The sequence below is a fragment of the Vicia villosa genome, linkage group LG6 (assembly GCF_029867415.1).
Source record: "Vicia villosa cultivar HV-30 ecotype Madison, WI linkage group LG6, Vvil1.0, whole genome shotgun sequence".
NCBI lineage: Eukaryota > Viridiplantae > Streptophyta > Magnoliopsida > Fabales > Fabaceae > Vicia > Vicia villosa.
Window position 1 is genome coordinate 165888918 of NC_081185.1, and position 72089 is coordinate 165961006.

Genomic DNA, 72089 nt, shown 5'->3' on the forward strand with positions numbered 1-72089 from the left:
GATGACAATTTGAAGGTTATGTGGAGTACTTTTCACCGATACTCTACTGAGCGGCCGATTGAAGTCGACACAAAGCTTCAAGGATCGGGAGAAGATGTTATCAAAATGTTGTAACATCCTTAGCTACCTGTTTATAATTAAATAATGTTTAATTTTTATTCTACTATCTATATAATTTTTACTATCTATGTTAAATTTATGTTAAGTTGCTTTGTTTTTAAGGTTCATGCTTCTTGTTTGGGAGTCCGACTATAATTCTAATATGTATCTCCGAAATCTGTATGTTGGTTCATTCCGATATGTATTTCTGAAACTATGCGATAAAAAATGGCATTGGTGAGTTCGAAAATACATATCCGAATTTAGGAGGTATTTTAGGGATTTCGCCAAAGACCCCTAAAAACCCTTAAGAGTGCATTAAGAAAGTCTCTAAAAAAATAAGTGAAAGTTCAAAGGAAGTAGACGTAGACACCAATTAATAATTAACAATTCGATTGTTAGACATTGCTCTAGGTGCAGGGACAAATCAAGGGTGGACATGCATATACCCTGACCCATCTCTCTTCATAATATGTCATGTATAATCTAGGAAGCACTAACATCTTAAATACAACTCTGACATTGAAACGACGATACCGATAATAATTTTAAAAAATAAATAAATTAAATGTAATCACAAGTGTCGGTGCATGTGTCTCTGGCGCATTAGTTTTTCTTCGGCCTTATGCCTGGCTTCCTCAACCAAAGCTACATGACAAGCAACTTCATATCTCTGGCGTATTTGTTTTTCTTCGATGTCTGCTGCTTCAAGCAGTGTACCATTCAACACAAATCAGAAAAGTTTATGTAGGAAAACAAATCTAGCAATGTACATTAGAAACCTCCATAATAGAAACCTGCATACCAGGACCATAGTGTACAAACTCTAGTGCTTATACACATAAAAATTTGATTCAAACCAGGACCAAATGATTGAACCTGAAAACAATAGAAAAAATCCAATAAATATTCAACCTATATGCTATATATATTACAAACAATGTAATTTCAAAACAAAAAGAGAACATTGATTATATGTACAACATCAATCTCAGTTAAATAGTTATTGTAAAAACATCTAATTCTTCAATTCAAAACAAGTAAATTCTTTTAGATATAAAATCAACATAATACCTAGAAAATCATATATCATCATTCTAAGTCATCAAGTCAATTTTCTATTCTAAAAACCCTAAGCACAAATTATCCCCTTTTCATTATCAACACCAAGAAAATCAAAACCCTAACTTTCCTGTTCTTGAACCCATTGTCTTACATTTAAAACAACCTCGTTTTTTAACCCATTTTCTTACATTCATCAAGATCCATACCTTTTTTTTAACATTTTTCATCGAAAGATTGAACCCATAAACTTATCTCCATAAAGATTCCTAAAAACCTCCATATCTTCAGTTAACGATGAACTCAGCTAAAAAGCAACAGATGACACTTGAATAACCTAAAAATAAAAATCAAACACGTAGAGTCCAATCTAAGCAAAAGCAAGAATGAAAAAAAAGTTGTAGTTCGTAAAATAAGAGATGATTTTGGAATGCTAGAAACCGAAAATGCTTAAAGTGTTTGAGAATCAAAAGTAGTAGAAGAAGAAAGTTGAAGGTTGAGTTGAAGAATGAGGAATGAGAAGATACAGGTGGTTCTGATGAGAGAGAATAGACTCTTGCGTGTGTGTTTTGGATTGCTTTGAAAGGCAGAAAAGTTTGTTCTTGGGGAGAGGGAAACACTGTACACGCAAAAGTGTTTTCAGTTTAAAAATATGTACTTTTTTTAGTTACATTTTGTTACACATGAACTATGAAGACAAAAACTTTTTAAAATTTGTGCACAAATGAAAGTAACTATCATTGAGTTGAAACTAAAAGTACATAAGGGTTAGAAAAAGTAAATTTTGGAAAAAAAATGCCCCTAAAGTGATGAGGTGGAGGGAAAAGACAAAAAATTAATTATAAAAATATTTGGTCCCATCAATTTCTATTTTCTTATCACTAAGAGTGTGTGAATTTCACTAGTACATTTTCGACAACCTAAAATTAACTGTTGTTTATCATTTTACAATTTTAATATTATGTTACATTAATATTTATTTAATTTCAAATAAAATTATAAAAATATTTGACCCTCCATCTATTATTTTCTGCATCCGTTTCTGTCTCGGGGTGCAAGAAGTAGAAGTTGAAGTAAGGCTTAGAACACAAACAGCCCCACATTACATAAAGCAAGGCCCTTGAAATCAAAAGCCATCGAGTCCATAAGAATCGGGTCAGGACCATGGCCTACCTTCCCAGCTTCCCTTGCTAACATTAAAAATCATAAACATTACGATCACCACAAATACTCTATTAACTTTCATTCACCAAAAATGAACAACTCACGTGTATATTAATATTGTAGTTTGAAGCATGTGACGGCACAATCTTGAAGAATTTATTCGCCTGAGATAAAAATCCATTTGAATTCAACTCACTATTTTCCAATTTCACTTCAAATTGCAGTTATAGAAAAGAAGAAAAGTTGTAATAGTTATGTACTAAGTCAGGAAATATTGGCCGAATCTAAATCCAGACTTAGTTGAACTCGCTTTTGTTTCAATGTATTTCATCAACTTCGGTCCTAACTTTTTAGAAACTCAAAATTCGGTCTTAATTAAGTATTGTTTCCATCATAATTAGGTGAGAGTTAAGAGATATTGTAAACTATTTGAGTTGACTTAGATTGAGATTTATCATTTTGAAAAAAAAGAGAGCATGCAATCTTACATTTCTATGGTGGAGATAACTAGACTAAGTCTTATGGTTTTTTCCTTTCACATTGACAGTGTTTTTCACATTAAAATTATTGGTTCACATTTTTTTTTTTTATAAGCAAAATTGATATATTAATAAAGAGAGGTGTGAGTACTAGGGGTACACACAACCCATTAATAAGAACAATTACAAAACAGATATAAACCTGCAAAATTACACCAATTTAAGGACTTCTAATGGTGCTTGGAACCAATAAAACAAAGGAATGGTGCTACTTGCTTTAGCCCCAATTGCCAGCCAAATCCAAGAAACAACTTTGATACTTGAAATAACATCATCTAAAACAATGTTAGTATTATTAAAGATGAGATTATTTCTTGAGTTCCAAATCGACCATAACGTAGTTAACCAAACGACTCCCCTCATCTTCTTTTTCATTCTACCTTTCAAGCCAACCATAAAGTTTTCCAGGTGACTAACTGCCCCATCCACAATATCCACCATTTTCACATCCATCCATAATCCTATCCTATCCCAAATATTCTTAGCAAGGTAGCAATTAAAGAATAGATGAACCAGATTTTCAGTATGTTCTGCACATAATACACACACTTTATCCTCATCCCTTTGAATGATATTCCTCTTTGCAAGTTGTTCTTTTACTGGCAACCTATTTAACAACAGCCTCCAGCCAAATATTTTAACTTTCGATGGCACTTCTGTTTTCCATACTGTTTTGATTGCTGCCAGAACATCAGTTTCTTCTATCGACTCCAACTCTTTCTCCCGCATGAATGATGCACAACTTTTGACCGAGAACACCCCATCCTCAGCCGGCCACCACTTAAACTCGTCCCTAATCCCTTGTGCCGGCGACACCCCACCCAGAATCTCTATTAATTCCAATGCTTCCTGAACTGCCAACGGATTTTCCAATATGGTAACTGTGTCTACCTGGAAATCCCAGCACCAGCGGGGTCCCTGACGAGAGCCCATCTCGCATACCATACCGGAGGGCTTGTTTGATATGCTGAACAGATTCGGAAATAATATTTTGAGGGGTGTATCCCCAAACCACTTGCCATACCAGAACATAATGTTATCCCCCGAGCCAAGGCCAAAAGACAATTTACCTGCAAAACAGTCAAAGTTGTTAGATTTAAGAAAACTTGCCATCATCATATCTTTCCACCACACCGATTGTTTCTTATTCGACTTAAAATCTTTTCCCATTATAACAGCTTTGCAAACGTCCCCATATCTTGCTGACAGAATATTCCTCCAGACTGATGCTTCTTCTTTCAACATGCGCCATTTCCATTTTGTCAGCAATGAGTTATTGAATTGACCAATGTGTTTTATGCCTAAGCCACCCTCTGCTTTCGGTTTACAAGTGTTATGCCAGCTGACCCAGTTAATGCCTCTTTTATCCTCATTACCACACCAAAGAAATCTACTTTGAATAGTAATCAGTTCTCTTATTACTATCACCGGAGCTCGATAAAACGACATTGTGTAAATTGGTAAATTGGATAACACTGCGTTAAGAAGTGTGGTTCTTCCACCAATTGACAACAATCTTGATTTCCACAATGATAACTTGTTTTTGAAACAACTAATCACTCCTTTCCAGGCTTCTTTTCTCCGCGGATTAATGCCAACCATGATGCCTAGAAATCTGAATGGAATGTTCTCTCTACAACAACTCAGGAATTGTGAAGCAGACGCCATAAAACTTTCCTCCAAATTCACCCCCGCCACTTTGCTCTTGTTGAAATTTACCTTTAGACCTGAAATCAGTTCAAAGCCTCTGAATATCGCTTTGATGCTGCGAAGATTATTCCAATTGCCTTTGCCAATAATGACCGTGTCGTCCGCGAATTGTAAGATCCTTACTATCCCACTATTACCAACACAATAACCTTCAAATGTCCCAGCAGCTGCAGACTTATTGATTAACACATTCAATCCTTCTGCCACCAACGTGAAAAGAAAAGGAGATAAAGGGTCTCCTTGTCTGAGACCCCTTTCCGCCTCGAAATCCATCGTTGGACACCCGTTAACCAGAATTGACAAGGAACTGTTAAAAATACAGGCCTCCATCCACCTGCACCAATTACACCCAAACCCAAACTTGTGAAACAAATCCCTCAAAAATTGCCAGCTCACACAATCGTAAGCCTGTTGAAAATCTACTTTGAAAATAAAACACTCCTTCCTCTCCTTCTTGGCGTGATCAATAATCTCGTTCAGAGCTAGGACCCCATCCAGGATCTGTCTACCCGGAACGAATGCTGATTGCGCCGGTGAAATTATTCTGTGTAGGACCTTCTTAATTCTGTTAGCCAATACCTTGGCTATAATCTTGTACATACACCCTATAAGACATATTGGGCGATACTCCTTCAGCCCCTGTGGATTGAAGTTTTTTGGGATCAACGCAATAAACGCAGCCGTTATTGCCTTAGGAAGAACAGCGTGTCTGTGAAATTCCTGCATGAACTTGTATATGTCTTCTTCTAAAAAGAACCAACATTCTTGTATGAATTTGAGGTTAAAACCATCGGGGCCAGGGCACTTGTTACCGTCAGATTCCCAAACAGCTTTACGAATTTCCTCTCTTGAGAACTCTCCTTCCATTGAATCTCTATCCTCGACGGGCAATCTTTGAAATCCTGCGTTCTCTAGTGTTGGTCTGACCATCAACGGCTCCTTAAATCTCTGCTTGAACACCTTTAACACCTCATTCCTAATACCCTCCACATCCTCTATTACTCTGCCTTCTTCTGATTGAATAGCCACTATATTGTTTCTCCTTCTTCTTTCTTTTATAACATGGTGAAAATATCTAGTATTAAGATCTCCCCCCTTTAGCCATTTTTGTCTTGATTTCTGTCTTAATAAGCTTTCCTTATAATGAAGGTGTTTCCATAAATTCTCTTTCGCTTCTGCACAGGCCGAACCCGTGATACCATTCTCATTAATCAACATAGAGGCCTTATCGACATTCAAGTCAATCCAACCGAATTTCTCCTTATTCCAAGCTTTCAGAATAGATTTGATCCTTCTGAATTTTTCTTTCAGAATGTAAGCTTGATTACCCCTGACTTGTATATTCTGCCAAGACGAAAACACAAAATCTTTGAAATTTTTATCATCAAACCAACAATTGTTTACTCTGAATGGCTTGGGTCCCCAATTCAAATCCCTTGCTTTGAGACTTATTGGCGTGTGATCCGAGATATCCCAATCCCCCGAATGCTGCCCCACAATCTTCCACTCTTCAATAAGTTCCGATGATAGCAAGAACCTATCTAATCTACTCTTTGCACTTCCATCCTTGTTTGACCATGTGAATCTTTTCCCAATGACCGGAACGTCAACCAGCTCCATCGCTTCTATGAAATCATTAAACTCCTGCAACTCATTACTCCTATTCCCCGATACTCTCCCCTGTCTTTCACAGGTCATTCTAATGCAATTAAAGTCTCCCCCTACACACCACCACCCCGGACCGGCTCTGTTTTTCCACTCCCCCAATTCCAGCCATAACGCTCTTTTTCCCACTATTAGACACGAGGAATAGACGTTAACGAAATAACATAATTGATTGTTGAAGACGGCACTTATACCCAGGGATCCTTCAGTTTTGAAGCTGAAAAGAGGTGAAATAATGCCTTTTTTCCACATCGTAATAAGCCCACCCGATGCTCCAATAGAATCCTTTGCTGACCACTCAACGTCATCTGTTCCCCACAAGAGTTTGATAAAACTATCGCTTACCTCGTGAGATTTCGTCTCCTGTAAGAAAACCATGTCCGGCTGGTCTTTCTCAATAATCTTCCTCAATTTCCTTCTTTTGATATCACTACCACACCCCCTGATATTGAAAGATAATATATTCATGACAACACCATTTTTTTCTCCCTCCTACTATCTATTTCATCTGCATCCCTCCTTTCCAAACCCCTAATCGCCTCTACATACAAGTCCTTTCGCTCCCCCCCTGAAATTCCCAAAGCCGCTACCTCCTGCCAAATTCTATCCGCCAGATCCTGAGAAATACGTTCTCTACTTCCACCATTCTCCGGTGATCTTCCCGGATTGGATATTGAATTGTTGCATAAAGTCGTTCCTGCAGAAGATTGAGACGAGTCTATATGGACAGATGACATAGCAGCGGGATCCCCAATTTTTAGGGCTCTGGGTCGTGAGAGAATTGAGAAGAAGGATTTTGAGATTTCAAAATTGGAATTGTGAGCTGGTGGTTGCCATGTTTCTTTGCCTTTACCCCTCTCCAATTCCCTGACTAAACTCTGTGCCTTTTCCAAGCAGAAGTTACCATCCATACTTTGGGCCTTTTTTGCTCCAACAAATTGGGCCTTGGCACTGGGCCTTTTTATTTTAGATGTATCCCTAGTAGAACCCACTGATCTTGCCTTTTGACCCCACTTGCCCAACTTAACACCGCCTCCATCATCCCATTCATCAATTTTCACCCCACCCATGTCATTTGACTTTTTGGCCATGAATTTCTCGTACACCGCATCCAACCTCCTCTTTTCTGCCAGAAATTTCTCATTTTCCAATGCCTTTTGAAACATCCCATCTCCACACTGTTCCTCCATCCCTTTTGTACTGGCATTTAATGTTGTTTCTCTCAATACACGCCTCCTTGCCGCCAATCCATCGGGTTCTACCAGAGACTCTTGGACAAAAGATAGTAGCCCTTCATCTGATGATTTTCCATTCCACTCCCCCGACTCCTCACCGGAGCTCTCCCCAGAAGCTTCCTCCGACACCATATTTTCATCTCCATCACTCATGGAAATCCGCATAGGACCATGGCCATCTTCTACGATCTTGATCCTAAACACGTGATCGTTAATGGATATGTTGATAGCTTCATTCAGTACCAGACAGTATTTGGTTCTAATCAGAATCCTAGCAACATCCAAGTTCTTATGGTTTTTTGTATCTTCATCTGCACGAATGAAGGAACCCACCGTTTTTGCCAGAAATTCAAACACTTTGTCTCTCCATGCATGACACGGCAAGCCATACACTCTTAACCATGTGATCCTTTCATTGTCTACGTCGCTTTCCCTCCATGGTCTAATCTCCTCAAACCATTCTTGAACCCAGTCTTGAGCCTCAACAACAATCTCCTTTAACAGACCTTCCTCACATTCTTCCAACAAGCATAAGTTGGCTCCCATTGGAGTCACTTTAACCCCGAAGTAACCCTGTTTAATAAACCTTTCCTGAATATTATAGGTATCACCCGAACGTTCTACCACTCCCACGAAAGCCTTATGAAATCTGCTTAGGTCTTCTTCCTCCACATTGAATTCTCGGTGTACAAAAGGTATCTTTTTCGCCTGAACTTGTCTATCCACCACTGTTTTATTGGACTGTACTCCACCAACCATCTGTGCATAAGATATTCTTTGACCATCCTTCTGCTTAGAGTTGTTATACTAACCACCAATAAGCCCCCGGTGAAGTTGTTGATGTGCTCCCCTAAGATTGTCATTGACTTTGCATTGTTGCTCCTTACCCGCTCCTCTATAGCTTCTGGATTCCCTATTAAACCTCGGGATGTTGGCATGGATTTTTTTGGAATCTAAAATGATGTTATCCAGCTTTATTTCTAACATTCTCGAATCTTGAACGTTAAAGAAACGTACAAAGCCAAAACGTTTTCCTCTCTTGTCTCTCCTGGGTGGGAAGATAACCTCATCTATGTCTCCATACACCTTGAAAACGTTATACATCTCCTTTGCCCCATACCGCTCAGGTATTTCAGTAAAGAAAAAGGACGTTGTTGTCGTGTTCTCCCCACTTCCTTCACCCCTCTTCGTGTCCCAACGCTTTACACGGTTGCCTCCTTTTATCTTCTTCCTCGAGACCAATCTCCATTCCATTTCATTCTTTTTCTCCATTGCTATTGTCTAACAGATCACAAAGTGTTTCTGGGAAAGTTTTAAGTCGAACTATATTTTTTAAAAGGTGTGTTTTTTAGAGAGAAGTCGGACCTTCTCTCACTACATTTTCCACGTGACCATTATTGGTTCACATTGACATCATATGAAATCTTTCAGACAGGTTTCATGAAAATAATTATGAACTTTAAATCTTGTTCTTTAAAGAATTTCCCATGAAGCATCTGAGCAGTAGACGAAGTAGAAGCTTTAGGAAGCAGATTGAGAAGATCAAATGCGCTTGGGAACCATTTAAATTATAGAAGAAGATGATTTTGTTGCACAAAAAGTAGTAAAGAAAAAGAGTAGAAGATAGAAATTCAGATCAAGAGAAAGAATGAGAAATTTGTACCTTGATAATTGCACGATAATCGATTATAAGGAGAATAAATTAATTGTGTAATCCATTAAAGTTTTTATAATAAAAAAAATGTTATTTTTACCCTCATTCTTATATCTACATGGTATTTCATTGTTTATCAACACGGTGAACAGTGTTAGTATAGTTTACATAAGTTTTGTATTTCCTCCGTTCCACAATGAGTGATTCAAATGGAATAAAATGATGTTCCAAAATGAATTAACCATTTCCATTTTCAATACACTTTTTTCAATTTTACTCTCTAATTAATAAGAAGTTCACAATTTCCAATACATAATAAGGGTACTATAATAAAAATAATATTATCTCTCTTAAAAAGTTCACAATTTCCAATACATAATAAGGGTATTATAGTAAAAATAATATTATCTCTCTTACTTTTTTACACTTTTCTTAATCCATATGAAATGATGTGCTGGGTCACTCATTATGAGACGGAAGGAGTATCTTATACATAGATTACACAATACTGTACAATTTATAATAGTATAGAACTAGTATGAGTGTCACATCAGCACACTAGAGATTAGCTTATCCTCTTGAGTATATATTTAATCATTGTAATCTATTTTCGGCTAATGAAGAAGTTCAACTTTACCATAATTAAATTTTGTTATCACTGTGCTTTTTTGTTATGCTTCATCTTCTTCATCGATCCACATGGTGAATGTTCCACCATTGACATAGTATCTGAGCTTTAGTAAAATATTATAAATATATTTATTTTTTAAAATATTTTTTTATTAAATAACGTCATAACTACTAAAAAAATTGGGATGACGTAGTCGATTACGTGGATGACGTGGTCGATTATTAAGTAACGTCAATTTACATTGATTACGTGGATGACGTAGTCGATTATCTATCATATAAGAAAATTTAATGTTCTTGAAATTCCTATTTTGCCCTTCTGCTCTATTACACTGCCACGTGGATGGCTTCATAGATTTCCAACTATTTTTTGCTTTTTAATCACTTGCTCATATTGTTTACTATTTCTTCTACTTCATAAACAAAATAAAAATATTCTTAAGGCAAAATACTCTTTTTAGTCCCGTAAGTTAACATCGGGGTTCGTTTTGGTCCCTTAACTTCAAAAAGTTTCAAGTTGGTCTCTTAACTCTTCAAAAGGTGTCATTTTAGTCCTTTTTGTCATATTAGCGACGGAAAAACTCAAAAATCGGTCGCTAAATCTGTCGCTAATATGCCCAAAAGGACTAAAATGACACCTTTTGAGGAGTTAAGGGACCAATTTGAAACTTTTTGAAGTTAAGGGACCAAAATGAACCCCGAGGTTAACATACGGGACCAAAAAGGGTATTTTGCCTATTCTTAATGTCTTTTTTCTTTTCTTTTTCTCTTTCCCTTTTTACTTTCTCATTTCTTTCTCTTTCTACTTTCTCTTCTCTCTTCTGGTTTCACATCAATGACTATTTTCTCTTTCTCTTTCTACTTTCTATTCTCGCTTCTGGTTTCACATCAATAACTATTTTCTCTTTCTCTTTGGATTTTTGGTTTATGAACTATTATCATGTGTTTGTTTCAGATCTTGCAGAAGCACTGCTTGAATGCAAAGAAAATGTTCAAGATCTTTTATGGTATGTGCAATATAAGGTGCAGATGAACAACGGTATCTTTAAATTGAAAGTTATTCATAAATCTTTTTTCAGATTCGAGTATTTTGGGGCATGTGTTGCTTAGATAGATTTTTTCTTGCAGACCCTTCCACTTTTTCTATTTTCTACCACCTATGTTGTGTCAAATTACTCTAAAGGTTGAAGGATGCAAATGTTAGAGCTCGGATCTGTCACACATATTTCAGATCTACAAGGTTAGAGTTTGAATCTTCCGTGCATGTTTCAGATCTACAGGGTTAAGTTTCAATCCAACGTGCGTGTTTTAGCTCTGAGGGTTTAGATCTCGAATCTGCCGTGCATGTTACAGATCTATAAGATTATATTTTAATTAACTTTTTTATTCAAGATTTTATTCATTTTTCTTATTATTTCTTTCAGGTTCTCTAACCTTTCACATCTTCATGCTCTAAATGGAATATTTATATTTTGTTTTTATTTTTATTTGTCTTCTTCCTTCTTACTTTTTTGTTTCCTAACATTTAATCTTATATTTTTTTTCTTTTTGATTTCATGTTTCAGTTGTTGCTTTATAGATCAGTTATGTTTAAGAGGATTGAAGCAGATATATTTGCTAAGTTTATTTGTTAATACTTGATTTTGAATAATTTTATTTAGCTTAAAGCAAATTTTAAATATAATTAGAATCAAATTAATGTTATTCTAATGTGTCATTAATATGTCTCATTTAACTCTCTTTAATTTTAACGCCAAAAAAAAAAAACTCTCTTTAATTTATATTTGTTTCATGATTTACTCTAATTTTTATTTATTTATAATTTTCAGATTGAAAAATTATTGGAGACAGACCATTATTACTTAAATTTATTCAAATTAGTATTTAATTTTTCTGAACATTTATTTTGGACTGATTCATATCTTAAAAATTGAGATTCATTTTTGAATAAATTTTCCAAAAAGAGATAATTATTGCCTTGGTTCAATCAAATAAAAGCTATAGAATAGACTATAGGATAGGTTTTAGTGTACTGTGATATGGCAAGCCAAAGTCATGTCTATTACATATCTATCTTTATGTCTTTTCATCTTATTAGAGACCACTACTATTAAGTAAGTACATTTATTTTTTATTTTTAAAAATAACCCGAACAAAGTTTCAAATATGTTCTTTTATCCCTAACAAATTTCTACATAATCAAAGCATATCAGTCCAAAATAAATGTTCAACTCCATATTCCAATATAAATAAAAGAACATAATTATAATTAAATATAAGAGCAAAAATGCTATTATACAAATTAATATGTTATTAAGGCTATTTATTTCAACATAATGATAAACTTTCAACTCATATTTATATTATTCATTTGAAGTTTCAAGAAATAATTGTGGCAAAAACTAATTAACAATTGAATCCACAAATAGTTATATTAAAACAATTTGATATTTGTATCACCATTTAATTTTTATTTAAGATAATTATTAATTTTGAATTTTTTTAAACTATACCTATCATCAGTTATTATATAGATCAATAGAAAATATGAAAATTTATTATTTAGATCCAATGTTTATTTTTTTTAGAGAGAAACCATTATAATGTTTAAAGATGAAAATTTTACTCTATTTTTGTACTATTTGAAGCTGAAATAAAAAATATCTTTTGTTTTATTTCTTATTATAGATGTGTTTTATTTATTTATAGATTTAAAAAATTATTTCTTTATATTTAAGATTTTTTATTATAAATTTTTGCATAACTGCATAAAAACAAGATGAAAAAATTAGTTTCTCTATAACTACATAAAAACAAGATGAAAAAAATGGAAACATTAATAAATTGAATGATCTTTATGATAATGCTTTATATAATTCAATGGTTTATTTATTCATCAATTTTATTTAAATTGCAATAGTTAAAACTTATTGTAAAATGCAACTTTAGTCCTCTAATTTTATGAATTTATTTTTTTAAATTCCTGTTAAAAAGAAAATTAGTAGGGGTAATACTATTTCTTTTTAAATTTTAAACAATATCAGTCATTTTTAATTAAAGTTCATTCACAAGAATAAAATAGATTAAAAATATAATCATTTAAAAATTTTCTTTTTTTACCATGTGGATAAATATTTATAAATGACGTGCAAAATTTCTCTTTAATTCTTTTCGTTAATAATTATTCATAATGGAATTTCTATAAATAAATTAACAAAACTAAAATAAAATCTTTAATATTTTATTACCATTGTCACTTTATAATATTAGTATTGTATAAATCTTATGTTGGACGATATTTGTCGAATTAATTGTAGTTTTTAATTATTAGAATGCTACATTTTTTTCAATATAAAAAGACTAAGAAAAATATTATACCAATATAAGAAAAACTATGACTATTCATATACTCCTGCATCACGGTTACCAAAACATAATTATGTAATGTCTATTCTTTTACCAACTTATCAAAGCTATCACTAAATTATATTCTAAAACAATATAAAATTAATCTGCAATAGCATATATTACATAGATGTCAAAATATAATATATTATTGATAATCCATTATAACACGTTTGTTCATTAAAATAAAATACAACATCACCTCACATTTTTTGTGTTTCCATACTTTTTTAATTTATGTAATATTTATACTTTTACTTATATTAAAATTAAAGAAATTATTTGTTTCCTAACATAACTTTTTCATTTTATATATTATTGTGTATTAATTCAGTATTAAATTATTTTATTATTATATTTTATAACTACTTCACACATTTCTAATTTTTTTTCTGTATTACATTACTAATAAATTTATTTATTTATCTTTATTTCATCATAATGAAGCACTTAAGTACTGCACTTTGTGGATATCAAAATATTAAAAGCACTTGAGTACTGCAGAATAGGTACATTTTGTAGAGTAGGTACACTTTGTAGGTCTCAAAATATTAAAGAAATATGATGTGTTCAAAAAAATCTGTCCACCCCTATTTTGATGGGTTTAATTTATTTAAACGTGCAAGTCATGTAGCAAGAACAAATGAGTTTAATTGATTTAATCTTGCAAGTCTTATAACAATACAATGAATGAACAAGTCATAGCATTTTTACTATAACAAATAATAGCTATGCTATATCAGGTTCTTGAAAAAAGCATCACACTTTAAGAAAAGCATCACACTTTAGTAGATACATAATATTATATATTTATTATATAAGAAATTAAAAAATAGGCGGTTTCTTATATGACTTTTTTAATACATATTATATTTGACTTTTTCTACGACTTAACATATTTTCATTATATTATTTAAAATAATTTTTTATAAATTATTTATATGAAATTCATAGTTGAGAGAAAAGACATCTATATAAAAAAATATATTATTATAAAAAATTAGCACAAATAAATTTTAGTATTTGTAAATCTTTATAAAAATTAATTCTTTTTTCCAAATTTTTAGATAAAAAAACATCTATATATATAAAAAATAAAGACAGAGATGCATATTTTATGTGTTTCTTCTTTATTTTTTTTTTAAGGACATACTCTAATCTCATATTCTGTCTTTATATTGTATCAGTTAGAATTAACAAAATAACAATTTTATTATGATTGTTAGTCAAAGTATTAATGAAATTTTATTTTTAAATTAATAAGTGATATTTTTTTTAAAGGAATAAAGTCAATTGACGCCAAAGTGTCATGACACCAAATACTATTTATTTATTATTATTAATCTAAATAGATAATTATTTTGAGATAGAGGGATTATATTATTAATAGCGAGTGTTATTTTTAAATAAATGACTAAATTTTAATTTTTTTTAATAAATGGGAACCGGTTTCTTTTTAATCCATATATAAATTAAAATATGCTTTTTCAATAAACTCTTTCGGTTAAATAATTTTGTTTTTCTTTTTTATATACATTCGTATTATACTGATTATTAACGGGACATCAAGTTATTGATCCAAATATTGATTAATAACGGGACATGAATTTATTGATCCAAATATTTTTTAATTTAATATTAATAGATTTGATATTTATAATTATTATAAGTATATTGATCTTTATTAAAAAGAAAAGACAACGAAATTTTATTAACACAAATGTTTATTAATTAGTGTAAATAAATGAATTGGTGTAAGAATAAAAGAAATAATATATGTTTTTTATAATATTAAAACAATATAAATACTAAGCTTTAAAGAAAAAAGATAATATATAGAAAGATTGTACAAATATTAAGTGTGATTGGACAATTCTATATGAGCCAAAAAGAAAATATAATATTTCATAATAATGATGACTAAAGAAAAATGGCAGAACGGTAGGCAAGAGTAATCATAGACTCATAGATACAAAAGTGACTAAAGTAGCATTTTTTTTTAACAATGGGGCATGCAAGGATATTAAACTATATTCAAATATCTTGACTAAAGTAGCGAATTTTATATGTTGTAATCAACACTTATTTAATAAAATAATAATTATAATTTCAAACATTTTTTGACAAAGAAATTAAATTTTATTTAAATATTTTAATTAATTAAATTCAAATATTTTTATTACTTTACCTTCTACAATTTATGAGTGGAATAATTAAAAGATTTATTTTAAAACTTAAAACGGTTTGCATTTATAACGTATTGACAAATATTTTATCTCAATTTTCTCTTTCTTCATAAATATTTTATCTCAATTTTCTCTTTCTTCATAAATTTTATTCTTATTTTCAAATATTATTTTCTTTTTTATATTCATAAGATTTCTCTTTAATTTTTCTCATATTTTTTTCATTCATAATATTTTTAGCTTCTATTTTTTAATTAATTTTTTTATCTTCTATTATTCACATATTTTATAACAAAATTATATTTTGTATTAAAAAAATTTATTGATCTAAATGTTTTTACGGGTACCAGACATTTTTCTATACATTCAATTAATTTTTTTACGGGTACCAGATTTTTTCCTATACATTCAATTATTATTTTTTCACGGGTACCAGACACTTTTCTATACATTCAATTATTATTTTTCCACGGGTACCAGACACTTTTCTATACATTTAATTATTATTTTTTAACGGGTACCAACCATTTTTCTATTAAAAAATATATATCTGAAACAAATGCGCGTCCCGTACTAGAACCCGTGCGAACGCACGGGTTTGTTACTAGTTAAGCACAACTTTTTCATTCAAACAACTGTAATCGATAATGTATGGGGAATGATCAATCATGTGGCAAGAAGTTATGATTCCACGTGTTGGACCTAGTTTTGAGTTTACATTGGCCCAATTAATAATTACACCTCCTTTTTCTGCAAAATATTAGATAGGAAGTAGTAAAGGTGTTTGAATTATTAAGGAGTACGGATCCACTCTATTTCTTACACTCCATTTCTTTTCCATTACCATAGTTTTTTGTGTATATTACACGTATTTCTAAGACATGTGACATATATTTATTATTTATTTAACTTTATACACATAAAACTATAGTAATGGAAAAGAAATGGAATGTAAGAAATGAAGTGGATCCTTACTCATTATTAAGAAGCCGTTAAGTTTCTTGAGCTTTCTTTTCCTCTTTTGTCAATGTGACGTACATGATCATCCTTAACTTTATTTAGAACACCCAAATCCATCATACTCATTTGGGTTCTATAAATGACACCCATCTAATTTTTTATATTATTTTGCACTTCCCAATTATTTAAGCAACTCTTACAATTCTCAAATATCCATCTAACCCATCAAAAAGTTTAAAATGGGTCCCACTAAACCACACAATATATTATATAAAATATAATTAAAAAATTTATTCAAGACAATTTTTAATTGTTGTTATTCTCATTCCCAAAATGTTGCCATATGTGTTCTATCAAGTCTTGTTGAAGGTGTCGATGAATTTGTTTGTCACGAACGTCAAATCTACTACGTAGAAACTCTTGAAAATCAATATTAGAATCATTCGGAAATGTTGTCGTGTCATTGCCTAAATGATCATAAGAAAAATCAAAGTTTCCACCATACATGGAACGTTCATCTTCAACAATCATGTTGTGTAATATGATACATGTATCCATAATACGTTGGAGTGCATCTAAGTGCCAAGATCGAGTCGGGTTACGTATGATTGCAAATCGTGATTGGAGAACCCCAAATGCACGTTCAATATCCTTTCTTGCTCCTTCTTGATGTTGGGTAAACAATTTTCTTTTATCCCCTTGCGGTATTGAGATACTTTTCACAAATGTGGCCTATTAAGGATAAATGCCATCTGATAAGTAATAGCCCATGTTGTATTCAGTATAATTGATTGTATAATGAACCTCGGGAGCTTTCCCTTGTAGAACATCGTTGAAGACATTTGATTGGTTCAACACATTAATATCATTATTTGAACCCGCTATCCTAAAGAATGCATGCCAAATCCATAGGTCTTGTGAAGCTACTGCTTCAAGCATAACAGTGGGTTTTCCATGATCGCCTCGAACATACTGCCCTTTCAATGCAACAGGACAATTTTTCCATTCCCAATGCATACAGTCAATGCTACCTAACATACCTGGAAAGCCTCGCGCCTCCCCCTTCTGAAGTAAGTGTTCAATATCTTGAGCGTCTGGCCTTCGCAAATATTGTGCTCTGAATACGCTGATTACGCCTCTTGTAAACTCATTAACACATTTTAGTGTTGTAGTTTCACTGATTCTTAAATAATCATCCACACTATCAGCAGACGTTCCATATGCCAACATACGAATAACAGCTGTGCATTTTTGTAGCGGTGAAAGACTTGATCTACCAGTTGCATCAACCCTCATTCGAAAATATTCATCATGTTGACCCAAAGCTTCCACAATACGAAGGAACACATGTTTATGCATTCGGTATCTTCGACGAAATTGCTCATTTGTGTATACTGGAGTTTCTGAAAAATAATCATTGAATAATTGATCACGTCCCTCTTCACGATTCCTCTCTATATTCCTTCTTTGACGCCTTGGCCTTCTAGAGCTTGAGGCTTCTTCTTGATTTTGACTTTCAAAAAAAGTATCACGAGTTCTTCATCCATGCCATCATTCATATAATCCATGAACATTTTTGCAATGTGGGAAGGATTTGAAGGATCCATGAGAAAAGAAATTTAATATTGAATAAGATGACAACAATTTTGTAGAAAGTTAAAGAGGTTGAGAATAATTGTGAGACTTATTGTGTTACTAATGATTATTTATAGGAGTAGTTTGAATAACAGCTAGTTTGAATAACGGGTAGTTTGAATAACGGCTAGTTTACGGTTAGTTTGAATAACGGCTAGTTTGAATAACGGCTAGTTTGAATAGCGGCTAGTTTGAATAACGGTTAGTTTGAATAACGGCTAGTTTCAAAATACATAACCATATCAATTACAAGAATAACAACTAGTTTCAAAATACATAATCATACTAAAAATATTCAAAATACATAATCATATTAATTAAGGCCATATTTTTTCCGAATCACATCGCACAATAAATCATGAGCTTGTAGTTGTCTTGAATTCATATTTGATGTATCCTTTGAGAGAATTTGTAGATCATCGATCTTCAATCTTTCCTCTTTCATCTCAGCCTTCTTAATCTTTGCTTCAACCTTTTTTCTTTCAATCTCGAGTCTTTCACTCTCAATACGTGTATAGTCTTATGCAAACACTGACATCAAATCAGTTTTCTTTTTGAATTCATCTTTGAATTCTTCATATTTAACATCGGGAGTAGAAATTTCCACCATCTTTTCTTTCTCCTTCCTTTTGGCTGCCTTTTGACCGATTGGACGACGTAACAGAGTAGGTGATGATGGATTGTATTCGCTGCTCGTTGGTGTCGGTGGGTTAGAAGACGAAGAATATGCTCCAGATGCTGAATTCTTTGTTCTTTTTGCATAAGCTTCTGATGAACCTACGAGCCATTTAGGTTCATCTTTCAATAATCTCCAAGCAGACTCAAATGTAAACTTTTCACCTTCATCTTGAAAATAAATTCTATATGCAGCTTGCATGATATTGTTCTCGGAGCTCCCACTTTTCTGTGTAGATTATGCTTGTTTGTAGCATCCAACAAACTTTTGAACGGATGGATTAATTTTGTGCCATCTACCTTTTAGTGCCGTCAGTTTCCTCTCTTTGTAATTCATGTCACGATGCTTGTTAAAAGCTTCACCAATTCTCTTCCAGAAACTATCTCCTTTTTGATCAACTCCAACAATTGAATTCTTTGAAACGTTGAGCCATGACTGAATGAGAATTTCATCTTCTTTTGGTTGGAATCTTTGTTTAGGCGTATTCACAACCGGTGCAGATGCAACTTCTTCACCAAGGTTAGTATTTTCCAAGCTAACTTGAGTGCAAAATTGTGGTGTTCCATATTCTTGATCATTTGATTCCACACCACTACTACCTATTTGAACCACATGAGGCATATTGGGGTTAGTTGATTGGGATGAAAATTGTTGATATTGATATGGATAAGTGATGTATGATATGAGTAATTTCTAATGGATGGATTATTTTGTGGATTTGGGATATAAATAGAGTTTTGAAAATTTGGATTATGGTTTGGATTTGGAATAAGAGGTGGATTTATAAAATATGGATTGTTTTGTTGATTTGGGATACTAGGAGGACTTCCATCATTTTGCATAAAATTGGACAATGTGTTATGTTGATTGAGATTCATTTTCAAATGAAATGTGTTGACAAAAAAATTAAAATAAGATAAAATAGATGTGAATGAAAAATGTGATAAAATAAATTACTTATTTATACTAATAATAAAAAATATTACCGTTGTTTTATTACCGTTACAGATTTGTTTTCAAAATGAAATCCCAATATGTAATTAATGTTAAAATATTTTGAATCAATTTAATATACATTTTGAAGGCATTCAATACCCATATTCAATATCCATTATAAAGGAATCTTTTTCCAATTTTATGACCGTTGCTTGTTTTTCTTTTACAGATGGAATGAATTTAATAATAAAATATTATGCACATTAATTGTAGGACCGTGGGTTTGTTTGTGAGCGTTGTAAATGGAAGAACGTTGAAAAAACTCAAATATTCAAAAACTTCTGACACATCAACATTGGCAACTGTGTAGGAGTTTGGTAAAACTACCGATAATCATGCTCTTAGAGATCTTTTTCTCAAAATTCTCATGAAGATTAGTCTTTACCTTTTAAAATCAAGTTTCCGGTGGCCTTTGTTTCATGATTTTTTTCTTATATAACAACAAGATGAAGTATGGCCGCATTTACTACAATAAAAAACATTTATAGTGTGTTTGGATGAAGTAATTGAAAATTCTAAAGAAATTTAAAATTCAAAGCAATTTAAATGATTCAATTGAAATCCATTCATTTTTAAATTATTTTGTTTAGATTGAGTATTAAAATAATTCATTGTTAGATTTTTGGGATCATTTGATATAAAATTTAAATTTTTGGACCAAATTTAAAATTGAAAACTAGGGACCAATTTGCAATTTTTAAAAATTTGAAGGACCAAATTATAAATTTTAAAAATTATTAAGGACCAATTTGCAATTTTTTAAAATTTTCTTGGGGTCAATTTTGTAATTTTGGAAAATATGAGGGCCAACTTGCAAAATTTCAAGAAATAATAGTAACAAATACATTCTATGGAGTATGAGAGGGATTTCAAATTCTTTGGTTTTTGGTGTCATTTCAAAATGATTAAATTTAACTTAGATAAAATACTTCATAAATTTCCATCATTTTAACAATTCTTCATTTTTGTATCAAAACAATAAATTTTGTGCAAATCATTTTAAATTTCCTCAAAATATTATATTACCTCATTAAATTGTTTCATCCAAACACACTCTTTGAAAAATTGTGATTAAGAGTCATATTTGAATAATACAATTTTCCATACAATTCAACATTGGTTTTAGATTTCCCCTACTCACTTTATTATTGGATCTTCTTTCTTTAGAGCAAATTCAAGTTATCTCTCTCTGTAAAAAGTTTATTCAAAAATATTTTCCTAATCTTCAATTTTGTTTTCAAAATCTTAATTCAACACAATTGATTGGAGGATGAGGAAGAGAAGGAGGAGGAGGAGTTTTTGCTTCTTTCTCTCAAAGAAATTCTATTTTATTAATTAAATTTTCTTTTTCATGTTTTAAGAAAAGAAAGTCTTTTTAGAGATCGTGACGATGTTTTTTTTTAATTTAATTTATGCAATACAAAAATATTTTTGAAAAATCATTATTTATAAAATAAAATTTTAATGTCGTTTGTCTTATTTCCAGGGATGGTAATGGGTAGGGTACTATAGTATCCGGCCTTATATTTGCGGTTTGAAAAAATCTTTGTATCTATTCCCGTGTTGGCACCATTGTTTATACTCGTACCCGTATCTTAATAGTACCTTAATATCTGTTCCTGTACCCGTTTGTGGTAAAATTAAATTGATTAATTATTAAATATCATATAATCTTAAGTTTTTAAAAAAAATTATGGATGTTATTATTAAGTTAAGAAATAAATAAACACTTTTAGTAAAATGTGTAATAGTTTAATAGCAATATATTTTTTTTAAATTGATAAACATCCATTTTTATATAATAATATAAATAATATTATATAAATATGTAGTGCGGATATGAGGTGAGATGGATAGTAAGATATTTGTGTCCACACTCATACCCGCTTATTTTAATAGGTAATTACTCGTGTTCGTACCTGTATTTATTTTGCGGATTATTTTTACTCTACCAGTTGTGGGCATTTTTTGCGGATGTTTATAGAGAATCGGTCAAATTATCATCCCTACTTATTTCTATGTAGGTTTCTACGAAACCTTTGTTTTTCTTTCTTCTCTTTTTTAGATATATCAAATGAATCCAAGTTTTGTCATCCCACACAATTTTGGCTAATTCTTCTTTATTAAAAATATCATTATTTTCATTTTTTTACTTTCTTTATTGCTTTCTTTTGTAACATGTTTTATAATTTTATTTTCTTAAAGTTATTTTAGGTTTTAACTAGGGCTCATGTTCCTGTTGGGTTATCATGAAGAGCATCCACATTGAGTCAAGAGCAACACACAAGTGAAAGAGACATCACATATTCATCCAAAGTTTAAGGTGATAGGTGTGTGGGTTCTCTCACTTATAAAGTGTTCAACCTGCATTTTTCTAAGTAATGTGAGACTAACAACTCACACTTGTACTCAAAAATCTCTCCCTCAAGTGGATCTCCATCCACTATGATCCCCCTAAAGAAAAAGGTATTTCATCTACATACACTTGTACCACTATTGCGGACACTTCAACAGAACACGCCGCCTGACCACCACCATGTTAGGAAGATTTTCGATACAAGGAGATGGTCCCTTAATTGAACCATCAGCTATAATACCACTGTTGGGTCATCATAAAGAGCATCCATATTGGGCCAAGAGCAACACACAAGTGAAAGAGACACCTCACTTATAAAAATGCTCAACCTCCTCTTTTCCAAATAATATGGGACCAACAACTCACACCTATACAACCGTTCTTGTAATATATTAACAAGGTAGATATATTCCTAGAGGAAGAATCATTAGATTTTGAAATTGTAGTGAATTCAATTTTTCAACAATAATTTAAACATATAAGAGTTTTAAGATGATTAATTTTATGAGTAAACCATCTTTGGATGATTCCGTTGGATTTCAACCTATGTAATTCAAACTCATGGAAAAATGTGATCTTTGTTTCCCTTTATATCTCAATAGTACCTTCATAAATCATTTTAAAAGTGTCCAACATTTATTTAGTAGTGCTGCAATTTTATACATAAAAGAACTTCGTGCCTAAGGCAATAGTTATGTTGTTCTTTATTGTATTTCAATTTTTCATTTTATTCGATGGTTTAGAGTAATACTTGCTTATTAACCATTTCATTAATAACAAAATGAATGAGAGTAAATGGACCGTTTTTAAAGAAATCCCATACACTAACATCTACAAAACTACAAGGTGAATAGGAATAAGTGGACTGCGTTTATGGAATATCTCATTTTAAAGGAAACTAGTAATAAACTTGTGCATTCGTACGAGTTTTGGTATGAGACAGCGCAGTTGTTTCAGATGTATTTTTTTAATAGAAAAAATGTATATAAAAAATAATTAACATTTTAATCAGTAATTTCATGTTACCGTCAACATTCAATATTTTGTTAAATATCTTCATGTTTCCGTTAATATTCAATATTGTGATCAGTAAGTTCAGGTTCCCGTTAATATTTAATATTGTGATCAGTAACTTCATGTTCCAGCTAATATTCAATATTTGAATCAGTAACTTCAAGTTCCCGTTAATATTGAATATTGTGTGATCAGTAACTTCATGTTCCTATTAATATTCAATATTTAATCAGTAACTTCAGGTTTCTGTTAATATTCAATATTGTGATCAGTAACTTCATGTTACTGTTAATATTCACTATTTTGATCAGTAACTTCATGTTTCCTTTAATATTCAATATTTTAATTAGTAACTTCAAGTTCCCATTAATATTCAATATTGTGATCGGTAACTTCATGTTCCCGTTAATATTCAATACAAATAATCAGTAACTTCATGTTCCCGTTAATATGTAATATTGTGATCAGTAACTTCATGTTCCCGTTAATATTCACTATTTGATGAGTAACTTCATGTTCCCGTTAATATTCAATATTTTAATCAGTAACTTCAAGTTCCCGTTAAAATTCAATATTGTGATCAGTAACTTTATGTTCCCGTTAATATTCGATACAAATAATCACTAACTTTAGGTTCTCGTTAATATGCAATATTGTGATCAGTAATTTCAAGTTCCCGTTAATATGCAATACTGTGATCAGTAACTTCATGTTTCCGTTAATATTCACTATTTTGATCTGTAACTTCATTTTTCCGTTAATATTCACTATTTTGATCTGTAATTTCATGTTTCCGTTAATATTCAATATTTTAATCAATAATTTCAGGTTTCCGTTAATATTCAATATTGTGATCAGTAACTTCATGTTTCCATTAATATTCAATACAAATAATCAATAATTTCAGGTTCCCGTTAATATGCAATATTGTGATCAGTAACTTCAGGTTTCCGTTAATATGCAAAGATAAATATTTTTAAGTGTGAAAAATTATTCAATATTTGAATCAATAGTAAAAGAAAGTAGTGATTTGAAAGGAATAGTGTGGAGTTTGAAAAAGGGATGTGGTTACCAAGACCAAAACCAAAAAGTCACTTTATGAGTTGATCAAAAATTTAGAAGCAAAACAATAAGTAATGAGTACTGAACAAAACAATTTAAATCTAGATGGAGAAAACATCCACTTGTCAAGCTTAGATGCAATAAGGGCATTAATGTCTTTTCCAGAACAATGAATTTTCTTATATGATAAATGATCAAATTTTACCATTAAAAAACATAATAAAATACTTTCTTTTCCTAAAATGTTGTAATTAAAAAAACTTAATAAAAAATTATGAATAAAAAATTATATTTAAATATTTAATGTTGTAAGAAAAATAATACTTTATATTAATGACTAATCCAGCTCATAATATCCTTCATTATCACAAAAAAAATTATTATATGATTAATACATAGATTAATTAATTAATTAATATGAATATAATATAATTTTAGAGCCAATAAGCAAGATAATAGAAATCTAACTTTATGCTTCAAAATCCAAAATAGAAGTAGAAGTTGTAACCAAGAAAGTATTGATTTGAAAGGAAAGAGTGTGAAGTTGGAAAAAGAGATGTGGTTACTGTAACACCCGAGGTCGGAGAAGGCGAGGGGTGGTTACACCGCATGTAACACTCGAGGCCGAATATGGCAAGGAGTGGTCACCACATCAGAATGAGGGATCCTAAGGCTGTGCAGGGAAGAGACTGCATGGTTGAAAGATTTCTTATAAGGATTGATGGATACTACCTATACCAACAAGATGCATCTTCTTTTCGGTAGCCCGTTTCATAAGAACTCCATAGTTAAGCGTGCTTGACTTGAAGCAATTCTGGGATGGGTGACTTTCTGGGAAGTTTTCCTGAAAGCGTGTAAGTACTTTATGAGTTGATCAAAAGTTTAGAAGCAAAACAATAAGAAATGAGTAGAGAACAAAATAATTGAAATATAGATGGAGAAGGCATCCACTTGTCAAGCTTAGAAGCAATAAGGGCATTAATGTCTTTTCCAGAACAATGAATTTTCTTATATGATATATTATCAAATTTCAACATTAAAAAACATAATAAAAAACTTTCTTATCCTAAAATGTTGTAATTAAAAAAACTTAATAAAAATTATTATGAATAAAAAATAATATTTAAATATTTAATGTTGTAAGAAAAATAATATTTTATATTAATGACTAATCCAGCTCATAATATCTTTCATTATCACAAAAAAATATTATATGATTAATATATAGATTAATTAGTTATGAATATAATATAATTTTAGAGCCAATAAGCAAGATAATAGAAATATAACTCTATGCTCCAAAATCAAAAATAGAAGTAAAAGTTGTAACCAAGAAAGTAGTGATTTGAAAGGAAGAGTGTGAAGTTGGAAAAAGAGATGTGGTTATCAAGACCAAAACTAAAAAGACATTTTATGAGTTGATCAAAAGTTTAGAAGCAAAACAATAAGAAATGAGTAGAGAACAAAACAATTGAAATATATATGGAGAAGTCATCCACTTGTCAAACTTAGAAGCAATAAGGGCATTAATGTCTTTTTTAGAACAATGAATTTTCTTATATGATAGATGTTTGAAGTCATCCTCTATTGAGATAATTATTGTTTAAATAAAAGTTAGACTCTGATGCTATTTGTTGACCAATTCAAGAGGGGTATGAATTGTTATATAAATTATTTTTCAAAACTTTATTAAAAAAGTTTTTAAAAAAAGGTTTATAAGAATAATTATATGAAGATGTAGTAGGCAAGACATATGGTACTTGAAAATAATTTTTTAGGGATAATGAAGAACTTTCCAAAATCATTTTGGTTCAATCTTAAACTGCTAGATCTACACACAGTCTCCAAGAGAAGCGCCATGAGACCACTATCAACTTTAGCTTTCATATCTAGTTCAACCAAAAAAAACTCTTATCAAAAGTTATTTTTAATGACAAATAGGTTTTATATGAAATTTTGTTCTTCACATGATAAGATGTCAGAGACAATGTTATAATAATATGTATGATAAATTAAACACATAGCAGGCAGAATAAAAGAAAAATATAAATAACATAGGAATTGGTATCTCAATTTGGTACAAAATCACCTACGTTTAGAGGGCGTTAATCTAATGAAAGGAAATTCTCTCTTAATAGTTAGAAGTACATATTGATATGATTTGAACTCTCCTAGCTTATTGTCTTTTTTTTTTTCCAATACTACCTGTTAATTGCTTTTCATGACTCCCTATAGAAAGAACTCCATTCCTAATAGTCATAAGTTCAACTGGTCTTATTTAAATTCACTTTGACCAATGTTGCTTTCCTAATACCACCCGTGAAGATTGATCATTGCTCCACCGGAATTTGAGACACCTCTCACTTTCACTCGATCAATCTTCCAAGTTTTTAATCAATTGCAAAGAGAAAAGTTAATACTGTAATACAACTTAAAACTCTATCCACTAATATAGTATTGATGCACATGAATAAAGTGTACAAACTATAAAAACAAGATCAACTAAAACACTCCTATAGAGTAGATATTTTATATAAAGTTCTGAGACTTCACAAAGGAGATTACCTCATTAACAAAAGACCAATTCCCAAGCCTTTTATGGTTTTCATCTTAAATACGGTTGTTCCTCCAAAAAGCACATGAGATCAATCTTCAATTATGTCGATTGCCAATCTTGATTGACCACATTTAAAATTGATCTAAATCTCTTAATTATAATCAATTCTATCTTGTTAAATTCTATTCAGATTAAATATTTTTAACAATGCACACAATCAATCAAATTTTCATTATGATGATTAAAATCCTTGATTGATATAAATTTTGAACACATAAGAACACTAAAAGCAATCTTGCTAAAAACATATTTTAATTTAAATTCAAACTTATGTTAAAACACTTATATCTTTTATAGAACAGAAAATGAAACAAATCTTAAAAGGAAGATATATACTTCGATTTATCTCACTCTCCAAGAAAACAGTTCGAGACACGATGTTTGGGACATTGGGCTTGACATCTTGATTTTCATGAATCTTTATACAACCAACTTTGAATTTTCTTTAAACAAATCAAATACTGTACTGATTTTAGTTGATACAAATAAGAATTATAACCTATCAAGTAAAGGATTCTAAACAAAACATCTTCCAAAACTAAAATCCCCTTTAAATTTTCATCTATAGAGATTGGAGATGTTCTCTTTAAGTGTAAATCCAAATTTTCTAATAAAAAAATCTATTTAAATATTTTCATGGAATTATGGTTTAATTACACATCTTCTATCAATATATTCGCATATCAATTTCAGCAAAATGTTGGACTAAATAAAACTAAACCAAATCTTCCTTGATTCATATTGAATATTTCTTCAAAGCACACCAAATCAAATCTTCTTTGATTAAAAAAATCCAAATACTTTATTTAAATCATATCTAATAAAATCTTTTTCATTCATATTTGTTATTTAATAAAATATTTTTCAAACTTATTCGGATTAATAAACTTGTTCTAAATGAACTTAACTAGAACAGGTTTGCTAACTAAATGAAGGAACATTCATGTAATAAAGTATGAGCAGTAGGCGTGCCAGGATGTCACATAACATGTCACGACATCTTTGTTAACAAGTTGCCTACAAAAATTAGCCAATCAATTGTACTAACAATATATATTGAAAAAGATAAAGCGAGAACAAAGTAACAACAAGTAAAGAGAAGTACTCCAAAGGAAACAAAAACTAAGGTGAAACAAAAACAACGAAAAACTTAACAACATAAAATAGCCAACACAAAATTGAAGAACCAAGCCAAAACAACAACAGAAACCCAAAACTAGTTGCAAAACAAGTTGAGGGAAGGCTGAAGAGAACACCAACAGTATTTGAGAGGTCATTTGGTCACCCAGGACACCCTTATAAGTCCAAGCAAAAAAGTGTGTCTTTCTCCCAATCTACAGAAGAGTTCGGAAGCCATAAAATATAAGTGAACTCACTTCTAAAAAAATACAAGTAACCTTATTCATCCAATGATTAACTAACGAACTTTTTTGGTAAAAACTAGTTTATTACGCAACTTTCAATTAATCCAAATCACTGAATGTCATATCAATTCCAAACATAAATCTCCCTTTTAGCATATGAGTGTGTCTAGCTCTCAATCTACAGTAGGATTCAAGAGCCATAGAATATAAGTGAACTTATTTCTAAGAAATACAATCAATCATATTCACCTAATGATTAACTAATGAGCTTTCTTGGTAAAAACTAGTTTATTATGCAAGTTCCAAATAATCCAAACCACTGGATACCATTGATGTCAAACATAAAGTTTCCCCTTTAGTAGTTCCTAATCCCTGATCCAATTCAAAAACATGAGGAACCCACTAAAAATAGGCACAAGCCTAAGCTGCCATTTGAAGACTTTAAACCAAATAGTTGACAAATCTATCACCTCATTCAACGAAAAATTGAGATGTAAATCAAAGGCACGCCACATTTTTTATAGAAAAACTACACATTCCCTCGATTGAGTTGACAATCGAGGGGAAACATATTTAAGGGAGATCCCTTCGATTATCAATAACCACATTTCTGAAACTTTTAATTTTTTAATTTTTTTTATGACCTACAACCTCGGTTGAGCTGACAATTGAGGGAAAAAGTATTCTGGAGACGTTCCTTCAAATCTCAGCAACTGTATTTTAACACCTTTTATTTTTTTTTTATTTTTGTTTATGACCTATTATCTCGATTGAATTGGCAACCGAGGGGAAAAATATTTATTTTATTTTAATTTTTTATCTATGACATATTACCTAGGTTGACCTAGCAATCGACGGTAAAAATTCATCCAATTTGACAAAAAATTAAGTAACGAATCTTTTCCATGCATTTATATAATAACAATAGTCAAGATATTGGCAACTCATCAATCCATATGAAACATCACTAATTCACTTGAAACTCTCACCAACTAATCAGGACGTGAATGCCTTTACGATCCATCTTGAATGCAAATGTTGAAATGCAAACTTAATATCGTGAAAACAATGATATTGAAAGCAGCTAAATGAAGTACAACACATTTTTTTGAGATTGATTGCAAGAGCAGGAAAAAAATTCAAGATCGGGGTGTAACTTAGCAATGTTAATTTTTGTTGTTGTGTCAAGTAAAATGTTTAATGTTACAGTTGTTGAGGTTAAATATTTAACAATTATATTGATTTTGTTTATTTTTTGATGTTGTTCTTGTTATTTTTGAAATTTAATGTTTAAAATTTTTATGTATTTTGTTATTGTTGTTGTTGTTGTTTAGATTTAATGTTCAAACGATTCTATTTGTTGTTGATGATGATGAGGAGGAGGACGATTCAAAATTTGTCAACACAATTGAGGTTATGCAGGTTGAAACGAAAAAAGTAAGTTAAAAAAATTATGTAAACATACTATTTTACTTCAGGTATTGTTTCTAACCGAGGTAAAACGTAGCGCAATTTTGAAAATTAAAAAAATATTGTTACTAGGGATTGAACCCATGACTAGTACAATTTTCTCCTCAGTGGAACTTTACCCAATGGAAAAAGTGACAAACTTTTATGACATCCTTCGTTATCTCACATATGAAACCGTGGTAAAATCCATTTTCCAATCGAGATAAACGAGGTTTTTTCTAGTAGTGTTGAGTCGAAAATATATTTTTCAACTTAATATTTATTAGGAGTGATATCCTTGAGAAATGTCCACTATTACAAAAACCACATTTCATCTAGGTTAGATAAAGACTTTCACCTCTGTTGGACGTCCGAGGTAACAATAGGGTGTCAAAAAATTTCTCTCCTTTTTCTCTTGGGGTAATGTCCGAGGTGAAAAGTTGGACAACATGCCACTTTTCTTCTCGGTTGGGTCTGCCAACCGAAGTAAAAAACAGTGCCGGTCATGAGTTCGAATATCAACAACAATATTTTTGACATTTCCCTTCGGTTGAAATTTTTACGCAAGAAGATAGGTGTGAAGGGATTATTCTTCTTCAAAAATGCAAGGACTTTTCTAAGATGTCGTGCAGGATGTAAATGTTGTTGGTAATCCCTAGTATTTTTTATAGTGACACACCCACACATATATATTGACATGATCTGTAATATAATGCAATTTTTAAATGTACTTACTTAACCATAAAAAACTTTGCAACTTTCCATAAAGAGTACTTTGAATAGATCCTAATTAATGTCAGTCTTCAAACGACTAATACCTAACTACTAGTACACTAAAATTAAGTGAGTCAGTACTCATAAAGAGTACTTTAATTCATTCAAACTTGAACATCTATTCTAGATCATGGATAATAAGGTAACTCAGGCCAGTGACATTCCTGATGCAATGAAACTGAGTCAAAATCTTCAACAATGAAAGAACTGTTGATGTATCCTTCTGCAGCTTGTTGAGTGCTACTTGTTGATCCTTGTTGATTGTAGGAACTAGGATATGGCTCATATCCTTCAATCTCTCTCCATCCCAACCCTGGACTTTCTACTGTTTCATCGCCAAATGTTTGTGTCCTGAAATCAGATTTCCCTTTTAGCTTTTCCTTCAACTCCATAACCTAATCAGGAAACAGCAACCAATTCGAGTAAATCTTTGTTAAGAAACACACTAAAGAAAAAGATCAATAGTTAATTAATGTGTTCTATAAATTTTTTTAGGGTTTAAAATAATGGTTTAGATACAATTAAATGTAATCATATATGTTTATATGTTACTGGTGCTGGAATCGAGACACAGCTGTGAAATTGGGCATAAACCAAGGGTTACATGAGAGATACCTCATCTTGAAGTTTCTGATTTTCTTGTTTAAGCACGTCATAGGAGTGTTCAAGCTGCTTAGTCTTCCACCTAGTACGCCTGTTTTGAAACCAGACAGCAACTTGACGAGGTTGAAGCCCTAACTCAGCAGAAAGTTTCATCTTTCTTTCAGGGTCTAATTTTATTTCTTCATGAAAACTCCTCTCCAATGCATCTACTTGGTTACTTGTTAATTTATTCTTCTTGTTCTTCGTCTTCTTCTTCTCTCGCTGATCTTTTCCGCTATTAATCTTGTTTGGATCATCCTCAATTACAGGAAGCAACCTTTGTTGAGTCTCACCTAATGCACCTTCACTTGCTTCAATTCCTAATATTCCAATATAGACAAATATAATCACAATGAGTTTTTATTTAACTACTCACTTTAAGAAATATATTTAACCCTAAATGTTGCAAAAAAATATATATTTAACCCTAATTAGTTTCTTCAATATCCACACCTTTCATACATTTATGTATTTTTATTTTTCATCACATCACTAATATCTTATCAATAAAACATTAAATAACAGTTAATATCCAAAGGGTATTGTGTCTAGATAAACAAAAAATAAAATGTGAGAAAAAAAATAAAATATAGGTAAAAAAATTGGAGTATATATAAAGGTCAATGATTTGAAGAGTAATGTTTTTTTTACCTGAATAATTGTAGTTGTTATAGTTGTAGAAGAAGCTTAAAGAAGAACCTGGAGGAGGAACAAAGGGTACTGTGCTATCAGTATTCCAATCCATTTTAGGGTTTCAGTTGAATACCAAAGAGTGTAGATAAGAAAAACAATGGATGAGGATCAAAGGTTGTTGTCTCTTTTATGGAGTTTGGAATAGGTTAATTAGGTTGCATGGACCACGTAGTCATAGTGGTGCAGTCAGTATATAGTAATAAAGCATGTTATTAATGAGGGGTTCATGTTTTCTACTGTTCACAGTGACTGTCAAAAACACAAATAAACCCCTTCAATAGTAATTATTTGAGATGAAATGAAAGACAGTATCGTACGGTCAACAGTGTCTCTCTTTTGGGTGCAATCTTCACCCTTTTCGTACAGTTATTAGTGAGTTATATTTGTTCATTGTATATAAATCTTGACACCCCATTGACACCAATATTTACATCGTATGAGTTAATAGTGTTTTCTAACAATAAAATAATAATTTATGAACGGTGATCGTGAATAGGTGTCATAACGTGAACAGCAACGATGAACAAAGTTGATTAATAAAATAATAAACTTGATAAAAACATTATATATTAAAAATAATTTAGTAAAACATAATTGGTTAATGGAAAGAAAAAAAAGTTGGTTAATGAAATTGTATAGTTAGTTTATAAACGTTATATTAAAAATATTTTTAGTAGTAAATTGTTAATTAATTAAATTATGGAGTTGGTTAATAAACGCTCAGATGGTCAAAATAGTTTTTACTAATAACGCAAATTTGGTTAATAAAATGTAAAATGTTGGTTAATAAAGTAATGAAGTTGGATAATAAAGTTCAGATATTAAAATTAAGTTTTTGTAGTTAAATAAAATTGGTTAATAATGTTATGAAGTTGGTTAATCACACAATTTTATATTGATATCCATTAAACTAAAAAAATAATTATATTTTTTTAAAAAATATTTATCATTATAATATTTCATTGTTACTGTTAGAACTGTCAAAATAGGCTAGCCCGTATGGGCCGGCCTGTCCGACCCAAAAAATCATAGGGCTTGGGCTTTAAAATTAGAGCCCATATTTTTCAGGGTTTTTTTTACCCAACCTTGAAAAAGCCGCTACCCATTAAGGCTAGCCCATATGGGCCGTAGGTAGCCCATTAGACCCGCATGATTATAAAATTTAGAAAAATATATATTAATATTTATATTATGTACTCCAAAATAGCACATTGATTTTTCTCTTCTCACTAAATTTGATCTCTATTCTATTCAATCTTTCTCTTTTAAATATTTTACATTAATATAATCAACATTTTTGCATTGTATTATATTAATTTTTCTGTTATGTTAAATATTCAAGTATTATTTTATACAATTTAGACATATACTGTATTTAAAAACGCATTATAGTATTTATAATAGATAATATAGTACTTAAAAATGTATTATGTTTAAAATAATATAATTTTTTATTTTATTTATAATAAATATTATGGAGTTTTTATTTTTATTTTTTAAATAAAAAAGCCCGTTTAGGGTCGGGTAGCCCGAAGCCCATCTAGGGCCAGGCTCGGGTAGTAACTCTCGAGCCCATATTAAATCGGGCCTTTTTGGTCCAGTCTTAAAAAGCTCAGGGCCCGCTAGGGTCGGCCCATTTATGGATAGGTAGCCCATTTCGACAGCTCTAGTTACTGTATTAGTGAACAGTGAAATTCGGTGTAATATTTAACTATAGGAAATGCATAAAGTAGAAGGGCTTTTAACATAAGAGATAGAAGGATTAAATATCAATAATTAGATTTGATAAATGGTCTTGATGAAATACCATGTGAGCATAAACAATTAATGTTGATTAAGACCGTTTATCAAATTCAATGGTTAGCATTTAATCCTCCTGTTTGACATATATATATATATATATATATATATATATATATATATATATATATATATATATATATATATATATATATATATATATATATATATAAATCAAATTATACAAAGGTGTCAAACTTAGGAATATGACACATTTGATAACTCTTACTTAAATATCCGTATAACAAAATTCAACGTTAGATTGAAAACTATTATCATATAGATCATGTCTATAAAATTTAACATTAATCGAAAATCATTTGATATGTCAACGAGATGCATAAAAACTAACGTCTTACAAAAACTTCAACAAAACCATTAAGTTTGATCATCTCTTTAACTATCAAATTTTTTTTTTTTTAATTTTTAATTTTTAATTTTATAGACATGACTTATATGATGATAGCTTTCAATCCAACGAAGAATTTTGTTATACAAAAATGTGATAAGAAGTTGTCGGATGTGTCATATTGCTAAGTTTAACACATTGGTGTCATTTAATCATGAATATTTATGTATATAAAGGCACAAAAAGTCCAAAGTAGTCCAGAAAAGACACAAGATGTACATATAATTCGGTCTGATAAATAAAAACGACAAAACAACCAAGAAAAACAAACACCAAAAAATATCCACAATGAGACAACAACCAAAAACAGTCAAAATTTGGACAAACCTAGATCATTCCAAGTCAAGACAAGCAATAAAAATACCAAAATCTGATGAAACACAATAAGTAAACATCTATAGTGGTCGAAGACACTCACACCATGATTGGCATAATATGGTTCAGAAGTCAAGTTAAGAAAGCACAAGAGACCTACTAATATATTATTTTCAAATCAAAAAGATATTCATGTCTTCCATGTCTTTAATTGTCATCGAAGAGTCCGAAAAAAAATATCATTATAATATTTCTAAACAGATTATATTACGGCGAGTCAAATCATCAATACACTTTCCTAGTCTTAGTCGATCCACTAAACAGGAAAAACATCGCAAAGAAATTCAAAATATATCCATGTAAAACTATCCAACCAATCGAAAATTATAATTTTGTTTGTTTGTACCTCTTGATGTTGTTTTTATTATTATTTTTATATGTTTGTCCTCTTTTTGAGTCATAAAAATTGTCAATTATTTATATATATATATATATATATATATATATATATATATATATATATATATATATATATATATATATATATATATATATATAAATTATAAAAATAAGTAATGTAATGACTTAAAATAATATATACGATAGTAATTAAAATATACAATTAAAAAAAGTAGTAGTTAATATTATATTAAAAACTAAAAATTGCAATAAGTGAGTATCAACTTTTTTTATAAGAAAAGTTTATGGAACAGTGCACAGAAGATACTCTGAATCGAAGTATAGTATGAAGTGCTAAGGTGGTTAGGGTGGTAGCTAACCAGGGGTCTTTCTTTTTGTTGCATCCTACTTCCTTTATTGCACAATGAGTTGTGCAGATGTGTAGCTAAGGTATGTACTATTTTATAGGTTGTTCAAAGTAGCCCCCCACTATTTATAGAATATATTAATAAATATTTTATTTATGTTATATATTTTAATTCAACCCTAAGATCTCTCATGTATATGTGAATTGGTAAAATTGGTCTTCTGTTTTCGTAGATATATTTTTGGAAATACATTTTTTTTAAAATTTATTTTTTCTGTAGATACATCTACTGAAGTTAAAACATAGTTAAATTAATCTCAAATTAATTTTCCAATTAATTTGAAAAATCCCAAATTAATTAGGAAAATCTCAAGTTAATTAAATTAATGAAATCTTCCGTAGCTACATCTACGGAAGAGTTTGAAAATAGAGTATTTCATAGATGTACCTACGGAACATTATGTTATATTTTTAAATCAACTATATTTCACTCCTAAACTCCAATTTTTTTTTAACAAAAATGGAACATCAAATTATAGTACATCAAAGTAATTGGAAAGCCCCAATTAAACTATTTTGATTTACTATAATTTGATGTTCCACCTTTGTTATAAAAATTGAGTTTTGGAGTGAAATGTAATTGGTTTAAAATATAACAGAATATTGCATAGGTATATCTATTGAACACTCTTTTTCAAACGCTTCCGTAGATGTAGCTACAGAAGATTTCATGAACGTGAGATTTTCCTAATTAATTGGGAAAATCCTAATTTTTACTATGTTTTAACGTTCCGTAAATGCATCTACGGAAAAACCAAATTTTTTAAAAAAAAGTACTTCCGGATATACAACTACGAAAGCAGTGACATAATTGGAATTGCGCCATATAGCTAAGAAATTCAATAGGTGGATTGAAAAATCCTTTATTTTAATATTATAAAGATATTTCTTTTATAAAAATGATAAGGATTACTTTTGCATTATTTTTTACATGTTATTAATAAACGCACAGTAAGAAATACAATAAATTATCAAAATCATTGAAAGGTACATTTAAAGTTGAGGACTGATAGAGGTCAAGGATTCTGAATATATGGATATGACAACAATGATGGAAGATAGTGGTCTGTTTGCTCATGACACTAGAGGGCACCACTTCACTTGGTCTAAGGTTTATTCTAGAATAGACCATGCTCTTTGTAATAATAATTGGTTTCTTCACTATCCAGATTGTGAGATTGAGATCCTCAATGCCCACATCTCTAATCATCACCCCCTGAAAGTGGAAGTTAAGAATCAACAGAAGCACCCAAGGTTTAGGCATCCCTTCAAATTTCTGAACTGCATAACTGAGAGCCCTTTATTCCTGCCTTGTGTAACTGATAGCTGGAATTGTGACATTGATGGTACTCCAATGTACAGAGTTTGGGAGAAACAGACTGAATAGAGAGAAGCTGAAACAGACTGAAGATATTCTAACTGGAGATTTGGCCAATCCTACCTATGTTGCTAATATGAAAAGATGGAGAGAAAAAGTGATCCAGGCCATGGAAATTGAAGAGAAGATTCTCAGGCAAAGGGCCAAAGTGACTTGGCTCTAATTGGGAGATGGAAATAATTCCTATTTCCATGCTATTGTCAGGGGTAAAAACAAAGTCATTGGAATTCATAAGCTGGAGGATTACCAGGGGAAGATGCTCACTGAGGCCAAAGAAGTTGAAGCTGAAATGATGAAATTTTACAGGGATTTGGTAGGTACACAAGCTACTTCACTGTTACATACTGACATTGAAGCCATGAGAAGAGGTGCTCAGCTTTAACAGACCCAAGCAAAGTCATTGATTGCCCCTGTTTCAGGTCAGGAAATATGGACTGCTTTGACTAGAAATGCTAAGAACATGAGAGACCTGAGACCTATTGCCTACTGCACTACCATATACAAAATCATATCCAAAATTCTTACCAATAGGCTGAGTAGAGTAATTAGTTCTGTAGTAGATTATACTCAGTCTACATTTATTCCTGGTAAGGTAATTGAAGATAACATCATTATAGCTCAAGAGCTTATTAGAGGTTATAACAGGAAGCATATTTCCCCAAGGTGTACTATCCAACTGGATATTCAGAAAGCTTATGATACCCTTGAGTGGAAAGCCCTAGAGGATATCATGAGGGAGATGAACTTTCCCTAAAAATTCATCACTTGGGTGATGTTGTGTGTTCAGACTGTCTCCTATAGATACAAAGTGAATGAGCATCTGAGTGAATACCTTCCAGCTAAAAGGGTATTAGACAAGGTGACCCAACCTCCCCTGTGCTCTTTGTGTTAGTAATGGAATACTTACATAGATGTATTAGGAAGCTACATGATAACCCTAAGTTCAATTTCCTCCCTAAGTGTGAAAGAGTAGGCATTACAAACATATGTTTTGCTGATGACCTGATGTTGTTCACCAGAGGGGATGAAAATCCGGTTACTCTTATGATAGAAACTGTCAACAATTTCTCTGCAACCACTGGCCTAAAATCTAGCCCAACCAAATACAAGGTGTATTTTGGAGGGGTGTCTGATACTGTGCAACAGAAGATCCTGGACATCACTGGCTTCAAGGCTGGTTGCTTGCCTTTCAAGTACCTGGGTGTGCCCCTTGTTAGTAGGAAACTCACTGTTAACATGTGCAGACCTTTGATAGAGAAAATTGTTTCTAGAATCAACCATTGGACTGCAAAACTTCTAAGTTATGCAGGTAAACAACAACTGATTAGAAGTGTGCTATTTTTTATCACTAATTACTAGATGCAGGTGTTTCCTATGCCTAAGTGTGTTATTCATCATGTGGAAGCTATGTGTAGAAGCTTTATGTGGAGTGGCACTGCAGAGGTAACGAAAAAATCGCATGTAGCTTGGGATAAGGTGTGTGATCCCAAGAATGCAGGAGGTTTAGGTATTACTGCTCTGCATGAACGGAATGTAGCTAATATGGGGAAACTTCTTTGGAATATTCAGTCAAAAGCATATAAGCTGTGGGTGAAATGGATCAATGTATACTACTTTAAAAAATCTGAACTTTCTGAACTGGCATCCTAGAACTGAATGCTTTGGATTGCTTAAGAAGTTGGATGAGTACATAACTGACATCACCAATACACAGTACTGGTAAGAGGCACTGCAAACTGGCAACTATAGTACAACAAAGATGTATCATAGCCTTAAAGGAGAGAAAACACAGGTGGATTGGAGGAAAATGTTCTTCAAAAATCTGGCTAGACTAAGGGCACAATTTCACTTGTGGCTGGTTCTTATGGGGAGAGTTAGCACCAAGATTAGACTTCATAAATTTGGTGTGATAACTGATCCGATGTGTGATTTTTGTCAGGAACATGAAACCTTGGAGCACCTTTATTTTGAATGTGATTGGACTAAATCTCTTTGGATTGAAATGCTTAACTGGTTAGGCTATTGCAAAAGTCCGGTTGTGTGGGAACAGGAAAAGCATTGGATCAGTGCAGAATCAGTGAAGAAGGATTGGCGGAGGCAGTTTTAAAAAGCAGCAGCTGCTGAACTTCTCTATGGCATTTGGCAAAATAGAAATCCCATTATCTTTGCAAATGGTGATAAAGATGCAAATTTGTGTATGTCTGTTAAACATATTGTAATAGCTAGATGTTCTAGGAATAGAAATCTTAGCAAAAACATTAGGGATTTTACTCTTGTAGAGAGCACTTAGCTTGTTTTGATTGATCAAGCCTGGATCTGTTGATCGACAGTTGTACCTCATTGTTTATGGAAATAAAATTTATTATTTGATTCCAAAAAAAAAAGTCGAGGACTGATATCAAAGTAAAAATTTCAAACGTTTAAACCAATACATAAATGTGTTTATCAATTTATCGAGAAAATTCTATTAAATGTAATTTTTCTCAAAAGATCGTGAAAGAATTATCTAACATTATGATAAAACTAGTAAGATATTCGTGCGTCCGCAACTCTGTATGAGTAAATTAATTTAATCATTTTAAAATATATCAATATATAATTGTACCATATTTAACTTCACTAACATTACGATATTCAATTAATTAATTAATAATGAGATTTTTAAAGCCATATAATCATATCTAATATGTAGTGAACTTCGGTACTATCTTAATTAAAAAAACAATGAAACCAAAGAAAAATGATAAGAATAAATTCAACATTGTCACAAAATTCGAGAGTGTTAATGTAATAAGAATTTGACTATATTTTGAATTAGTGTGCAGTTTGATTTGGACAAGCACTTCATAAAAGCATTGCTTTTGTCACATAAGTTAGACCGTACAATTCTCCAATTTCATAAGAAAAGAGCAATAAGCACACATCATGATGTTAAACTTTGTGCATACCTGGATTATTAGAAAAAGTTCAACAAATATGCCAACATCACATGATAGTGTTTTATGCATGAAAACACACGGAAAAACATGAAGTAGTAGCTAATTCTTGATCCAAAAACTTGTCAAGATGTGTCGAATAAACCAAGTGATGATCCTCTCCAGTCTAATTACAATATAAATTGAATGACTTAATTAATAAGCAGATAATTAGAATTACAAAGGTATATGAATTTGACTCTTAAAAGTTTGATTGAATTACTTTGTTTTTCTTAATATATGTGGTATCCAACCAGTCAAACTGACTAATCCATATAGAGGGCTTTCACCCTGTGTAGCCCTTGAGGGTTTGAGATTTGTTTTGGCCTCGGGCACCATCGAACTCGAGACCCCAAAGGGAGCAAACCCTTGGGACCCGAACTCCCGTCCGCTGGGCCAACCCTCTCAGGTTAATAATATTTGCAATTCTTGAGTTGTTAATTTAACAAACTTGATGCATTCTTTGTCCCAAAAAACAACATTTGCAACAAATTTGTTGTACTCAACCTCTATTTCAAATTTGTACCTACAATAAAGAATAAAACTCACATTCAAAAGGTTCTCCAGGAGACTTGTTTGCTTTCTTGCAAGAGGGGCAAACCTCGTAATACCAACCAAACCTAGAGCATTTGAAACTCATTATTTTCCCAAAGGTAATAGAATAACACACCTAGAAGATCAGATAAAAGAATAATTACTTTTTCAAATTTTCGTTAAGGGTATTGTGCATCAACAGAGTAACCTTTAAAGAGATATTTCTGAAATCATTCGCACGCGTAAATTACCTTTTATACATTATTGATATCTGCAATAGTCGTGATTTTCTTCAAGTTTGTGAAAGACTTATCTTGGGAAGTTTGAATTGAATCATAGGTTTGAGACAACACTTGTGATGTTGATAGAAATCATTTTTCACTTAACCTATGAGAAATACACATGAAAGAATTGTGAAAAGGACATTATGCAAAGTTTGATATTATAATAGATATCGACCAATATTTACCTTGCTTTAAATGCTTGAACATCGGTGGTCTAAATTGATGAATATTATAGATCCATTCCAAGCATTTGAAATCTGAAGTTTTCCAGATGCTGCAATAATTGAATGTATATGGTAAAAGAAAACATGACATGAAGAAATTATGGACAGATAAACACACACATTAATAAAGGTATCATACATTTGTTTTGCTTGCACATTGCATGTGTTAGAATGATAATGGTGGGCTCAGACAGAAATGTGTTTGAGTTGGCAAAACTCATAAACTTGTTTCCATAGTCCTCCCATAGAGTCAGTTCAATGATGGATCTAGTTTCATTTGACAGAGTTATGTTGGCACACACTTTCTTGTTGGCTCCATGGGTTTGAGTCTTGACAACTTCATTCAGAACTCCAATCAACTATGTATTCCAAGAGTAAAGAACTAAAACAATTAGGAAAACAATTACAAATAACATAGCATTTAAAATCAGTTCAAGGTTAACGAAATTTATCGTATAAGTAGTCAAACTTAAATGTCCATTGAGAAAATGAGAGATGTACTTGAAATTGTATTGATGTGGAGGAAAGTCAGGTATTTCAATCTTTGATACAGTTGTACCGCCACGCAACACCAACATCAGTTTGTTGTCACAAGCCTTGAACGGTAAAGAATTTTTCATGGGATCACCGTCATACAGCATGTAAGTATCATACTCAACTTCATTTAGTTAAGAGAAGTTCAAGTTTAGTGCATGATTTCAAAGTTGATTCAAGTATGGTTCATGTGTTTATTTCCATGCCATCTCCATCAAATTCTCAAGCAATATCAAATTTCTCCAAGGGACAATCAAGGTATTTTCATTTTTTCAAGTGTTCATCATTGGGCCATTGGATGCAAAGAGGTAGAAAAAATCACAAGTTGGTGCATGTTTGGTTAGCCTAAAATCAAGTATGGCATGTCACTTGGTCAAAACACCATAACTCTCTCATTTCTCGATATTTTTTAAATCTAATTTTAGCCAAATGTCACATTTGAGCCCCTCTATAACTTTGTTTCAAGGGTCAAACATCAATTTTGCCTCTAAATGCCTTAATTTTGGATTTGGCCAAGATGCTCATGTGTGTAAAAAAGCAGGTCCAAAACTTGGCTCGACCTATTGCCTGACCTTGAAATCAGGTCATGACTTGAAATTGTCATCCATGCCATTTTCAACTCAAACCTCTTCTTGATATGATTGTTTTTGCATTTGATTCTTAATCATAAAATGTTCATTTAGCACAAATAAAATATGAAAACGCACGAGCGGATTTCATTTGGCCTAAGCTCAAACATGGAACCATGGACTCTGCATTTCACATAAGACTTGAAACCTAAAATCGCCTAATTCTTCACTTGGGACAACCAACACATGTGCAAACTTGTTTATTGATGCAAAACGTGTAGAATAAATTGCAAAAAGACCATGTTTCATGCCAAGCTCACGCATTTCACCCTCACTCTCACACGAGTTGCAAAATAAAAATTTCCAACTTGGTTCACACGTTCTAGATTTGAATTCAGACGTACCATGACCTCAACACTTTTTTCTAAATAAAGGATCATCTTGCCTTGATTTGCAAGCTTGAATATTCACATATCATCTTCCATTTTCACTCGCAGAAAGCTTCAAAAACAGAACTCAGTTTCACGAATTCAACTTATTTTTGCTTCGTTTGCCCATAATCACTTATCGGCATCGTCTAAAGCTAACTGAGCCATTACTATTGTTTGAAACCACCTGCAACATTCAACTCGATTTGATCATTGTTCACCTTCGAAGCTCCAACTGAAAAAGTATTACCTAGAATTTATTTTGTGTATTTATCATTTAATTTTAATTTAAAGAACTAAGGTTCTTCATGTTCTTGAGCAAGTTCTCTTTGCTCAGAGCCAATCAATGGCTCTGAAACAAAGAGACACGAACGATGATATGAGTAGAATCTTAAAAGTGTGTTGGTTGAGCTTAAAACTCAGAGTTCATGGATTTGCAGAAACCACTCAAAGTTGAAGAGGATGAAGGAATATGCCCGCTCTGGTGGAAAAATTCAAATTCCAGCCAATGAGAGCTTGCCACGCATCATAGCCGTTGGCCTTTTATATCTTTTTGTTTTAAATTCATTTTTATTTTCCTTTTCTTTTTTTGATTTATTTTAAATATCTCCTTTGACCTTTTGACTCCATTTTTTTCCATAAATCATTAAAATATTTTCTACCAAATATTTTTTTTTAGAAGTTAAAAATATTTTTTAGTATTTTTTTTGCTATTTGCTTTTTAATTTCCAAATGATAATTGATTTTCACACATTTTTAAATTTTTTTTCCTTCAACTTTTGAGATCCAATTGTGTGAAATATTTCTTACTTTCTCCATTTTTTTTGGCAATTTATTTGATGTTTCTTTTGAATTTTTCATTTAATTTATTTTTTAAATTATTTTAATTATTTTAATTATTTTTCATTTAATTCCAGCCAATGAGAGCTTGCCACGCATCATAGCTGTTGGCCTTTTATATCTTTTTGTTTTAAATTCATTTTTATTTTCCTTTTCTTTTTTTGATTTATTTTAAATATCTCCTTTGACCTTTTGACTCCATTTTTTCCATAAATCATTAAAATATTTTCTACCAAATATTTTTTTTTAGAAGTTAAAAATATTTTTTAGTATTTTTTTTGCTATTTTCTTTTTAATTTCCAAATGATAATTGATTTTCACACATTTTTAAATTTTTTTTCCTTCAACTTTTGAGATCCAATTGTGTGAAATATTTCTTACTTTCTCCATTTTTTTTTGGCAATTTATTTGATGTTTCTTTTGAATTTTTCATTTAATTTATTTTTTAAATTATTTTAATTATTTTTTAAATTCATTTCTGCTTGACTTTTGGTTGACTTAGATTATGGCTTGGTTGATTTAAGCTTCATCTATTTCAATTGGTCTATGGATGATACTTTGGTTGTATGAACTTTCACCATTTCGAACTTATTGATTAAATGAACATTTGATCATTTTTTATACTTTGGATTAGTAATAAATTTATCCCTTTGTGTTATGAATTCGAACGGCTTAAATTGATGATAGATGATCATTTGTTATATTTCATTTGTGTTTGATCATCTCTCTTTATTCATCAACTTATTTTCCTTTTGTTTTTTTTATCACTGTGTTACATTGTTTTAGGAGGATGATTTTGTGTCATTTCTATTAATCGGCCTCATGTAAGTGTGACTTCAACATAAGTCCACTTACGATTACTTAACATTACACTAAATTATCCAGACTTGGTTGATTCCTCAATAACACTAACTTTGACATCAATTGTACTAACTCCTAATTTTTACCTTTTATGCTCTTTACTTTTAATGTCACTTAATTTCATATCATTTACATTCATACCTTTACATTCTTGCCATTTTATTTTGTCATGTACTTTATGCCTCTTATCTTTTTTTCTTCTATTCATTACTACGAAAAAAGGCATTTAACAACAGTTGGAATAGGTATATATAAATATACACTACGCCATATAAGCGAATAGATAGTGCTATTTTTTTGCCATACACAGCACTTTAAAGCGTTGCCTATTCATGTGTTACTGTAAGTAAAGACAACGCTTTTTATTAATATAAAAGTGCTGCTTAATGTCGTCTTTAGTCAGCGCTTTATTCCGAAAGCGCTCTCTAAAGTCCACTTCAGGCAGCGCTTTTAACTATAGAAGCGCTTTCTAATGCACCCTTTAGACAACGCTTTTACTTTAGACAGCGCTTCTAAAAGCGCTGTGATATGTATATCTTAATTCACTTTTTTCTGTTTTAGGCAGCGCTTTCTAATGCACCCCTTTTGCCAGTGCTTTGCACTACAAAAGCGGTTTCTAATGCACCCCTTTTGGCAGCGCTTGTTTGTTTAAAGAACTTTCTAATATTCACGAATTTTTTACTATATACATCTTATATTTTAAGCGCTCTCTACAAATAATCACTTAAAATAAGCTCTGTGTTTCAAATTTGCACCAGATTTCATAAATTTGCAGCTTCAATCCAATAAATATGCACCAAATTTCATATATATATATATATATATATATATATATATATATATATATATATATATATATATATATATATATAGCTTTAATTCAATAATATATATAAATTTGATACAAATTGAAAATACATATTACTATCTTCTATAGCTGCTAAAAAACAACAGCAATGAACTTGTTATCTCTATCTTCTACATATGCACCTACCTGAAACAAAACCAACAAAGGCATATAAGAACCAAGCTATATAACACTTAAACAAAACCACCATTAAATCTTCTCAAATTGATACCATGATACAAATAAAAATTTATTTGAATTTAACTCCAATACCATCATAACTAACCTTCCACGTAACAACAACAACAACATTACAACACAATTTACCACACTAATGACGACATAGTATCTCATAAAAAATCAAACTTATATATAATCAAAATTCTCATCAATGAAACTGACACAATACCTTATAAAATTTTCATCTCAATAGTGTATTGACATCAATCCTCCTTAATTTCATCCAATTGATTTTTTGAGTAAGTAAAAGACTTGAATTCATTAAAGTACTACATAATATAACATAATATAATTTAGTTAAAACTAATTAATTAGATAAAATGTGTTAAATATTAAAATAAATCATAAGTTAGAAATCTATATCATGGTTGGAATCTCTAATATTTGATTCAAAAGAATAATTTTTTCCATAAACCTCAACATGAAATAACCATGATCTATACCATTAAGCTGACAAGGACACTACACATGGAAAAAAATATGAATATATATCAGGATATATAGTTTAGCTTGTTTTATCAAGTAGCATAACTAATATAATCAAAATTGTGAAAATATGAAAACATACCTGCACTATAATCCATGTAATGTTGTTTGTTTTACTCTTTGGTACTCGAGTATCTCTTTGTGATTGAAAAATTTGTATAACTCTAACAAAATATAAATAAATATTTCGAACAATCTCACATAAATAAATAAATATACAAACGAATATTTAGAACAATCTCACTTACGTATCAACCATCTACTTCATATCTGGGTATTTTGTCCAATCTTCGTCTAACAAAACCAGATAATATACAATTTCTCTTATAGGATTAATCGCAACCAACAACTAGTGTCCACTGTAAGATTAATAAAGGTTAGATGGAAACTTTCTACATAACGTCAAAAAACGAAAAATTATAATAAATGAAGTTAGAATGGAAATCTAACCCATTCCTAGTATTAAATGGTAACAAACGACTTTTTTGTATCTTTGTTGGCCATAAATGCACGGACAAAGTACTCTTTGACTTCATCTGGTTTTTGCACGATTAATAGTGTGTTGATACTGTTGGGAGATAAGAAATAGAATCTTTGTTCCAATTGATGAGGGCACATCAACTTGTCATACAAGAACCTTAAATAAAAACATCATTAAAATTAAGACTATTCATTGAAATGAGGATATCAATTGTTCAATTAATTAAATAAAGTTTATCAAAGTATACCTGATGTATGTATTGATAACAACGAGGCCTAATTCCAAATGTCCAAAAACTTCATTCATACCCTCTTTAACAATTGTTTCGTCATAAGAAAAACCAAAAATACATTTCTCCGTAGGTATATTACAAGTACCTCCGTCAATCAAATCTGATAATCATAATAATGCCTAAAGGCACGACCTATACCGAGAAGTATGCTTTTTTTTAGCCGCGGTCTTTGCAACATCTTTTTTTTTTACGGACATGTTGCTAATTTCAAACTTCTTACTCATAATGACTTGTTGCATCTCTTTAGCATGAATCTAAATATCATATAATTAGTTAGGTGAAGTTTAAGATCATGAATTAACTTTTTCTATATATATATATATATATATATAGAGGGCATATCATATGAGAATGCCATATTTATATGAGAATGTGAGAATGAATCTGAACCATTGGATTTTAAAATAAATGGTGGAGATTTTAAGTGAATCTTTTTTTTCTCTCTCCTACATTTTGAAATAAATGATGTAGGAGGGAGAAAAAAAAGATTCACTTAAAATCTCCACCATTTATTTTAAAATCCAATGGTTCAGATTCATTCTCACATTCTCATATATATATGGCATTCTCATATGATATGCCCTCTATATATATATATATATATATATATATATATATATATATATATATATATATATATATATATATATATATATATATATATATATATATATATATATATATATATATATATATATATATATATATATATATATATATATATATATATATATATATATATATATATCAATGTACCTCTTTTTTTTGAAGCAACTGACTCAATTTGCCGCGTAATCCCCTTATCTTTTGATTTAGATTTTTTATAAGACTAATATTACCATGTTAACAAATTTATGTTAAATTGTCGTAAATAATTTGAATACTCAAAGGTTCATAGTGGTTTTCAACATACCACATCATCTATGTAAATGAGCTTTGACGGCCATGCAAACATACATCCTATTGCGTCTCCCACCAATGTTGCGTCTCCCACCAATGTTGCCTCTGAAATATCGTCAGGTAAAGGTAATACCGCATTCCTCTCTAAAGAAATATCAATCGATACTTTCAAAAATCCAGCAGAGAGCGATTTATGGTGAAGTACTTCTCCCAAAATTTTATGCACTTTTCCCTTGCCAACCATTCGATAAGTCGGTGACGATAAATACAGCTGACAAGGTGAAATGCCCTAAATCAATAATAAATAGGAAATTGTTAATGTGTATATATGTCAATTAAATTTTTTTTGCTAATTCATAATAATATATATTACCTCGAAAATTTTCTATTGGAAATCACAATTGATATTATCTTTGTCACTAGTATCCTTGAACCCTGAACCTTGCCTTTCTGACTGATGTCTTTCTTTATCCTTTCCCAACTCACGAACTTTAGTTTTTAATTTTTCCATTTCTTCCATCACTTATTTATTGTTATAACCTTTAATCTTTTGACGGTTACCCAAAGATGTTTGAGTCACTCTAAATCCCTTACCCCTCACACGACCGCCATATTCAAAACATTTAATACTCGACTAAATATGCTCCTGTAATCATTGTCTTCACCTGGAGTTAAAGATTGAGAAAGATTCTTCTGAAATTCATATGCATATCGAAATAAATTAGTGGAGATTAAAAATCATAAATTCTTTAAGTTAATAAACTTTTGATTTAATTGAAGGATTAATGATATACTTACACATTGCTCATAAATTTGTTAAACATTGCTCATATATAACTTTTGATTCTAAAGTAAGCCTTTAGCAGCGTTTTTTCTCAAGTTATAAAAAATGGGAACTAATAACAGCGCTATAGAAAAAAAGCGCTGCTTATAGTGCATTCTCTTAAACAAGTTTTGGCGTAGTGATATATATATATATATATATATATATATATATATATATATATATATATATATATATATATATATATAAAGAAATGATCAAATTAAATCTTCATAGTTACACAGGTTCAATAACTTCAATTTAAACAAATATTTTTTTAAACTAATCGTTGGATTGAAACATACTATCATATAGATCATAAATATAAAATTTCATTGAATTAATCAATAATAATTTACTATGTCATTGAATTACATCAAAATTAACGTTATCTGAAAGATCATTTTGACGTTAATCTTTTGATATCTTCGTGGTATAGTAAATCATTATAGATTAATCTCAAACTTTATAGGTACGATCTATATGATAGTATGTTTCAATGTAACGGTTGATTTTAAAAAATATTTATCCGATGTGAAGTTATTAAGCGAGTGTAACTTATGGTTTAACTCTTCGGGTGTAATTTGATATCCTCCATGTGTGTGTGTGTGTGTGTGTGTGTGTGTGTGTGTGTGTGTGTGTGTGTGTGTGTGTGTGTGTGTGTGTGTGTGTGTGTGTGTGTGTGTGTGTGTGTGTGTGTGTGTGTGTGTGTGTGTGTGTGTGTGTGTGTGTGTGTGTGTGTGTGTGTGTGTGTGTGTGTGTGTGTGTGTGTGTGTGTGTGTGTGTGTGTGTGTGTGTGTGTGTGTGTGTGTGTGTGTGTGTGTGTGTGTGTGTGTGTGTGTGTGTGTGTGTGTGTGTGTGTGTGTGTGTGTGTGTGTGTGTGTGTGTGTGTGTGTGTGTGTGTGTGTGTGTGTGTGTGTGTGTGTGTGTGTGTGTGTGTGTGTGTGTGTGTGTGTGTGTGTGTGTGTGTGTGTGTGTGTGTGTGTGTGTGTGTGTGTGTGTGTGTGTGTGTGTGTGTGTGTGTGTGTGTGTGTGTGTGTGTGTGTGTGTGTGTGTGTGTGTGTGTGTGTGTGTGTGTGTGTGTGTGTGTGTGTGTGTGTGTGTGTGTGTGTGTGTGTGTGAGGATCAAATTATACCATGATCAGTTACACTCGCTCAATAACTTCACATCGGATAAATATTTTTAAAATCAACTGTTGGATATATTGAAACATAATATCATATAAAGTTTGAGAGTAATCTATAATGATTTACTATACCATAAAAAAATTAAAAGATTAACGTCAAAATGAACTTTCATATAAAGTTAATTTTGATGTAATTGAATGACATAGTAAATCACTATAAATTAATCTCAAACTTTATAAATATGATTTATATGATAGTAGGTTTCAATCCAACGGTTGATTTTAAAAAATATTTATTCAAAAAAAATTATTGAGCGAGTGTAACTCGTGGTGTAACTTTTCGAGTGTAATTTGATATATATATATATATATATATATATATATATATATATATATATAAACATGCAAGACGAGACTAAATTCTATGTTATATTAAGAAAATGATGAATGCTGGAATAAAAGAATTGTGAGTAGATTATACACACAAACAATTAAAATCAACATGTGGTATTAAAGATATTTAAGAGGTTACAAACAAGGAGTAGAGGGCCACATGTACTATCAAACCACACTAACATCAAAAACAAAAGCCACAAGAACTTGGCTACTAACCTGAAAGCAAAAATAATTAAAGACAATGTAAGCCAACAAGAAAAACAAAACACAAATTCCAGCCAGAGCTCTAACGAACAACAATAACTCAATCAGGATTTTAAGAAGAAAAAACTGGTTGCGGAACTGGGTGAAAAGGTTTCCATTTCTTCTTCTTACTTCGCTTGTATCGCGCCCAGGTCGGAAAATCCCAAAGGAGGAGGCGACAAAATTGGCAATTCAAACAGTTCGGTAGATTCCATATCTTCAGGTGAGTCCTTTCCCTGTACCTCTACCGCCGACTCTGATATAATTAGATGCAATAAGCGCTTGAACAGTAAATCTGAGGTGGGGTTGAAGGTCTGGAAATCTATTGCCAATCTTGGTATTGTTAGTCATAAGGCAGATGAGGTTAATGAGGGGTTAATTAATGATATGGAGAATAGGGATAAGGAGGGGATGAGGAGTATGATGGTGACAAAAGGATGTTTAAGATGAATATGTTATCATATAATATAAGAGGGTGTGGAACTCTTTCAAAAAGAAAAAGAGTTAATTTTCTAATCCGGTCGAATAATATTGATGTGTGCTTTGTACAAGAGACAAAATTAACCAAGTTTAATGATTCAATGGCGGAGGATTTTTGGGGTAGTAAGGATGTCGAGTGGACGGCTAGCAATTCGATAGGTTTTTCGGGAGGAATGGTGATTCTGTGGAGGAAAGATAATTTATTCGTAAACTATAGTTTTGTTGATAAAGGATATGTGGGGATTAATATTACATGGAAAGGTGATGTGTTCAATTTGGTGAATGTGTATGCCGCTTGTAATAGGGCGGATAGGCGTTATCTTTGGGAGTCGCTTTTATCTAAAAAGAGGATGAGAAGTAACGAGGAATGGTGTGTAGTGGGAGATTTTAATGAGGTCTTACGTAAGGAAGAGAGAATTGGAGAGGGAGGATTTAGGAATGGTAAAGGTATGGAGGAGTTCCGGAGCTTTGTTGAACAAATGGATCTTATTGATATTAATTGAGTTGGTGGGAAGTTCACTTGGTTCAAAGACAATGGAAAGGCTATGAGTAGATTAGATAGATTCTTATTGTCGAAGAACATGATAGAGAAGTGGGAGGTGGTTGACCAAAGGATTGATAAGAGAGACATATCGGATCATGCTCCTATTCGGCTTAATGTGGGGAGAATTGATTGGGGTCCTAAACCTTTTTGTTTTAACAATACTTGGTTTAAGCATGAAGACTTTAAATCCTTTGTTGATTTTAAATGGAAGAAGTTGAACGTTAGAGGAAGGGGATTATATTCTTTTTGAGAAATTGAAGTTATTAAAGGAACGGCTTAGGGTATGGAACAAGGAGGTGCTTGGTTGGATAGATCTTAAGGTGGAGGAAGCTAGGGTGAAGATTAATGATCTTGATAGGGAGATTGAGGTGAATATGGGGGGTGTTATTGATGTGGATTTTAGTGATAGAAGAGCGGCTACCAAAGATTTTTGGAATTATTTGAACTTGAAAGAAAGTATGCTTAGGTTAAAATCTCGGAATCTTTGGTTGAAGGAAGGTGATAAGAACTCTAAGTTCTTCCATAATTCGTTGAAAGAGAGACATAGGAGGAAAGCTTTAACTTCCTTGGAAGGTGCTTTCGGGAGAGTTGAAGGTGTCGATAATATCAAAGAAGAGTTTAAAAGATATTTTACCGAGTTTTTTAAGGAAGAGGATAGTGAGAGACCGATCCCGGATGGTCTTGCTTTCAACCGGTTGGATGATCGGGATGTAGAGTGGTTGGAAAGAAGATTCTCGGAAGAGGAAATAAAAGAGGCGGTGTGGTCGTGTGATTGTAATAAAAGTCCCGGTCCGGATGGCTATTCTTTAGAGTTCTTTAAATTGAATTGGGAGGTGGTGAAGGATGATATTTTCCTCTTTGTTAAGGACTTTTATGATAGGGCGAAACTCATCAAAGCATGTACGTCGTCTTTCATTACTCTTGTTCCTAAAGTTAGAAATCCTCAAGCCTTGCATGAATTTAGACCCATTTGCTTGGTGGGAAGTTTGTATAAGATTTTGGCAAAATTGATGGCGGCTAGGCTTAAGAGAGTGGTTGGTAATCTCGTTTCTAGTAACCAAACGGCTTTTATAGAAGGAAGGAACATAGCGGATGGGGTCCTAGTGGTAAATGAGGTGTTGGATTTTGCCAAAAGGGAGAAAAGAAGTTGTGTTGTTTTTAAAGTTGATTTTGAAAAGGCCTATGATAGAGTAAGTTGGAATTTTGTGAGAAATATCTTTAAGAGAATGGGGTTTGGTGATCGTTGGATGAGATGGATGGAGTGTTCCATTTTTAACAATTCAATGTCCGTTCTTGTCAATGATAGTGCAACAAAAGAGTTTAAGGTGGAGAAAGGCCTTGGGCAAGGTGATCCTTTGTCTCCGTTTGTGTATGTTTTAGTCATGGAGGCTCTCACGGCGTTAATGAAGAAATCGAAGGAAATAGGTGAGTTCCGGGGTTTTAGATTTAATGATGGAATTGAGGTTGACTTGCTTCAATTTGCGGATGACACGGTTATTATAGCCGAAGGTGAAACCGCGAATTTTTGGAGTATGAAAGCTATTCTTAGAGGTTTTGAATTGTTGTCGGGATCCCGCATTAACTTTCATAAGAGCAATCTTTATGGAATTAATGTGGGAGATTGGTTCTTGGAAGCGGCTTCATCCTTTTTATGTTGCAAAGTGGGCTCTCTCCCGTTCAAATTCCTTGGTGTTAGGGTTGGTGATAACCCAAGGAAATTATCAATGTGGAAGGACCTACTTGTGATGCTAAGAAAAAGACTAAACGTTTGGAGAGGGAAATATCTTAACATGGCGGGTAGGGTGGTGTTGTTAAACTCGGTTCTTAGTGCTATTCTGATTTATTGGCTCTCTTTTTACAAAGCTCCCAAGAAGGTGTTGAAGGAGATTAAATCTATTCAAAGCAAATTCCTATGGGGAAGAGTTGTTCTCAAAAAGTCCATTAATTGGGTGGGTTGGGATACGGTGTGTAAATCTCGGAAAGAAGGGGGTTTGGGTGTTAAAAATGTGGAGATTATGAACGTAGCTTTGTTAAGTAAATGGAAGTGGCGCATCTTAACGGAAAAGGAGGCGGTTTGGAAACAATTGTTAGAAGCTAGATATGGAAATACGAAGCTTAAGGTGTTGATAGGAGATGTTTCCGTTTTGAATAAGAAGGACTCCTTTTGGTGGAGAGATTTAATTATCTCGGATAACTATGAGAAGCTTCTATTTGATCATTTTACTGGTGCAATCAAATGTAAAGTTGGTAGTGGAGCTTATACTCCATTGTGGTATGCGACTTGGGCGGACAAATTATCCATGATGGAAGGATTCCCCGATCTTTTCTTTTTGTTTGTTAATCATATGAAATCTATTATGGATGCAGGTTCGTTTGAAGGAGGAAGATGGAGATGGGATTTTGAGAAGTGGTTTGGAGTGGGGAGCGAGGTAGCGGCTGTTGCGAAGAGGGAATACAATTTATTTCGGGCGGAGCAGTTGGGAGACGGATATGCAGCCAGCTCACAGTCGGCAGGAGCGGACAGCGCTACTGGTGCGGCTGTCTCGGCTGGGCAGTTTATGCCTTTTCCGGTGCAAGTGGAGGCTGGTATGGCTGAGAGTCCTCATAATGTCGACTCAGCCGGCGCTGTTTTTTCTGTTCAGGCAGCTGGGCAGCCTTGGCTTGGATCACTGCAGCGTTTGTTTGCTTTTTTGCAGCATACGGAGGTGTTCGAATTTATTGAGGACAACTTCTCATGGTCGTTGACATCGAGTGGAAGCTTTTCGGTGAAGTCGTGCTATGATCGTTTTATGGCAATTCTTTCGGGTACCCCTATGGAGGATAATAAGGTAAAGGCTTTGTCCTATCTTTGGAAGTGTAATGCTCCTTGTAGAATTTTATTTTTTGGTTGGAGATTTATTCTTAATAGAATAGCCACTAGGGACCAATTGGTGAGAAGGGGAATATTGAGAGATGGTAATGATTCTTTATGTGCCCTTTGCCTGTTGGAGGAGGAATCTATAGAGCACTTGTCTTATTCTTGTAGGGTTACTTCTAGCATATGGAGAAGGGTTTATATGTGGCTAGAATTATCCGAGTTTATGTCTCTTGAGGATTTTGTGGCTTTCTTCCATAATTGTGGTAAACTTCTTTGCTTGAATAAGAGAACGATAGTGGCAATAGTTTGGCTCGCTACGGTTTGGTCTATATGGATAAAGCGTAATGCGGTGATTTTTAAAGAAGAATCTTTTAGTTTCACCGAATGTATGTCGGAGATAGTTTATAATTCGTGGTGTTGGCTTTGTTCTTCTTATAAGAAGGTGAACCTTTGTAATTATTACTATTGGAATATTCTACCTCTTGAATGCTTTGAGAGGTAGGAGCTTTCCGCTTTATTTCGGGGTGGAGCATCCCTTTTGCTTCTTATAATTCCATTGCTTATTTAAAAAAAACAATAACTTAATCAACATCACCTCCAACTACCTATCTAAACAAACAGAATTTACGTATAATATACTTATTATCGAATTTTGAACTATAACTCAAGCTATAGTTTGTTTAATCATCTTTTGATGTGTCACATCCAAATATGTTTATTTAAACAAAAAAATTAGCATAACAATAAGTGGAATGGTCCCCAAATTTGCAAGCTTGAGGAAGATACGGAACGTGTCACAGCTATGTTGTATCAATAAGAGACAAACGAAGAATCACACAAGTTGGTAAATCATGCATTTGTCTTTATTCAAACAATCACTTCATTTCTCTTTCACCTTAGTATATATGCAATTGCTGTGCTGTGCTGTGGTGCATACAATAAGTTTGATAGTGATACTACTTCCCTGCACTGACTCCATATTTTGTCTATCTGTCTCTCTCCATGAATTCTGGGAAATTTCATCACATAGATGCAGAATTGTTGAAGTTTAAAGAAGTACAAGCCATGCTTTCAGATTGTGGACCACTTCGCATGGTATGCAAGTAATATTGCGGTTGCGATTATGTCCTCAACCACATCACACTGTAATTGCATTTTGATTGTGAATCAAAGTATAAAAATACAGTACTACGAAATAGGTTGTTTACTTTGGTTGAAACATGATTTTTTATTTCGATTGTAGTGGGTGAAATAGATAATTTTTCTCCTCTGTTTGATTTTCCATCGAAGTGAAATCAACAATATAAAATCATTCTGTAAGACTGATTGCAAGAGCATAGGAAAGTTTAATTTTGATCAAAGTTTGTTTTTCTTCTCTTGTAATGTTAGTTGTTAAAATGATATTTTTCAATACATACTTGTAAAAAAATGTTTAGCGCTATTAGGAAATCATGGATTCTTGGTGTTGAATTTTAATATTTCTAATAACATCAACAATTTAACAATAAACATTGTTAAGTTACATCCATGATTTCCTAACTATAACACCAAATAATTTTAACAAGTATCAATAAAAGAAAATAATTTTAGAAATTACAAGAGAAGATACATTAACATTACTACGAATAATATATTTTCACTACAAAAAAGATGCTCTGCAGCGACGTGGATAGTACGTCGCAACATGCAACATCACGTGGCAACAAAAAAATAGCGACGTGGGCCAACATGTCGCAGGAGCTAAAGTGCCAACTACGTAGCGACGTGGAGACCACGTCAGAAAGTAGCGACGTGACTCCAACGTCGCAACAGGATTACATGGGAAACAGCTACCTGCACACACAGCAAGTGTGGCAGGTGTGGAAAAGTGTGAAGTTGACCAATGTAGCGACGTGGTTTCCACTTCGCAACATTAAATGCTTTTTTTTATAAAAAAATTAGTCACGCATGTGATTGGTTTTATTGGTTTTATATAATTAATTAATATATAATAAAATATATATAATAAAATTTATATAATAAAATTTATATATAATAAAATTTATATAATAAAATCTATAAAATATAATTTATATAATAAAATTTATATTAAACTTAGACTAAATGAATTTATTTAGTTATGAAAAACAGAATATATATATATATATATATATATATATATATATATATATATTAAATTTATATATACTAAAATTTATATAATAAATTTATAAACACACATTTACACATTTTTGTATATAAAAATTCATTTTCACAACTAAATAAATTTATTTCAGTATATATATTCTGTTTTTTTTATATAAATTAAACTTAAGTATATAAATTAAACAAATATATCTAATCAAAATATAAATCAATTAAAACCTAATTAACAACTAAATAAAAATAAAATTAAAAAATTACTAAAATACCTCTTCTTCAAATCTCCTTCACTCTTGTAGTACCTCTTCTTCACAATTCTTCAATCTTCAATTCTTCAAAAAAAAAAAAACCCTAAATTAAATTAGAAATTTAAAAGTTCTTAAAAAATAAAATTATACAAATAAAAGATAAAATGAGTTACCTTAGATTAGTATTTGAGAGAGTGTGTTGAGACAGCAATGGAGGAAGAACAAGGGAGGGAGCCTTGGAGCTTTGGAGGAACAAAGGGGGGAGGGGGCGTTTGTAGAAGAAGAACAGGAGAGTGATGTGTTTAACTTTTGTTTTTGTTTCTGAAATGTATAAATGTTTTCGTTTTGTGAATAAATATATAAGGACATCAGCGACGTGAACATCACGTCACTACTTTGCCACGTGGGTTGCACGTCGCTACCATTAAACGGTCAAAATAATAATTACACACTCTGCCACATCTGTAAAAGTGGCAGAGTTATTTTCTCAGTTATAATGTAGCGACGTGGAGGTAACGTCACTACTAAAATTCAAAAAAATTCAAATCTCCCTCCAACTACAACGTTAAAGTTTGTATTTTTTTTATTTTTTACTTTTTAGTAGCGACGTGACTCACACGTCGCAACAGCTTTTTTCAAAAAAAAACCTCTGACACGTCTGATTATAACGTTGGAATGATTTAATTATAAAAGTATGTTGTGACGTGGGAAACACGTCGCAACTAGCGACGTGGAAGACACACCGCTAATATATGTCGCTGGACAACATATTTCTTGTAGTGTTTATCTCAGTTGTAAAAAAGGTTATCACCTTGATTTTTTGAGCGACGTAACGAAGGGTGTCGTGGAAAATCGCAACTTTTCTGCTCGGTGTATCTGCATTCGAGGGAAAATGTGGAACTGGTCGTGAGCTCCATCCCCTGCATATTCGTATTTTTCTTGAAAACACACTACATATTAATTTCTTATTTTATCAAATTGCAAACTTTCTTATTTTACAATTTTGTTCGTTTCAATCTACAAGTACAAAATTTTGACGAATTATAAATTTGATTCATTGTCATCTTATCAATGTTAGAGAAGAATAAATGCTGGATTTGTTGCATACATTTTTTTTTCAAGTTCAATGGTTTTTGCATGCAATATATTATCAACCTTGGTTTTCTTACTTTTTTTTGGATATAAAAGAAAAAAAAAAGTTAGATAAATAAAATAAATATTCAGTTACAAGATAAGAGATTATATAAGAATATCAACCTTGCACCAAAAAAATTTCTGCTCTCGCAGTTCATCCCAACAATTGTTTTCCAACTTCTTTAAGTTTCTCTATTTTCAATACAAATATTTTCTTAATCAATGCATGGGTTTTACAATGTAGCATCCAAAATATATAGTTATGGTTTTTGCGTTATGATTGATGCAGTGGGTTTCTTGTGGATTGATGTGAATATCTTGAGCGTTATTACTTTATAAATGGACGACAAAAAAACCGTTATTGACAAATTTGAGTTATTTTTTCCTCTGGATCTTTACTAAATCAAGGTAAAAGGTTTTTTTTAAATAAAAATAAAACAAAATAGGAACTTTTTCCCTCGGTGTTTAAATTCATTGAGGTAATAAATTACTTGAATTACAAAAAAAATGTTGAATGTAAAAAATTGAAAGAAACGTATATTGTTTCCTTTTTCAATCTTTATCATTTACCATTTTTTTTGTGTTGCAATATTCAGACAAATGACTATACTAAAAATAAATTTTCAAGAATCTAGTCTGTTTTGTGAAACAACAACATTGATTGCAATATAAATATCATTATGAATAAATTTTTCAATATTGTCAGCCAAGGAAAGCAATAAATTATAGAATATTGTTATCTTTGATTGACAACACTGGGAAGTTATTCCAAAATATAACAATTTACGTGCAAGAGGTGGAAACAACAACAACATTATTATGTGAGATATATTGCAAGAACAGAAAAATATTTTGTTCAAATTTGATAAAATTAGTTTTTCTAGTGCGTGTATGGAAGAACAACAACACAAAACATTGAAAGACTTCTTAACTATTTAAGAAACTTAAAAAATTTTCTGTCTTGCAATCCATCCCAGAGAAAGATTGGAACGGCGGTAGATAAGTTAAGTTTAGGGAAAAATTAATGAACAAATAATTTTATAATTAAATATGGTTATCAAACTCATCGGTTAGTAGTGTAACCAAAGGGATAATTCATTTAATTTTTTAATAAAAGATAAAATAAAAAGAAAGACGCCACTTTTAAAGAAATAAAAACATAAACAGTAGTAGTTGAGATTTGAATTATTTTCCGAATTAGTTTTTCCCTCGATAATCTATTCCAACTGAGGGAATAAATGGTAATTTCTTGTAAATTAAAACGCGGCGCGTCCATGAAATATACCTCGGTTATTTATCGGTCGAGGTGAAAGTTTTGTCATAAAATATATTATTCATAGCACTAGTATAAGGAATCAACCTTGAGATATTTCTCTGCCCTGCAATCCCTCTTAGTCAATGACTTCTACCTCATACAATGCTTTCATTATCAGTATGTTTTCAAGACTTTACACTTTGCTTTCAAGATAAAGTTGTGGTATTTACGTTCTAATATGCTAGTTGATGTTGATTTCATGTGGATTGATGGGTTGACAATATTTTGACTGTTGTTACTTTATAAATTGACATTCAAGATTCGTTGGTTAAATAAACAAACACAAATTTTCCTCCTCAGTTGGCATCATAATCAGAATAGATATTAAATAAAAAAAACTAAATAAAAATACGCTAAAATGACATTGATGCGATTCCAAGAAGGTTGATCAAAACCTATCTCCTCGATTGCCAGATTAACTGAGAGAATAAGTCATAAATAAAAAATAAATAAAATGAACTTAAATGCAGATGTTAGAATTCGATGGGTTGTTAATCATGACATTTTCTCTTGATTTCCAACATAAATGGGGAAATAACTAATATTTTCTTTAAAAAATTAAAATGTGACGCGTCTATGATTAAACCTCGATTTTTCATTACTTGAGGTGAAAATTTTGTTACAAAATATTTTAATGAGATTAATTACTATGCACTGTAAGTGTAAAATTCTTTACACAGTCAATGCATTACAACCATTCACAAATATTATTTTATAAATAATTAAAATAAAAATTAAATTTCAATAAATATTTAACAAACACATTCACTGAAAATATAAAACTGCTTTACATAATCACTACATCCTAATTAAATTCTTTATTTATATATTAGTGATGCATTGTAATTCCACAACAATACTAATTAAATTCTTTATTTATATATTAGTGATGCATTGTAATTCCACAACAACATAAAGCTGCAATGGCAACATGATTGCTCACAGTAAAAAAAATGCGATGTACTGCTGCACAACGCTACATAATGACTGCAACAGAGTATGTATTGCTTACAAAAATTATTTTTCTTCTTTTTTTCTTTTATATATATATATATATATATATATATATATATATATATATATATATATATATATATATATATATATATATATATATATATATATATATGTAAGGGATGTTTTAAAGTTATTAGAGATTATGAAAATGAGAAAAAATTGATAATAAAATAAAAAAGAAAATTTAGAGAAAATAGATGATACAAGAATCATAAAATAAATTATAAAATAAAATATTTTATATTAATAAATAATAAATTTGCATTACAAATTGAAATAGTCGTAACTACAATGACATAATCGCAATTTAAAACTATAACCCACACAGGAAATGAATCACAAAAGTTTAAAAAGTTAGCATAAAAATAAAAATATCTCTATTTCAAAATATATATTGAAATTGATTTGTATTATTTTTATTTTAGAATATCAAAATATTATTTATTATTACTTTTTCATGCATATTTTTATTTATTAACCTTTATTATGTGAATTATTACATTAACTAATAAATAATTTAAAAAAATAATATTAAATATATCATTAAAATCAACTTAAACATAATTTAAGTGAATATGAGTAGGGGTGCACATGGATCGGTTTGAGTTGAATTTAGCTAAAACCATGTCTAAATGTACAATTAAATTTATCATAAACATATATTTGTAAAAACTAAAGTTACATTACAGTAAAAACTAGAATTGCATTAAATACTTACAACTTACTAGAATTAGCATCAAAATAATTAAAGTGTGGCATCTTAAATAAGTTAAAATCATTACTTACTAAATAAAAGAGATTCAAAAAGTTGAAATTGAAACAAGCAAAATTAAAAACATCAAAGTCACCACTTGTCAAATTAAAAAAAAAAGAGAAAAAATATTGTCATTCAATAATTCATGAGTTTTGTGGGTTGGGTGTGGGTTTACCCATAACCCAATTATTTTGATTGGATTTTCATTTTTGAAAACCAAATTCATCCAATAACTCAACCCAACCCACTTTTTTAGATCGGTTTGGATGGATTTTACTAAGTTTATTGGATTTACTCAACCAAAAACAGCCCTAAATATGAGAGTGAAAGATTTTGGCAGTGACCCATAAAATAAATTATAACTTCTAGATCAAATTTGTGAATAGTAATGCATATTATCTTTTATCAAATAGTTAATTATTAGAAATTTCACCCTTCAACGCTTCAAAATGGTTAAAATATTTCATAATGTATCCCCTAAATTTAAAATATACACGATGAAAAAATTTAAATAACAATGTTTATAAAAAAAATTACATAAAAAACAAGGTTTTCATAAAAATTTCACATTTGCGCCAAAGTCCAAACCATATGGCGCATACTCCTAATTTTTATACTAATGCGCCAATTCATTTGGCGCATACTCCAGGGGGTCTTCAAAACCTAGACACTTTGGTAAATTTTTTGAAAAACTTGTTTTTTTGGTAATTTTTTTTTAAACCTTGTTATTTAATTTTTTTTTTCAATATACACAACAACAATAATGATAATTACTTTTGAACAGCTCTGGATATTACATACAACACGTGTCTCTCAAAATTACAATTGCACATAAATGAAAGAATTAGAATGTACCTCTACTTAGGGATTGCAATGAGTTGGGCATGGGTAACATACTATAGTATTTGTTTTTATATTTGTAATTTGAAGAAAAAAATTGTAATCGAATTCATATCCTCGTGAACAAAGTTGTCAGAATTGAATTTTTATCTTGAGTCGTATTACTTCGAAACGTAAAATTATAGAATTTATCTCATATATATATATATATATATATATATATATATATATATATATATATATATATATATATATATATATATATATATATATATATATATATATATATATATCGTAAATGCATAAATAATTTAAATTTTTCACTTAATTATAATGAAAATATATATAATATTACCATAATAAAGTGTAATATTCATAAATTTGTATCAAACTACATGAATTATCCACCAAATCATAAAAAGTAGCGTCCAAAAGATTATCGAAAAAACATTAGTTTCATAAGTTTCTCAAGTTTAAAAAACAAGTGTTTTATCTTCATCTTCAACTTAATCAAAAGTCAACTCTTCTAAAACAACATTTTCATTATGTATTCATATTCAACTTGATTAAATTAATTCATCTTCAGATGATAAAGATTCTTCAAATGTTATAACCAAGACATGAATGTGAATAAAGTTAAAAAGTTAGAGAGAAATTTTCATGCGCTAAAATATAAAATGTGTTTTTTAATATTTGACAAAAAAAATGTAAAATCATGTTAAAGAGTATAATTCAACAATTTTACACGATCTCAAAGGGATTTAAATTATTTAAAATCATTCTAGAATACGATTTTACGTAAAAAGGTTTTACCTGTGATTTAACACGAAATGTTGACCTAAAAACATGAAATATATAGAGTTTAAGTTTTAAATCGTGATTTTGACAACCATGCGCGTGAGCATCAACCTTTATACACGTACCTGTACCCTAAGAGTAACCTAGTAGTACCCTTACCCATACTTGTTACCCACAATTCTAGTAAAACTAAATCTATCAATTAAAAAAATATCATATCATTTTAATTTCTTAAACAAAATTAACAAAAGATTCAAACATTTTATTGAATTGTGAAATAAAAGAACACTTATATAAAAATGTGTAATAGTTTAATTTTGATTTTTTTTTAAGATATAAACATACATTTTTTATTTGATGATATAAATTAAAATATACAAATATACATAATGGGAGGGGTGGGTGTTAAAATACTCATACCCACATCTATACTTGTTTATTTTAATGGGTTTTCGTATCCGTGCCCAAGCTCATTTTTACAAGTTTCTACTCTCCACATTAATTATTTTATGAATATCCGTTGGACATGGGTACAATTACCAACCTTTACTCTACCATTAAAAATTACAACCCTGAGTTATTAGATACATCTCAACTATTTAGTGGAAAATTTCCTAAACAAAAATTAAATACATAACTTGAAAATTTGAATTCCACCAAAAGGTCTAGTATAAAGAAGTATTTGTTGAAATAATAATACTAATTAATACCTATTAATAGATATGTAAAACAAATTTATTAGATAAATGCAACATTACAATAAAGAGGGCATTTTCAAAGAACAAGGATAACCTTGGTGAAATAGAGGAAGATTTTATTTCAAATCTGACTATTTTATCTGATGAATGATATCGCGATTTTTATAAGTGAGGTGAATGAGATCAACGGTTAGAGTGCTAAAACTAAAACTCTAACAAATTATAAAAAAATATAATAAACTTTTACATTAAGAAATTAGAAGATAGAAAAGATAAAATTAAGGCAAAATACTCTTTTTAGTTCTGTAAGTTAACCTCGAGGTTCATTTTGATCCCTTAACTTAAAAAAAAATTTATATTGGTCCCTTAACTCTTCAAAACGTTTCATTTTAGTCTTTTTTGTCTAATTATCGATGAATTTAGCGACTGCAATAGAAAAAAAAAACCAAAGATGCTAGTTCGTAGCCACTACAATAGAAAAAAGCCAAAGATGCTAGTTGCAAATGCCAAAGCCAAAGATGTTGTTCGTCGTTAATGCTAAAGCTGCAATGCTACTACTTAAATGCGAGGAAGTCAAAGCTCACTCAAAGCAAAGCAAAAGTTGTTGCAACATTATGAAGCTGAAGCTTAAGAGGACAAAGAAAGAAAAGAAAGAAGATTACTACAAAATGCAACTCAACTTTTTATCATTTATATCTTTGTAGAATCTTGTAAAAGTAAGGAGTTGTTGCTCATATCTTGCTCAACACTTTTGTGTTGTTTGTACTTAAATCTTTGGGTTAATAGGTATTTACACCCCTGTAATGTTAGCGAATTTTGTTTTTCCCCCCTCCGTTGTCAAAGGCAGGTTTTGGCAACGGTTTTTTCAAAAAAATTGTTGTCAAAACCTGCCTTTGGCAACGGAGGGGGGAAAAGCAAAATTCGCTAATAATACAGGGGTGTAAATGCCTATTAACCCTAAATCTTTTGTGTAATATGCTTTATAGAAGCAATCTTGTAAACACAACTGATAATCAATTTTTATTGATTGTTCATTGAGTAATTATTTTTAGTTTGTATACTCAAGAAGACAGTGACAGTTTATCATCGTGGGAAATCTTCTTTAAGGCTCCAATTGGGTCAGAATTCTTAAGAGATCACTAATAGAATTGATCAACGTTCTGATTGCTAGTCACTGGCTGTTGGCCTGTGCAATTGTAATCATTTTTATGATTAGTGGATTAAGTCCTTTTATAAGGCAAAATCACCTTGGCGGGTGGACATGACTAACCTTTTCTAAGGGGAACCTGGATAAATGAATGTGTCATATTTCTCATTATTGCATACGCTAATGTTTATCTTAAACGAACATTTTGTCAAAAAAGGGAAAAGTTTTGAAAACTCAATTCAAACCCTCCTTTCTTGTGCTTTTCTCTACCTTCAGCCGGGAATGTTATAATAGATGCCTCTACAAAAGAGCTATATGTTGATGTTGTTATACATTTCAGGAAGGTGAGCGAGAAATATCCTGCTTTATTGAAATATGTTGAATGTATAATTTTGGTCCAGGTAAAGGAAAAGATTGTCTGTGCTTAGACCGATCAGGTTAGACACCTTGGAAATACAATAAAAAATAAGTTGAGTCTGCTCATGCCCTTTTTGAAGAATTGGTTGGAAAATAGAAAGAGTGATTTGTGTGCGGATTGGGATTCTGTTAACCAAATGATACAAAATCAGCATAGTAAGATACAAACATCATTTGGCTGTTGTATCAGTGTTGGAACACAGGTTCAAAGACAACACTATATATTCTTAGTTGGTCGGCAACATATCTCGATAAACTATTAATTATATTTTTCACGAAGCCAAAGAGCTGATAATTTACGTTACGATAACTCTAAGTGTGGTTGCACAAATTTGAAAATATATGGTCTCCTATGTGCTTGTGTTATATCTAAGAAGGTGAAACTTGATAGCCCGATACGAATGGACGACATCTGCAGTCATTGGAAAAGGCTCAATTTTGATGATGATGATGATGGTTGTGAAAGACAGTAAATTAAATATCTCTAACTTGACTAAATGGGAAGCGATACAAGAAACATTTTTAAAAGAAGATGATAACACAAAACTCCACATCATATTGATGAGGAAATTTTCATTTTCGGAGACCACTGACTTAAAACCACCCTCTTAACCAGTAAAACAAAATGAGCACCTAAGAAGGTCAAACCTACACCGAGTGACAATTCAACGATGCGGAGTCCATCATATTTTGAACATGTTGACAAAGTTTTTCCCGAATCACCAACTACGAAAGCTCAGAAAAGTGTTTTCAAAGGAGACCGCATTAGCAAACCACCTCCTTCACCACCTCCACAAAAAATTATATTCATTGAGGAGATGCCAGTTTTTATGCACAATTACATCGGATCGTCAATGACAAAGGTGACGCTACTGTGGTTTCCGAGCTATTTCTGCTTTACTCGGTAAAGGGGAAAATAATCACACATTTGTCCTTCATACTTTTTTCCAAGAGTTAAGGAGAAATAAATAATTATACACACGACTATTCAGGAATAAAGAAAAAGTTGAAGCAATTTATCACTCTCTTATTCCTCGCATCAGTGGACCTGCGCCGGAGGATAAATGGATGAGCTTCCCCGAAATGGATCATCTTATAGCAAATGTGTATGAGAGAGTGTATTGATCTTACAAGATTTAGTTTCTCGGAAAATGTTTTTCCACTGCACTGCTCCACCTCCAATCCGTGACATTTTGTTCAAGTATATTTGAAACAGGGATGCCTTATACCACTTACATCACCAGAGTGGGCAACTCATTACACAACTAAAGCCGAGACTTGGTCGGACCAATTTATTGAAAGGATGAAAGAGTTCACCAAATTGAGCAAGATTGAAAGAGACATAAATAAACAAAGGTCAAAAGGGGTACCATCAATAGCTGTAGATTTGGACGGCGAAAAATGTTTCAGTTTAGTTTAGTAGTTATTTATCAATTTATTGTAAGTGACATTGTATTAATGTGTTATGATGTCTTATAAATACATTTTGAAGTTTGCCAAAAAAATGCATTTATTACATGTTTTCCTGTTATGTTTTTGTTCTACTATGCCCGGGAAGGTTCCTGAAATACATCTCTAAAATAAAGGGTGGTTCCGGAGATACATTTCCGGAACGTGTCCTGGTACAAGATAGGGTTTCTAAGGTCTTTGTATCCCACTGCTCTAAATATAGATTACTTGTTATTTTGTTTCATACTAAAACACAATACACCAGAATGAACATCATTTGCCATGTTGGAAATGTTCACTTTATCAATGATACACTATCAAGAGAATTTAAGATTACCGAGTACACTCCTCTTAAAGATCTGTAATACACATTGTTTCTATCATATGAGGACAATCGCAAAATTGTGAAGATTGAGTATCACTCGCCATCCGTTGACAAAGAAGGGATACTTGAGTTTAATAACACGAGTTGGAGACGGCCGCTGATTTAAGGGCTATGTTAGGAACTTTTTTCTGTTTAGAATCAAAAGTTCTGATTGAGTTGAATACGACTCTTTCGAGACCGGTCGATGATATTATCAAGATGTTACAATGTCCACCTGGATATTGAAGTGTAATGTTTGATCTATGTTAAAATTCCTTATGTATTGTTGATTTTATGATATCAATTTCATTTTGTCAAGTTGTTGTTTTTCCACTATATTTTTCTGTTTCTACTTCTTAACATTCCAGAAATATACCCTTAAAAGTTTTACATAAATACGTCTCCAAAATAATTGATATTTCAATATATATATTTGATGCATCCAAAATATACATCTTTAAAATTTAAAAATATTATAGTATTTTCGTGCGGTGCACTAAAATATTTTGAATTGCATTAAAAAGTTCTCTGATTTTTCTATCACAGTTATGTAGGCTCTATAGTAAGTGTGGCTCTATTTGAACCGTTTGGGTGGGGTATGCTGGTTTGAGCTTCAGAACTCTATTGTTTTTGTAATATTGTGGAAATTAACCGGTTGTCTAGCGCATGATAGTGTAGGCCCTTTCCACTACTTTATAGATGATCAATATAGTGCATGTACCATACACCTCAATAGTGGAGGATTTACAAGTACATCAAACACAAAATTATCTTATCATTTCACAATATGTTAACATTTTTTTTTCTGCCTAATGTATCAATCTTTCTATTTCTAGATTAAGTAGAATGTAGGAAATATATCTAGTTCGAGCTTAGCTAGATTTTCACTAAATATTTCAGCAACTTATTATCGTGGATGCAAATAAAATGTTACTTGCATGCATATATCTACATATACTCGTATAAGTTAATGAAATTACTTTAGATGATTATATTAATCTTTGGCTTTCTCTATAATTTTTATTCTTTATCTGACTAATGTAAATATTTTCTATTTCTTCGTGAATACTATTGTGTCACTAAAGGAGGGATATAAGCTACTTAATGAATCTGATATATCGTGTTTATTAATATATTGTTTATTAATGATATTGTTATCGAACTAAAAATGTACTCCCACTATCTTATAATAGATTTTCTCTTTAACATTTTCACGCTTTTTAAGATAATAATTAATTATATTGATTTTAATGATAAAATAAATGTCATTTACTAAAATAACCTTATTAATAATAGATAGTAGAATAGTTAAATGAATCAAAACACAATAAATAAGGGTAAGTTAATGGAAAAAAATAGTATTAGAATTCTAAAGGGACAAATAATTTGAGACAAATAAAAATAGGAAAGATGACACCTATTATGAGACGGAGAGAGTATATTCATCAAGTCAAGTCAGTTGGTAGCTTAGACATCATATACAAAGATGCGGTTTTTGAATTCGCGACATCCTTCTTACTCAGTTTTAGAAGGTAAAATTCCAGCCACTATACTACTAAACAAAAAAAATGTATTTGACGTATTAAAATTAATTTATGTTATAGAAAATAATTGTTTTTCAATTTTTTTATTAAAATAAATTTAAATTAATTAATAAAATTCATATTTAGATTGGGTCCATATTAGAAGCTCAATAAGAGAATAAAATATTTTTAAATATACAAAAATATTAATAAATATTAGAAAATATTCTAATTAATATCTTACTAACAAATGTTTGTATTATTGAAAAAAATACAAAAAAATATAGAATACAATAATAACAAAAATATAAGTTCTTTAAAATAAGGGTAAAATAAGGTGAAAATATGACAGTTATCTATGACAATAAGAAAATAATTTATAAAAAATGACAAAAAAAATAATTTATAAAAATGATTATACTTACACTCAACTCAACCATTCAATCACCCCAATTCACTAAACTCAGTCAGTCATTCAACCACCCCAGCACATTTATACGAGAATAGATTCTCTCCTGTTGAATGCACTTCAGCCAACATTCAGCCCATGATCCAATGGCTTTAAGATTTTGAAGAGTATGATAAAAATAAAAATGTTGTTTTCAAGAAAAATGAGTGATGGAAATTGTGGCAGAACCAAAACAGGAGAGAAATGGCTGGAGAGGATCCAAGTCCTATTTATACTCTTCAAAGTAAGTATTTAACCCACTTTTTTTAGATATTCTAACACAAGGGTTTTAAGAAAAAATTCAATACAAAATTATATATATATATATATATATATATATATATATATATATATATATATATATATATATATATATATATATATATATATATATATATATATATATATATATATATATATATATATATATGACACTAAGTTGTCAAATTTAGTAATATGACACCTCTGATAATTTTTTACCGCATATCCGTATAACAAAATTCACCGTTGATTTGAAAGCTAGCATTCTATAGATTATGTCCGTAAAATTTAACATCAATCAGAAATCATTTGATATGTTAAAAAGAATGATCAAAATTAACAGTTTTGTTAAAATTTTGTATGAAGACATTTTAAAGATGTAATGTTATTTTATGATCATGCAACATTATTATATTGTTATTTTTATTTCTTAAACTTTCTAACAAATGATTTTCAAAATTTATTTTTGATTATCAGGAATTCGTGTGTTGAATTATGTTATATTAGGTGAGAATTCACATTTATTAGAAGAATCGTTATATTTAAGTATGAGTAATCAAATCTTCTATCGTGGTGTTCATAATTTGGTGTGTTCATTGTGTGTTTTTTGAAGGAGGAAGATGTGGACCATTAATTTTTCTCTAGTGTGTTTATTAATTTTATTTGGTCTAGTTTTTGAGGATGACTGGTGTGGATGTTGTCCTAATGTTCTTCCTTTGAGTTTAGCGGTGACCTAGTTTGATGTCTTGAATACGGCATTGACCGTGAAATTTAAATTCAAAGTTTGTAGGTTCATTCATTAGTCTTGTTTTTGGGTGAATTATTTGGTCCTGTAAAAATTCGATGCTCTTTAAGAGGGCATTCTTAGTAAGATTAGTAAGATGAATGTATTGAAAATGATTAAGACTTTATCTTGAGATTGATTTAATGCTTTCTTAAAATAAAATGGTAGTCTTTTTAATCCGATTAGTGTATTAATTCCGAACTGTGTTGGATTTAGTTGATCCCTTTGAGGGTTGGTTTATTGTTTGTTGCGTCGCTGGGGTTTTTTTTTTGGTGTGTTTTGATTGTTAGTCGTAAAAGGGTAAGCAATTTTTTAGGGTCTATTTGGTTCAAATGAGGGGGAGGGGAGGGGAGAGATTTTAATGGAGGGAAGGGGAGGAGAGGGAAGGGGAAGGATTTTTATTAATTATATGTATGTTTGTTTCAAACGAGGGGAGGGGAGGGGAGGGAAGAGATTTTGATTAAAAATGTGTTTGATTCACGAGGGGAGGGGAGAGGTTTTATTAATAATTTACATTTTTATCCTTATGATTATAACTGATATGATATTCAAAGGAGAAAATTTCATAAATAATTTTTTGGAAATAATATTTATAATATTGAGTGAATAAAAATTTATAACTTACTACATAACGTTAAAAAAACTGAATACACTTGATACATATTATAACTTTCGACGCAAAATTATCTATTTGTCGATAACTTTTAAATACATAAAATAACTTTTATATATATATATATATATATATATATATATATATATATATATAATAAACAAAATAAATGAATGGTTTAAAATTTTATATAAAATATATATAATAGAATATATAATAAAATTTTAAAAAAATTAATATAAATAAACATAAAAATTATAATTATAATAAAAAATTACAAATTGTAGTGATTATAACTTTTATTAAATAAAAATAATAATTAAAAAGTAATTATAATACATTGATATAAGCAATAGAGAAAAATCAAAAAAAAGAAGAAGATGCAGACGAAAGAAAATAATAATTTTGAAATAATAAAATAAAATTAAGGATATTTTAGTAAATATATTAATTTATTAAATATCAACAGTCACATTCCCTCCTCTCCCCTCCGAATCCCCCCGATTCGGGGGACGCAAAAAATGTAATTTGGAGGGATTTTGCTCCCCTCCCCTCCTCTCCCCTCCTAAAAATTGAACCAAACACAATTTATTATAAATATTCCCTCCCCTCCCCTTCCCTCCATTTACCTCGAACTAAACACACCCTTAGTTCTATATATATATATATATATATATATATATATATATATATATATATATATATATATATATATATATATATATATATATATATATATATATATATATATATATATATATATATATATATATATATATAAGTCTCCCTTCGTTTATACATAAAAAATGCTAATTATATATGTGACGTCTCCCTAGTCCCTAATTATATGCGGCTACACGATCTCAATATAATTGGTGCCACATATGATCTGGACCACAGGCACAAAAGCTGAGCATTGTGATTCATTATATACAAGAAATCAATCCTCCTATGTACAGTACGTGATTTGCAAATCTGATATTTACATGCACAAGTCTAGATCCTATACTCAATAGTTATTTACCACTGGAGCCTACTCTATAAAGTGGTGTATTTTTTTAATGTTTTTATTTAATTATTTTAATATGACATTTATTTATAAAACTTTAGTTAGTTTATTTTAGTAAAGGAAAATATCATAAATAAAAGAGAAAGTACAAAAAATTGGGACATATACCTGACTCAACAACCATCTATCAGTTTTAAATAGATAGTATAATTAGAGCTGTCAAAATGGGTTAGTTCATATGGATTGGTCTGTTAGGTCCGAAAAATCATAGGGCTTGAGTTTTTAAATTAGAGTTCATATTTTTAGGGTATTTTTAACCCAGCCCTGAAAAGTCCGCTATCCATTAGGACTAGCCCATATGGGTCGTGGGTAGGGGTGGGAATAGGCCGAGCTGAGTTAGGCTTTGTCAAGTCTGAGTCTGCCCTAATAAAAAATTCAAAGTCTGTAGCCTATCGTAGGCTTATTTTTTTTTGCCTGAGTCTGACCTTTTTGAAGGCCTGATTGGCCTATTAGCCAACTTAAAAGCCTGTTTCATTTGAACATTTGTAAATAAGTCATTCAACTCAATTTTCTATAGACTAACAAATTAACAGATCAGTGAGATTTAATGTTTGTTTGCATTGACTTATTTAAGTTTACCTAGTAGCATAAATTTTGTTACTATTTATTTGAGAGAGTTTATGGAAACTAGGGGTGCTCGCGGTGCGGTTTGGGCGGTTTTGACGAAAAAAATCATTCGAACCGCAAGAGAAAAAATAGTGCGGTTTGGTTTGGTTCGGTTGGCTTTTAAAAAAATCCGAACCAAACCAAACCAAACTAATGCGGTTTGGTTCGGTTCGATTGGTTCGGTTTTTTACAAATATTTTATTGAGCCATACATACACATATAGATGATAACATAATTTTGTATTTATACATTCATACACTATCAAATAACAACAAAACTCGTCATATTTTGACAACAATTTTCCATTTAATATGTAAAAATTAAATTAGACAAAAGTGGAATATTAAACATAAAATAATAGCATAAAAAATATAAAAATTATTATAACGAAACAAAAAAATAGAAGAGACGGAAGATTAGTGAAAGTGAAAAAGAAAAAAAGTGTTGAGAGATTAGAGAAGAAGATATGCGATAAAAACGAAACTGAAATACGGAACATTTACATAAAAATGAGAATGTGAAAAAGAAAGAATATAAGAGAGTAGAGATTATAGAAGAAGAGGGAAGATGTATGTGGCAAAGAAGGTGCGATAATGTTATTAGAGATTTTAGAAGATCGAGACTGAAATTATATGTGTAAGGATGGGAAAATTGTTCGTAATCATAATGCTAATGTATAATAAGTTTAAGTTTGGGTTGAATGTGAGTTAGTAAAATTTAGGTTGTAACATAGTGCGGTTTGATTCGGTTTGGTTCGGTTTACAAAATACAAACCGCAAACCGAACCGAACCGTGCGGTTTTGTAAAAATTGACCCAAACTAATCCGAACCAAATGCGGTTTTTTGCGGTTTCGGTTTGGTTTGGTTTGGTTTGCGGTTTTCTATTGGGTTGGTTTGGTTTTGATCACCCCTAATGGAAACAACTTATGACATTGTTCATAAGATTTTTTTCATTCTATTTTCATAATTTCTTCAGGATAACTAAGATTTATTTTTATATTTTAATTCAAATGTACAAAATACAATATAATAATAATAAAAATTCATATTTATTTAAATAGGCCGGTCTCATAGGTTTAAATGGCTTTTTATATAGCTTATGACCTAGCCTTTTTAGCTAAATAGGCTTATAAAAAAGCCTGATCTGGCCTAAGCCTATGTAGGCTGGGCCATAGGCCCCT

The 72089-nt window shown here is 31.0% G+C and overlaps 2 protein-coding genes, 1 long non-coding RNA gene and 2 pseudogenes across 4 annotated transcripts; 2 read left to right on the forward strand and 3 right to left on the reverse strand.

Moving 5' to 3' along the window:
* The first annotated feature begins 10520 nt into the window (after positions 1-10520).
* LOC131613117 (uncharacterized) lies at positions 10521-11239 on the forward strand. 2 transcript variants are annotated; one of them, XR_009287574.1, is made up of 3 exons: positions 10521-10781; positions 10887-10998; positions 11183-11239. It is a non-coding gene; the product is annotated as an uncharacterized LOC131613117 (long non-coding RNA). The 2 variants fall into 2 exon arrangements; XR_009287573.1 differs by having other exon boundaries at positions 10887-11239.
* Positions 11240-16615: 5376 nt separating this feature from the next.
* On the reverse strand, positions 16616-17916 carry LOC131613118 (uncharacterized; annotated as a pseudogene).
* Positions 17917-18403: 487 nt separating this feature from the next.
* On the reverse strand, positions 18404-19241 carry LOC131613119 (glutathione S-transferase T3-like; annotated as a pseudogene).
* An 11083-nt stretch (positions 19242-30324) lies between these two features.
* Positions 30325-31639, reverse strand: LOC131613120 (homeobox-leucine zipper protein ATHB-22-like). Its single transcript, XM_058884824.1, has 3 exons — positions 31546-31639; positions 30868-31214; positions 30325-30647 (listed from the first exon to the last, which is right to left on the reverse strand). The coding sequence occupies exons 1-3, from the start codon at positions 31637-31639 to the stop codon at positions 30381-30383; spliced, it is 708 nt and encodes a 235-aa protein (XP_058740807.1). The 3' UTR covers positions 30325-30380.
* Positions 31640-37209: 5570 nt separating this feature from the next.
* Positions 37210-38422, forward strand: LOC131615251 (uncharacterized). Its single transcript, XM_058886723.1, has 3 exons — positions 37210-37624; positions 37721-37920; positions 38255-38422. The coding sequence occupies exons 1-3, from the start codon at positions 37210-37212 to the stop codon at positions 38420-38422; spliced, it is 783 nt and encodes a 260-aa protein (XP_058742706.1).
* The last annotated feature ends 33667 nt before the right edge of the window (positions 38423-72089 follow it).

Excerpts from the sequence above, each read along its gene's own strand:
- LOC131615251 (XM_058886723.1), top strand. The coding sequence starts at position 37,210 with ATGGAATACTTACATAGATGTATTAGGAAGCTACATGATAACCCTAAG. Across the intron at positions 37,625-37,720 it reads AAAACTTCTAAGTTATGCAG|CTATGTGTAGAAGCTTTATG; the intron begins GTAAACAACAAC and ends ATCATGTGGAAG. Across the intron at positions 37,921-38,254 it reads TGTGGGTGAAATGGATCAAT|GAACATGAAACCTTGGAGCA; the intron begins GTATACTACTTT and ends GATTTTTGTCAG.
- LOC131613120 (XM_058884824.1), bottom strand. The coding sequence starts at position 31,639 with ATGGATTGGAATACTGATAGCACAGTACCCTTTGTTCCTCCTCCAGGT. Across the intron at positions 31,215-31,545 it reads TAACAACTACAATTATTCAG|GAATTGAAGCAAGTGAAGGT; the intron begins GTAAAAAAAACA and ends TTGGAATATTAG. Across the intron at positions 30,648-30,867 it reads ATCAGAAACTTCAAGATGAG|GTTATGGAGTTGAAGGAAAA; the intron begins GTATCTCTCATG and ends TTTCCTGATTAG.